At 49.8% G+C, this 69827-nt stretch overlaps 2 protein-coding genes and 1 non-coding gene across 6 annotated transcripts; 1 reads left to right on the forward strand and 2 right to left on the reverse strand.

Annotated features, from left to right (window-relative positions):
* Window positions 1-2897: 2897 nt before the first annotated feature.
* Window positions 2898-27874, reverse strand: Cbs (cystathionine beta-synthase). 2 transcript variants are annotated; one of them, XM_052163638.1, is made up of 17 exons: window positions 27789-27874; window positions 23494-23817; window positions 18088-18194; window positions 17174-17308; window positions 16891-16970; window positions 16447-16581; window positions 15868-15937; window positions 13660-13751; window positions 12514-12639; window positions 12034-12118; window positions 9505-9610; window positions 8064-8138; window positions 7787-7921; window positions 6410-6518; window positions 5832-5916; window positions 5116-5157; window positions 2898-3573 (listed from the first exon to the last, which is right to left on the reverse strand). In XM_052163638.1, the coding sequence occupies exons 2-17, from the start codon at window positions 23691-23693 to the stop codon at window positions 3470-3472; spliced, it is 1686 nt and encodes a 561-aa protein (XP_052019598.1). In that variant the 5' UTR covers window positions 23694-23817; window positions 27789-27874; the 3' UTR covers window positions 2898-3469. The 2 variants fall into 2 exon arrangements, with proteins under 2 accessions (XP_052019598.1, XP_052019600.1); XM_052163640.1 differs by lacking the exon at window positions 5116-5157.
* On the forward strand, window positions 17624-17730 carry LOC127670306 (U6 spliceosomal RNA). The gene has a single exon (XR_007974520.1). It is a non-coding gene; the product is annotated as a U6 spliceosomal RNA (small nuclear RNA).
* Window positions 27875-36059: 8185 nt separating the features above from the next.
* Window positions 36060-47160, reverse strand: U2af1 (U2 small nuclear RNA auxiliary factor 1). 3 transcript variants are annotated; one of them, XM_052163399.1, is made up of 8 exons: window positions 47044-47160; window positions 43766-43853; window positions 40425-40491; window positions 37636-37685; window positions 37460-37558; window positions 36990-37123; window positions 36812-36904; window positions 36060-36346 (listed from the first exon to the last, which is right to left on the reverse strand). In XM_052163399.1, exons 1-8 carry the CDS (start codon window positions 47085-47087, stop codon window positions 36202-36204), a joined length of 720 nt encoding a protein of 239 aa, XP_052019359.1. In that variant the 5' UTR covers window positions 47088-47160; the 3' UTR covers window positions 36060-36201. The 3 variants fall into 3 exon arrangements, with proteins under 3 accessions (XP_052019359.1, XP_052019360.1, XP_052019361.1); XM_052163400.1 differs by lacking the exon at window positions 40425-40491 and adding an exon at window positions 41282-41348; XM_052163401.1 differs by lacking the exons at window positions 43766-43853; window positions 47044-47160 and adding an exon at window positions 41282-41348.
* Window positions 47161-69827: the final 22667 nt, after the last annotated feature.

Here is a 69827-nt window from a genome sequence, read left to right on the forward strand (position 1 = left end):
TCAACTGCATCCTAAATCTGAAACAGGAGAGACCTCTCTCAAAAGATGAAAGAACATCTGAAATTGGGACTCTGGGTGGCCAGTGGCAGGAAATATTTGGCTTTTCAGAAGGCTGGGGTGTATGTCCTTGGACCCTGCTATCCGAAGTGGATAGATAAGACTTTGGGACACCGATACCAGGCTCTCGAGGGTTTCCTTTGTGAGAAGGGAGAGTCTGGCTTATAGGTTTCGCCAAGCTTGAAAACGATGTCTGTGGCTAACAAGACCCAACATGCCTATTAGTCAGAAATAAGCAGATGGACAGTGGCCCAGCAGATACTGCAGGTAGGCGACATGTTCGGATTAAAGCTTATGGGGTTGCATTTCGTTGATTTATCCAGTGCTTAGCCCACAAGCCTTTCTATGAACTCAGAGGAAACCTTAGTGTCAAAGTTATTTGTCCTTACAGCTAGTTCTTCAGCCTTTGCTGGGTCCTATGAGCCCCATCCAACTCCTTTTTCAGACCCAAATGTTGCTAGTATAGCAGCTCATGCTGAAATCCAAGTATTTAGGATGCTGAGGCAGGGGGATTGCAGTTCCAATGACAGCCTGGGCAACATAGCACATGGGGCCTCAGAATCCAGAAAGCTTTTCCAGAACTGTGGACTTTGAAGGATTAGATCTCTGTTTTCATTTGGGTGGATGGTCCTGTCTACACGCTGACTTTTACGGCCCGAATGCTGCTGCTTCCATCATGGAGGCAGTGCTGCTAAGGTCTGGGGCCCTGTTGCACTCTTCCCTCCCCGTCTTTTCCTGTCTGGCCTCTCGATGTTCTGGAGGGCCGGCGTGACCTGAGCTCAAGGAATCATCTGCTAAGTACTTGATAAGCAAGCAGCAGTTACCAGCATTATCTGTACTGGGGTTGCCATTCTGTTCCCCTTGTCTGAGCCACACTTGGCCACGTAACAGCAATGGTGATCATGTAAGTTTGGGAATCCTTTTGTCCCTTGGACAAGTTTTAACTGTCTTTTAAAAATGTATCTGCTGGGCTGGAGAGATGGCTCAGTGGTTAAGAGCACTGACTGCTCTTCCGGAGGTCCTGAGTTCAAATCCCAGCAACCACATGGTGGTTCACAACCATCCGTAATGAGATCTGATGCCCTCTTGTGGAGCATCTGGAGACAGCTACAGTGTACTTACATATAATAAATCTGCTGGGCAGTGGTGGCAGACACCTTTAATCCCAGCACTTGGGAGGCAGAGGCAGGCAGATTTCTGAGTTCAAACCAAAAAAGAAAAAGAAAAAAGAAAAGAAAAACAAAACAAAAATAATAAATAAATAAATCTTTTTTTAAAAAGGGTTCAACCTCTTTTAAAAAATGTATTTGCTTATGTCTTATGTATGTATCTGAGTGCTTTATTTGCATGTTTGCCTGCATGACAGAAGGGGACATCAGAAGAGAGCATCAACCCTATGATAAATGGTTGTGAGCCCCCTGTGGTGGCTGGGAATTAAACTCAGGGCCTCTGGAAGAGCAGCCAGTGCTCTTAACCGCTGAGCCATCTCTCCAGCCCCAGTCTTTAATAATTGTATGGGTGTGGGGATCTTGCCTGATGCCCATGGAGGCCTCAAATCCCCTGGAACCGTTGTTGCAGATGATTGTAAGCCACCATGTGGCTGCTGGGGTTGGTCCTGGAAGAACAGCCAGTGTTCTTAGCCGCTATCCTGTCTCTCCATCCCCTTAAAAGACAGCTTTAACAACAATAATGGCTTTTAGTTACTTCCTTGCCTTCGGGAGAACTGGAATAGGGACGTATGAAATGGCGCTGACCACCTAGGTCCTGAGCAACCGGGCTCACTCCTCAAGACATTAAACCTGCCAACTCGCAGCTCTTACACTGCTTACCTTCCCTGGAGCATGGACTTTCACCCCACCCCCACCCTCTTCCGTGGCAGCCAGAGGAGAACTCTGGGAGTCCGTCCTCTCCTACCATTTTGGGTTCCAGGAATGAAACTCAGCTCATCAGGCTTAGCAAGTCTTTACCCGCTCTGCTATCACCCTGGTCCAGGTGCTTTTAAAGAATGTTTACATATATTTGAAACAGGTCTTGCCATGTAGCTCTAGTTAGCGTCAAGACTTGTGGCAGCCCTGCCTCAGCCCGAGTCCTGGGATCATAGGTGTGTGTCTCTGTGCATTAGCCTGTCTCTCCTCTTTTTTTTTGAGACAGGGTTTCTCTGTGTAGCCTTGGCTGTCCTGGAACTCACTCTGTAGACCAGGCTGGCCTCGAACTCAGAAATCTGCCTGCCTCTGCCTCCCAGAGTGCTGGGATTACAGGCGTGTGCCACCACCGCCCAGCTTGTCTCTCCTCTTAAAAAGAAGCAGTGGGTACCACTCCTAGCAAAGATGGGTGTCCACGCCTTAGATGTAGTGATGGGGATGACACCAGAAGAGGAGAAATCGACAGGTTTGACCTCAGCAAAACGAAGTGAGGATAAACTTGGCAGAGGTAACACACAAGGAGGTCGAGGCTATCCCAGTCTACATAGTGAGACCCTGAACCCTGAGCACCAAAGCAAAGTCCCTCTTGGAAGTAAAGAAACGAAGACAACCCGACTCAAACACATGGGAGATGACAGTTGCTAGGCAACAAACCCAAACCACAGGGCTGGGAAGGACAGAGAGCGGTGGCCAGGGACACAGCAAGCATGTGAAACTGCACAGCCCGGTGCAGCAAAGGGACGCAGGATTGCAGTGAACCCAACCTGGGCTACACCCCAGGGGTGGGAAATGTGCTCAGTTATACCTGTGCACAGAAAATAAGGACCATCTACACAATGGACTCAACCACACAAAGGAACGAAACACACCAAGGATAACATGGATAACATGAGACGCTCACGCCAAGGGAGACACAAGTATGTGATTCCATTTATAGGAAGAGTCCAGAACAGGGAGATGCATTGAGACAGAAAGTAGGTGCTTGTCAGGGAAGGAGGGGGGACATGAGGAAGAACTGCCTAAGCGGGGTCATGACCCAGGTGGTGACACTTGGTGCAGGCATCGTGTTTACTTCACAGCCGTGGGTGGGTCTCAGGTCCCAGGAACGCACCTTCATTTAAAACCCACGTGCTCCCATGCTGGGGCCAGCACTGGCCCTGAGGATGAGCACACAGTCAGTCCAAGGTTTGCCCTTTCCCATGCTGGAGCCCTCTCTGGGGAGGACCCTCTTCCAGGCACCCTGAGTCTTGTCACTATGGTAGCCTGTGTCCCCCTTTCCTGGCTGACGTTCCTCAGTCCTGTGACACCAGTGGAAAGCCCATGTAAGCTACTCAAGGCATAGAGGATGCATTTAGGAAGCTGGGTGTTAGGAGGGGGTGCCGGCCACAGCAGCCATATGCTGGACTTGGGCGTGGAAACTGGTAGGTGACTCTGGAAGCCAAGAAGCCCCATCAGGGAGGACGGAAGCCAGTCCTCCTGACTTCCGGGCTCTATTTCTGGGTCTGCTCACGGGCTGCCACGAAGTTTAGCAGGTCAATGGCAGTGACAACCCCAAACACCATCTGCTGCTTGTTGGACATGCCGTGGCTGCGGTCTAGGGAAAAGAAACGGCTGCTGGATTAAAGGGGACAGGGTGGGACACACAGCTGATCTGACGCCATGCTCTGCTGGCAGCAAGAGACCCTTCCCCAGACTCCAAGCCAGAGAGCAACTCCTCTCACCAGCCCTGCGTAGAATGCTGGGTGCAACCTGGGGCAGAGAACTGGAAACCAACCCAGCTCCCCAGAACAGACAGCCTGGCAGGTGCCTCCTCTCAGCCCGTGTCTCTGGCCATGTGCAGTGTCCCATTGCCAGGACAAGCCTCAGGCTCTCTTTCAAGCCCAGAATCCTGCCTGGAAACCAGGGCCTATTTAGCTCTCTCTACCTGAGCCTGGAGTCTCCTATCAGCTTGGGCCTGGCGCTACAGTGCAAGGCCTACGAAGGAGAGGGGAGAGGGAGGGAGGAGAGGGGAGAGGAAAGGAGAGGGGAGGGGGAGGGGAGGGGAGAAGAGAAGAGAGGAGAGGGCCAGGCTAACAGTTTTATATCAGTTTGGGAAGATTCAGGGAATACAGGCTTCTGTCTGCCCAGTCATTTAAATGTGGGTGGGCGCCGGTCAGTGGTGGCGCACGCCTGTAATCCCAGCACTTGGGAGGCAGAGGCAGGCAGATTTCTGAGTTCGAGGCCATCCTGGTCTACAGAGTGAGCTCCAGGACAGCCAGGGCTATACAGAGAAACCCTGTCTCAAAAAACCAAATCCAAAAAACAAAAACAAAATAAAAAGATAGATAGATAGATAGATAGATAGATAGATAGATAGATAGATAGATAGATAGATAGATAGATAGATAAATGTGGGTGGGCCTTGACATGCAAGTGAGGGCCTGAGAGGAACCTAGGGGTTCCCCTGAGCAAGGGTACCCCTGGCCTAGGACTTGGCCTGCAGTCCTAGGGGTCCTAGGCAGCTGACTCAGCCTGCAGCCCTTGTATGTAACCACCACTATAACCGTGGACTGAGCCCTTCGTGCCAGATCCCTCCTCTCTCTGCAGGTGCAAGTCCGGTCAGGCCTGTCCCCAGGAGAGCCCCGGCTGGCCCGACTCCTTGGGAGGCTCAGAGAGTCACACAAATGACTTAAGGCAGAGGCCCCCTTGAGGGACACCCTTCAGGGACAGGCATCTTGCTGGCCTATCTGGAATCCCAGCAAAGGACAGAGAAACTCAGAAGAAATCAGCTGTGGCATTCTGGAAACACTGAAGCCAAGGGCCCATTTGTCTGGCTTGGGAACCCCATGGATCAAGCGACAGCAGGCTCCAGTTAGGCTGACTAGTTCCCCGCCAGACAGGGTTAGGGAAGGAATATTTTAGATCTGTGGTAACCCTCAGTTCTGTCTTTTCCTCCAGCTGCCCCCGAAGCTGGAATTCACTTTTGTTGTTGTCATTATTGTTTTTGTGTTTGAGATGTTCAAAAATTAGGAGTCTTCCCCACCCTCCCCTCTTTATGCAACTTTTAGAGGTCCAGGTCCCTAAATGCCCTTGAGAAGCTGTGATTCTGACCATGAGGGTCGCTTCCTAAGGGCTGGGATGGGCGAGTTGTACATACCTGTGGGCCCCCCCACCACTCCTGACCAGGCCTGGTCTCGTGCTGTAGAGCCAAGGACGGGAGAGGGGTTAGACATGGGACCACTCCCCACATGCAGGCCAGCCTTAGGGCCGGATATAAGGCCCTCCCTTGTCTTATGGGTGGAGGAATGAAAGTCAGCACCCCTCACCCCACCTGGACCTGAGAGTGCCACCCCCTCCTACAGATGTTGACATTGGGAAGGAGCTGAGAGCAGGAAGGACAGACTGACTATCCCACACGCACTGCCTGTGGCTCATAAGCTGTCCTTTTAACAGACACCCGGGGCTTCCCTTCAGAGTTCCCCAGGAATCCATCAGAATCAATATCTCCTGGCAATGTCATCAAGGGCCAAGAATTTCAGCTGTCCTCGGTTCCTGTCAGAATGGTCCCCCAGCATCCTTAAGACTGCCTGCTAACTTAGCCTGCAGGCCTAGGACAAGTGGCATGAGGGCTCACTGGAGCAGGGGGTGCCCTTTGGGCACGTGACTAGATTTACAGGCACACAGGGAGAGACTCAGGATGTCAGAATCTATGGTGCGAAGATGAAGACCACAGAGTCCCCATCACTCGCTAGGGAGCATGTCTGCCTACTGCACATAGCAGGCATGTGTACCATGAGAACCTGGGCCAGTGTCCAGGGCTTGACACCCTTTCCCCCAATAAGAACCCAGCACCAAAACCGGGGGTCCACTCACATTGGATCTGCTCGTGGACCACCAGGGCGAAGTGGTCGATCTCCAGGATGTGGGAGAGCATGCCCAGTGTGTCAGTCAGATGGATCTGCAAGAGAAGCCGTGTCTGTGCTGGCCCAAGGACAAGCCCTCAGAGCTCTCAGACCCCATAGACTTGAAACCAAGACAGCACAACGCTTGCCATGGCTGCTCAGGTGTCAAGGAGACAGAAGTCCACGCACGCGCAGAACCTTAGTACTTTCCGTGTTGTGACAACCTGCCTAAATACTGGCTTGATGTTTTTCCACAACCCCACAGCTTCTGGTTGGAGGCCAAGCTAGTGGACAGAGCAGTGGCTGTGGGGGTCTAGAAAAGAGGCAGACCAAGAGTTTAGAGCTTTTACTGGTCTGCACCCAAGATCAATGTGACAGTGGTGACGACCTTCATCTGAAGGGACCTCAAACACCATAAGTAAGCTGTATAGCTTCCCAGGGGTGCTGTGGGTCAGGGACTCACTTCCGGCACAGGACACACTATCCCCTGCCTTGAAGGCCCAGCTTCCTCTCACGCACCGCACCTACCGCCCCTCTGGAAAACCATACCGGTTTGAACTGCTTGTAGAGGACTTTGCAGACTTCGTCTGATGGCCGCACCTTCCCAGCAAGCAGGGATGACAGCATGTTCCCGAGAGTCACCATCCCTAGGATGGCCCTGGGGAGAGCACAGAATTTAGGGGGAGGAAGAGACAAGGGTGAGAGAGGGGGGGTCTCTGGCCAACGCGGAGTTCCTCTTAAGAACCTGACCCGGGAGCTGGGTTGAAATGGCTCGGTGATCAAGGGCATCTGCTGCTCTTAGAGAGGAGACCTGGGTTCAGTTCCCGGCACCCACATGACAGTTCACAACCGTCTCTAACTACCACAAGCACTAGGTATACAGGTGGTGCACACACACACACACACACACACCACTCACTCTTAAAGGGGCCAAGCCCCCCACCTGGCTCTGTTGCTAGGAAACCTAACCAGGTTGCTATGTCCGGAACTTTTCTCAGGCCCTGTGCTTTGCCTCTGCACTGAATGACTGAATGGCAAATATCTCTGGACGGTTGTGGACTTTCCAGCTCCCAAATAGTAACGCTGAGATTTATTTTTATCTAAAAGGGCTTAGGCACTACAGTGCATGTACATACACATGCTCACGCTCATGCACGTGCACGCGCACACACACACATACACACACACACACAGGCAAAACACCTATATGCAAAAAAATATAATTGGGGGGTAGAACAGAGGAACCCCACAGAGGGACCCCACAGAGTGACAACTAAGCTTAAAAGTCCTGTGATGTTTGGGGGCTGGAAAGATGGCTTAGCGGTTAAGAACACTGTCTACTCTTCTAAAGGTCCTGAGTTCAAATCCTAGCAACCACATGGTGGCTCACAACCATCCGTAAAGAGTTCTGACACCCTTTTCTGGTGTGTCTGAAGACTGCTACAGTGTACTTAGACATAATAATAAATAAATCTTAAACAGTCCTGTGATGTTTACATCCCCCACAGGGATCCTGAGTGACCAGCTATCAGACTTTTGAGGATGCTGGTCAACCAGGCCTCCTTACGATGCATTCTCTGGGTGGCACCCCCAGGGTGCCAGTCCCCTTCTCCCTAGGGCAGTCTGTGGGTCTGCATACTGCCAGTGAACTGGGGGGGACAGAAACACTTAGACCTGAAGGGTTACTATGGCCAAATATCAGCTGCTTAGACCTGAAGGGTTACTACAGCCAAATATCAGCTGCCCATGGATGAGGTGGCCGGCAGGCTGTCCGTGGCTCTGGACGGTGTATGTGAACTGACCACACTTGGCCTGTCGCTGTCCGTCCCACTTAGTGACATGGACACAGAGACCTGGGGAATGGGATCTAGGATCCTGGCACAGTCTAAAGTCAGAGCCCTGGCCTGCAGCGAGTGAGAGACTGACCCAGACTCGTTGACCACAGGTGCCTGGTCAAAGCCCTTCTCCCGGAGGATGGCGATGGTGTGCTCACAGGTGACAGTGGGCAACACGGTCAGCGGGGCCGACAGGCTCAGCTCTTGAACACGCAGATGCCACCACCTGAAGGAGGGGGCGGGACAGGGCAGGAAAAGGTGGCGAGGAGCAGGCAATAAGGTCAGGAGAGACCCACCATGCTGGGGAAACCGGAAAGCCGCCTTTCCGGCTCACCCAGGGCTGGGACGCCGGCGGGCAGCATCCTTACCAGGGCCTCTTCACCGAGAGCTCCTCCTTCATGAAGCCTTTCTGCAGCATCCACTTGTCACTCAGGAACTTGGACCTGCAGGGTCAGTGTGTCACCGAGGCCTCTGTACCCAGCAGGAGGCACACGCGTGGCCAGGGATGAGGCTCTGGGGACCTTGCACCTGTCTCGAGTCTTTACTGTTCCCACATAGGATGAAAGGATGCCAGAGTTCCAGGGGGGCAGAGAACTCAGGGTTACTGGGCATCTGGGTTGACAAAACCAAGAAGGGTGCTTCTAGAAGCCTCTGTGATCAGAGCCTCTCTTGCAGGCTCCTGGGTTGGCTCCTCCTTGCATCCCCGGGTCTGCCTCAACAGAGAGAGCCTTTCCCATTCTGCCCAAAGGCTGCTGAGCAGGCTACAGAGTTGTTAGGATCTGTCCTGAGGAGGCACGGCAGCATGGGACAGAAGTGGCCTCCGCTCCAGTGCACACTCATGCACTCTCACATAAAATGCACAAGAGCTTTAGGCCTCTAGAACACACGCGCATGCGCTCACACACACCAGAACCATACATTGGCGGGCACATAACAGGCCCGCCATACATTGGAGAGACAGATGATGGCTTCTGGCTCACCCCACCTGGAAGCCAGCAGGATGCCTGGTCCTGCCAGGCTGCAGAGGTCTACACAGACATTTACTCTATAAAGCTCACAGACTGTGGGTAAAGCCCAAGGTGAGGAAGGTGTGGGCTACCCATCTCTACCACTCCCATTGCCCATGAAGCCTGCTGTAAAGTAGCTCCCCCCAGCTCTGCCAGGAACCCAGGCAGCTGGTGGGGACTTCAAACCTGCCGGTCGGTCACAGGTGGCCACAGGCAGGGAGCAGGGACTGTCCTGTGAGTGCTGGTACCTGTCTGTACAGCAAAGCCTCACAGGCTATTTACTGAGCAACCACATCCCAGCAAGTCCTGTGAGAACCCAGCCAGGGCACACTCACCCTCCCAGGTCCAGTTTAAGATGGCCAATGAAGCGGCAGAGCTGGTGGACAGAATCGTCCCATAAAAACATTAGTACAGAGTGGCCCATGGCACCCGCGGACCCCCCAAGAGGTAATGAAGCCATGCTGAAGAAAACAGGATGGAAGGGATACAGAAGGGACACAGCTGTCCACTTAAGCTGTCACCATGGAGCTGCACAGACATTTACACACACACACTCACACACACACTCACACACACACATACTCACACACACACAGACACACACACTCACACACACAAACACACACACACACACACAAAGGATGGAGCTGTGCAAAGTGAACACTGGCTCCTAAGACATACTGGATCCTGGGACTAGCAGGCTTACGAGGCCCAGCTTCCGTCCTCCCTTTCCCAGCATCCCACTGACAGCACTTAGGTGACAGCAGCTAGGAGGGCGATGGGGACCAGGGGTGTGCCTTACATGTAGTTCCGCACAGAGTCAGGCAGGATGACCACACAGCGCTGCCCTTCCTGTAGCTCCCGGGCGGCCTTCACGGCCACAGCCATGGCGCTGCCTGAACTTCCACCTGTGGAGAGGATCGTCAGACCTGCCCGTGCGGCATTTGTACATACATCCATATCTAAGCACACGTATGTGTGTAACACACACATCAAGCCGGGTGGTGGTGCTTGCCTGTAATCCCAGCACTTGGGAGGCAGAGGCAGGCAGATTTCTGAGTTTGAGGCCAGCCTGGTCTACAGAGTGAGTTCCAGGACAGCCAAAGCTACACAGAGAAACCCTGTCTCAAAAAAACCAAGAAAGAAAAAAGAAAAAAGAAAAAGAAAAAATACACACACACACACCTATACCAACACTCTACAAAGATCTGTGGGCAGGGGGCATTCAGTCATATATACGAATACCCAGCCCTGTGCATCTCTCACATATCCATCCATACATGCTCTGGAAGGATCTATAGGAATCTCTGGCCAGAGACTGGGCCTGAATCACCTTCCCCCTCATAGTCAACTACACATGAGTCTATCTCATTATTAAACGTTCCCTGAGGAATTGGGGAGAGCCTGGGGCAAATGAGCCTTCTTGCTCAGCCAGGGTCCTCCAGGCAAACGCCTGACCTCAAGCAAAGAGCCAACCGAGGACATCTGTCTCACGGACTTCCCATAACCACCAAGCAAGGCAAATTTGTGACATTAGACATCATCATGGTAAGAGCGCCAGGTTCACTGGGACACTGACCATATCTAGAGTCCTAGACCTGGGACCTCCAGAGAGAACCAAAGCCACTAGTGTTGCCTCTCCAGTTGGGGCTCATCAGGGCTTAGCCTGCGAGGGTGCAAGGCAGCCAGAAAGATCATCCTGGTGTCTCTCACACAAGACCATGGCTCCGCCCGCTACTCATCTTTCGAGGACCAGGGTCATATCACTTACGCTGAGGGCCCAAGTACCCCAGTCTCCTCCTAGTGGTCATACTCAGTTATTTTCAATCAGGAAAGAGGGCTCCCCTCTCCCAGACAGGGTTTCTCTGTGTAGCCTTGACTGTCTTGGAACTCACTCTATACACCAGGCTGGCCTCGAACTCAGAGATCCACCTGCCTCTGCCTCCCAAGTGCTGGGATTACAGGTGAGCGCCGCCACTGCCTGGCTGGGAAAGAGGTCTTATTCCCTTTTTCCTGATACCTGATGGTTCTTGGCCATGCTTGGGCTGACTAGCTTCCCTTTCCCCCACAACATGACTAAAACATGGGGCCGTATTTATAGGGCAAGTTCAGGCACACTTGGTGTTCTCCAAATGTCAGGTTTAACTCAAGCCACTGGGGTTTCTGCTGCCCTGAGGTCAGGCAGCAGTGCTCCGTCCACCCTGAACAGGATGACCGAGGAGCCCAGGGTGGGAGGAAGGATGTAGAGGTTGCTTTTAGATGTGCCTCTGCTGCACTGAAAACTAGGAAGGCAAAAAGCACTGTCCCATCTCCCTCTGGGCTCTCTCTCCAACCTCTTCAAGGGACGGGGTCCCAGCACGTCCTAACCTTGAGCTGCTATAGGTTGAGCCTCCCTCATTCCAGGGATAGAAAAATAAAAATCAAAAACTGGAAGGGTGCCAGGCAGTGGTGGCGCATGCCTTTAATCCCAGCACTTAGGAGGCAGAGGCAGGCAGATTTCTGAGTTCGAGGCCAGCCTGATCTACAGAGTGAGTTCCAGGACAGCCAGGACAGCCAGAGAAACCCTGTCTCAAAAAACTAACCAACCAACCAAACCTGGAAGGGCATGCCAGGTGGTAGTGATGGCAGCTCACACCTTCAATCCTAACACTCAGAAGGCAAAAGCAGGCAGATCTCTATGAGTTCAAGACCAGCCTGCTCTACAGAGCAAGTTCCAGTTCCAGGACAGACAGGGCTGCACAGCAAAACCCTGTCTCAAAAACAAAACAAACAAACCTAAAAGTATGGGGGAAGGGAGGGATGGAGAGATGGCTCGACGGTTAAGAGCTCTGACTGCTCTTCCAGAGGTCCTGAGTTCAATTCCCAGCAACCACAGGGTGGCTCATCAGTAATGGGATCCGATGCCCTCTTCTGGTGTGTCTGAAGACAGCTATAGTGTACTCATACATAAAATAAATAAATCTTTGAAAGGAAGAAAGAAAGAAAGAAAGAAAGAAAGAAAGAAAGAAAGAAAGAAAGAAAGAAAGAAAGAAAGAAAGAAAGAAAGAAAGAAAGGAAGAAAAAGAAAAAACAAAAACCTAGAAGGACAGCTTGAAGCCTGCGCCTGTGCCTCCTGCCCTGGTCTCCACAGGCGACTCCAAGAAGCTGCAGAGGACAAGCGAACTGAACTAAAGAAGGAAGAAGAGCCCGGACAGACGAATGGCTCCAGCTGAGAGGTTACTGCTGTCACACAACCTCAGAATGACTATGACTGTCATGCACTTTTCCTAGAAGGTAGCGCACACGCCCCGGACGGTCCCCTACCCCGTCACCTACTTGCTCGGCCACTCACCACACAGCAGTCCTTCCTGTGCAATCAGCATGCGGGCAAAGGCGAAGGAATCTTCATCATTGCTCTTGAACCACTTATCCACCACCTGTGGCAAGATGGAGGTCAAGCCTGAACTCAGGTAGAGGGGCCTGGGGGCGGGGCAAGCTCACGGAACACTACTTCCCCCTGGCTCTGCAAACCCAGACTTCTCTGCCCTTCCCCCTCTCCTTTATGCTTTGCAGAATAACTCAGACCACCCACATCTTTGTTGGGTCTGGTGGCCTCTGCTAACATCCACCGTGGCCGCCTTTGTCTATCCTTCCCTTTGCATCTCAGAGCAACATCAGATGAGAACTTGAACACGGGTAGTGCGTTTCAACCTGTCTCAGCTCCTGTACCGGCACCTCCCTCTTCTGTCCCTCAACATCTGGGGCAGCTGGAGTTACAGAAGCAAATTAAGGACCCGGCAGCAGCCTGTGGCTCTGCCTTGGCTCAACCTACCGTCCTGTCCAGTACTGTGGGGATGAAGTCATAGCCGATCCCTTCCACCTCGTAGGATGTTTGGTCCGTCTGGTTCAGCTCCTCGGGCTCCGCAAGGATGGACCCTTCAGGATCTACACCAATGATCTGCAGGGTGGGCAGCTTTAGGGCTCAGGTCATGGTGAAGGCCAACCCAGCCAGCCCTAAGCAGCTGCCATTGGAAAGGATATTGCCTCACTAATATCTGCCTGTTCATGACTGGCTCACAGGATGCATGTGCTAGGCCCAGATCAGAGGATGGTTAAGTCTCCCAAAATCCCAGACAAGAAGAAGGAAGACCGCAACCTATAGGGGCCATTATCCAGCATAAGGTATTTGGAAAGGTCTTCCCAGTGCTGTTCTAGGGAGGGTCTCAGCCATGGTCATTAGAAGAGCCTTTGGGGCCGGTCAGTGGTGGCGCATGCCTTTAATCCCAGCATTTGGGAGGCAGAGGCAGGCAGATTTCTGAGTTCGAGGCCAGCCTGGTCTACAGAGTGAGTTCCAGGACAGCCAGGGCTACACAGAGAAAAAAGAAGAAGAGCTTCTGGGGACACAGGGCAGCTCTGGACACTGACCTCTCCCTGGAGGGTAGGCAGTCTCATAGGGAGAAAATGCCAGTTTCCATGTGCCAACACTACGCCCGGTGGTTCTCAACCTTCTAATGCTACAATTCTTTAATACAGTTCCTCATGCTGTGGTGACACCCCCCCAAACCACAAAATTATTTCTGTTGTTACTTCATAACTCTAATTTTGCTGTTATGAATCATAATGTAACTCTCTGACATACAGGATATCTGATATGCGACCCCCCAAGGGCTTGCGACCCATGGGCTGAGAACCACAACCCTAACCCCACCTGGGGACTGTGTTAGGTGGCTTCTGGGCTAATCCAAAGGGCCTCATCTCACTCAACACAGGAGCCCCTAGGACCCTTTTCTCCCCAAATTCCTACCGGGTGACTGGATACGACTCTTCCAGACAGCAATGGGATAAGCTGGGAATGTGGGGAGGAACTTAGTTCTCAGGAAGAGGGGCCACCCAGCAGCTATGCGTCTCTGAACACAGGTCGGGTTCTGTGTTCAGCCACCCCTGTCTGTACCAGTACCACCCAGCATTCCAAACTCACTTTACACCCAGGGCACTTCTCCTTCAGCTTCCTGGCGATACCTGTGATGGTGCCACCCGTGCCTGCTGAAGCCACCAGCATATCCAGCTTCCCTGGGGGAGGAAGGACACTGTCAGGCCATGGTCAAGCTAGCCCACCAGTCTTTTTTTTTTTTTTTAAAGATTTTCTTTTAAAGATTTATTTATTTATTTTATGTATATGAGTACACTGTAGCTGTACAGATGGTTGTGAGCCATCATGTGGTTGCTGAGAATTGAACTCAGGACCTCTGCTCATTCTGACCCCGCTAGCTCCGGCCCAAAGATTTATTTATTATTATATGTAAGTAGGCTGTAACTGACTTCAGATACACCAGAAGAGAGCGTCAGATCTCATTACGGGTGGTAGTGAGCCACCATGTGGTTGTTGGGATTTGAACTCAGAACCTCTGGAAGAGCAGTCAGTGCTCTTAACTACTGAGCCATCTCACCAGCCCAAGATTTATTTATGAGTACACAATTACTGTCTTCAGACATACCAGAAGAGGACATAGATCTCATAGATGGTTGTGAGCCACCATGCGGTTACTGGGACTTGAACTCAGGGCCTCTGGAAGAGCAGTCAGTGCTCTTAACCGCTGAGCCATCTCTCCAGTCCCCCAGCTCACCACTCTTAACGACCATCGGAAATACACTCAACAGAAATCAGGTCAGTGAGAGAAACTTAAACATCGACCATCACTGCCTCTGTCTGTGGACGGGATGGCTGAGGGGTTGCTTTCTACACTGTGACCTTGACCTTTGGGCTAGTCATATAGCCGAATCTACAAGAATGGGTCAGCTGGGGAGCTCGAAGCCTGGCGGAGGTAAGCTGTCAACGGTGTGCCTTCCTAGGCTGTTTGATTCTTGGGTGATTACAGAGCGGCAAACTAGATTTTTAGGAACCAGGCAAAATGGCTGAAACTGAGGCTGGGAACTGGCCCAGGCTCTCGTAGTGCTAATGGTCAGCATTGGGCAAGTCTGAGCCAGGCAAACTCAGGAATGTGCGCCAAGCCTGCCAAATGAGAATTCTCACTCATAAAACTGGGTGAGCAAACACTTGGGCTTTTACGGTCCAGCTCCTGGGCATGGAACAAGTCTGCATCCAGGGCAATGCCAACATCAGGTTCCAAGTGAGAGGCCAAGGCTGGTACCTTCCAGCACCTTCTCCCATGAGGACCTTTGAGAGAAGCGTCTAACCAGCGCCGGGAGCTAGGCAGTCAGCATATATCTCATGCCTATACCGAGAGTGAGCTAACTGCAACTCTGAAGATGACAAAAACAAAACGCCAAAGTCAATGTCCCTAGTCCCCAGATATGAAGCCAGCACCAGTGTGCATGAGCTCAATAGTTTCTACAGCCTGGAGGACGTAGGAGTGGAACAGCCTGAACCAGGTGTCTCGGACATAGGTGAGGCAGAGGCAGAGGCCAAGAGGGCTCAGAGGAAGGAGAAGCCTCTCTAGAAACTATTTCACAGAGAGGGACGCTTAAGATGAATTTACCAAGGAATGGGGGACTAGTGCACACGTGCACACACACACACACCACACACACCCTTCAACCACACTCCACTGAGTTTGATAGTTCTGTCATCTCGACACAACCTAGAAGCTTGAAGGAAGAGAGAGGCTCAGAAAGGGATTGTTTAGATCAGGCTGGCCCACGGGCATGCCTTTGAGGGAATGTATTGATTCTATTAATTGATTCAGAAAAGACCCAAGTTTCTTGCGAAGGGGGATCCTGGGCTGTTTAAGAGCAGGGGAATGTGAGCGGACCATGAGACGTGTGTGTGCACCATCTTCTGCCTACTCCACTGAGTGTGACTTTTGTGTGACCAGATGCTTCCAAGTTCCTGCCTATGCCTTCCCCACAACACTGTGAGCTGAAACAAACTCTTTCTCCCGAGTGGCTTTCTGCCTCACACGCACACACGCACGCACGCATGCACGCATGCACACATGCACACACGTACGCATGCACGCACACACATACGCACGCACACACGCACGCATGCACACATGCACGCACACACATACGCATGCACACACACACACACACACACACACACACACGCACACACACATACACACGCACACACATACGCACGCAGAGCAATACAGATGGCAGCAGCAATGAAACTGAATAAGAGATAGCTGCAATCGAGGTGGGTGGAGGGGCGGAAAGCACGCACCATCACACTGCTGCAGGATCTCCTCAGCGGTGTCATCGTAGTGCGCCAAGGGGTTGCTTGCATTGCGGTACTGTGGGGGAGGGGAAACAGAGTGACCGTGAGCTGGCTGGAACTGTCTCCGTCATGCATGAACCCTGGACGGTCAGCTCTGCGCTGACCAGCAGGTCCTACAGCAAGCAGCCTAGGAGAACCTCATCTTGGGGCGCTCACATGCAAGACCTGGTCGCCACAGTGTGAAAGTAACCCAGAGGCGAGATGAAAAGAGGGGAGACCTTGGGGGGGGGTTCTTAGACATTCTGAATCTTCAGAGTCCCAGAGGGTCATCTGAAGGTACCCCAACCTCACTGTCTAGTGGGTTGTGTCTAGTGGGACAGTTCTCTGACGCTGGCACTGAGACAGCAGAAACCAAAGGCTCTACAACTGAGTACGGCCTGGAGCATCTCCCCAGCGAAAGTATGTTGCTGGGCAAAGACCAGTCCCTCAGTCTCCCGACAGGGTCCCTAACCCTAACCCTAACCCTGACTACACTTGGACACAAATCTCTGATCACAGATTTGCCCCTTCCGGCATACACCTGACCTGATCCAGAATGTGAGAATTGGGGATTTCATTCTTCAGTCTCCACGCCACTCCCACGTGGGACTCGGGGGAATCGAATCTGGCGTTGGTGGGTGTCCTCACAATCTCAACTCCCAGAGCCCGCAGCACATCCACCTGTCCAGGAAAAACTACGCCTTTATCACTGTGCCTGGGCACCAGCCTAAGTGGTACCCTCTGGGGCCCCGGGCCCTCTCACCTGCCCCAGTTCACCTTTCTTTTTAGATGTAAAGAAAGGACTTTCTTTATTAAGGCTCAGGACGCACGCATGCTTGCGCACTAGCACGTCCCTGCCTCTGCCCAGTACTGGCCTCATCCCCACCCCGCCACCCAGCAGCTCTTCTTACTAGATATAGCAATAGCTGACAGTCAACCCACCTACGGCCACGCCCCCACTATCCCCACCCCAGGCTGCCCTTCGCACACCTTCTCCATACTCATCTTCTCCGGCATCACGATAATGCAGCGATAGCCCTTCACAGCAGCAGCCAGAGCCAGCCCGATCCCTGAGGGTCACGTGCAGAGCGTGAGAGGGGACTGTGCCCAAAGCCCTGTGCCTCCCTGCCAGCTGCCTGGGATACCAGGGACAAACCCTAGAACCATGAAAGGACAAAAGGCCCCTGTTCCAGGAAGGAACCCCACACTCTGATGGCGATCTGACAGCCCGGTACACAAATGTGCTTCTGGGTCTGATCGGTCCTGCCCGCACCTGTGTTGCCGGAAGTTGGCTCAATGATCGTGTCTCCAGGCTTCAAGGTTCCGGCTCGCTCAGCATCTTCGATCATCCGGAGGCTGATGCGGTCCTTCACACTCCCGCCCGCATTGAAGAACTCACACTTGGCCACTGAGAAGCAAACAAGAGTCAGAGAAACGACTCTGGTCCTCACACATTCCTGACATCATCAGCTACAGTGCACACATATACATACAATAAATAATTCTTTTTTTTAAAGATGTATTTATTTATTATATGTAAGTACACTGTAGCTGTCTTCAGACACACCGGAAGAAGGCATCTGATGCCATGACAGATGGTTGTGAGCCACCATATGGTTGCTGGGATTTGAACTCAGGACCTCCATAAGAGCAGTCAATGCTCTTAACCACTGAGCCATCCCTCCAGCCCCTAAATAGTTCTTTAAAAAAAAAAAGAAGAAGAGTGCTCGCTTCCGCAGCACATATACTAAAATTGGAACGATACAGAGAAGATTAGCATGGCCCCTGCGCAAGGATGACATGCGAATTCGTGAAGCGTTCCATATTTAAAAAAAAAAAAAAAAGAAGAAGAAGAAGAGTGGTGGTGGTGCACACCTGTAATCCCAGCACTCTGTGAGGCAGAGGCAGGTGGATTTCTGAGTTCAAGGCCAGCCTGGACCACACAGAGAAACCCTGTCTCAAAAAAACTGTCCTCTCTCTGCAGGACCTTCCCAAGCTGGCTCCTCAGGCCCAGACTTCCCTGGCCATCAGTTGAAAGGGGCCATCTCAGTCACTAACACGCACCCTACATCCCAGCAGACTCCCACTGCCAGCACCCTCAGAGTCTCAGCTAGGGCTCATTCCAGGACTCCAGTCCAGGACTCCGGTCCAGGACTCCGTTCCTCCCCAGGAGAGCCAGACACTCACACAGCTCACACTTGAGCCCAGCATTCTTTGAGATCTTGTTGATTCTGACCATAGGAGTGTTCCCAATTTTCCTCAGGATATCTGGCAAAATTTTGGGGGGTTTTGTCCTAAAAGAGAAAGAAGAGGCCATTCAGGAAACAAAACAGAGTAGCAGTTCAAGCCTTGGTGTTGCAGGATATTTGATCACACTGTGAACCCCGACATTGTGTCATTTACTGAAAGAAAGCTGTTTCTAGTTGTGGTGTGGCTCAGCCTTTAATCCCTCTGGCTGGACTACAGAAGTGCTCTAGTCTACACCTTGAATCCCAAACAATGAAGGTAAAGTGAGTTTGTAGAAGGGAGCAGCCATGTTTGAAAGTGATGTCTAATTGAGTGGCAGAAGAAGTGATGAATCAGAGAAAGATTTGACAGAATAGGACATGCCCAACCCTAACAAGAGAAGAAAAGAAAAGAGGCTACTTAAGGAAGAGCAGTGGGGGGGGGGGGGGGGGGGCAGAAAGTCAGTGAACCAGAGAGAAGAGAAGGAGCCAGAAGATTAGAACAGATTGCCAGAGTTGGTTTAAGGCCAAGCAGAGCAAAATGTCAGAGGTCAAGAGAGAAGCCAGATTGCATGAGCTCAGAAAGAACTAGGAAGGGGTGAGCTCCTTCGGTAGTTAAGTCTCCGAGGCTGAAAACATCCTAGGTATAGATTAGATTGTAAGGAGGACAGACGCTTCCAGGACTAGGCCTGGGTTAGCAGACCTCCAAGAGGACAATTACTTCAGGAGAATAAAAGGTACTCTTTATAGCCTGGCATTGTGAACATTTAGGAAGGAATCAAGAATTAAAGACCCTCAGGGTAAGGCCTGGTTGTGGAATCCCTGGCAAATCCAAACCCGGCATCAATAACATATACACACACACACAGTCACCCACCCAAACACCCAAGTACGGTGATATTTGAAGCCAGTTTGAGGGACTGGATCTCCATGTAAGTTCCACTCCCTGGGTCTGATCGTGCCCTTGCATCTCACAGGATGTTATGGATGGGAAGCTAAATTAGAGCCATGCTCCCGGCCGTGATGATGATGGACTGAACCTCTGAGACTGTGAGCCAGCTCCAATTAGATGGTCATGGTGTCTTTTCACAGCAATAAAACCCTAATTAAGACACCTCCCTCAACATCTGATTGGTTAGTTTCTTCCAAAATTCCTTTTATCGTGCTTCAAGTGGTTCTACAAGAAAGTCACCGGCCACCCCTCCCAGACTGGGTCACAGAACATCATACTCTACACTGGGCCAAATGGGACAAAACAAAACAACCAGGAGGCTCCTCCCATCAAGAGTGTCACACGTTCATTATACCCCAAAGTCCCTCTCTCGTTTTTCTGAAGTCTGCTTTGTGTTTTCAGCCCCTGTTCAACTTTCCAGCGGGATCAGTGACTCAGCTCCAGATAGGACTGTCCTAAGGATGGCACCTACTGCCATCCACATCTGTGCCGTCCACATCCACCCCTGGGGACCCCTCCATCTCCTCCTCCTCTCTCTAAAATGCCAGCCTTCCTCGACTTCTAGTCTGGTGAACTTGGGATTGATCAGTGACGCCAGCTAGCCACATCCACTAAGACCTAAAACAGTTCAAGAAAACATCCCTGCGGCCCCCCAAATTTTAATGACTTGGCCCTGCTAATCTGTCAGAAGGAACATGTAGAGATAAAAAGCTAAAAATAAGATCAAAACTCCACTCGTTCTTGAAGGATGATGAGGCTTAAAGGGGGTAATATAAGGGGTTAGGTGAGTGTGGCTAGGCGGTGTGGGGGAAGGTGTCCAGGCGGGCCCTTGCCTGGGCACCTCTGCCCCTGAGGGACCACACACACACAGACATGGTATAGAATAGAGTTTATTCAGAATAGGGGATGGGAGTTAGTGGTAGAGAGAGAGAGGTAGAGAGAGAGAGAAAGAGAGAGAGAGTGGAGAGAGAGAGTGGAGAGAGAGAGTGGAGAGAGAGAGTGGAGGCCGGCCATGACCACGTGGGGGGGGGGGGAAGAGCCCCAGGGGCAGAGAGGTGAGAGTATGTGGGAGAGCGGTGAGCAAAGAGAGAGAGGAGGAGCAAGTAGCCCCTCTTATAGTGGGCCAGATCTCTGGGGCGGGGCATACCTGGCTATTGCCAGGTAGCTGTGGGGTGGAGCTTAGACAAAGCCCCAACAGTTCTAATAACAGGTGTGACTGCTTGGAGTCTGGCTCCTGGTGACTTAGTGGCATCTTATGCTGGTATTAGGGGACTAATGTCCATGACTCCAGGCTAGGCCTCACCCTATGTTTATTTAGCCTTCAGCTAACTCCTAATGAGCTGTGTGCTACCTGACAAATGGCTACCCTTAAGAAAGAAATGCTATAAAATTACTTAACAAGATAGTGGCATCCTGTCTACAGATCCAGCACAGAAGGCCCATGAGGTGAAACCATGTATGATGATTTGTATATGCTCGGCCCAGAGAGTGGCACTTTTAGAAGGTGTGGCCTTCTTGGAGTAAATGTGTCACTGTGGATGTGGGCTTTAAGACCCTCATCCTAGCTGCCTGCAGCCTTCAGATGAAGATGTAGAACTCTCAGCTCCTCCTGCACCATGCCTGCCTGGATGCTGCCATGCTCCCGCCTTGATGATAAGGGACTGAACCTCTAAACCTGCAAGCCAGCCCCAATTAAATGTTGTCTTTTATAAGACTTGCCTTGAGGCCAGGCAGTGGTGGTGCACACCTTGAATCCTAGCACTTGGGAAGCAGAGGCAGGCGGATCTCTGAGTTCGAGGCCAGCCTGGTCTACAGTGTGAGTTCCAGGACAGCCAGGGCTATATAGAGAAACCCTGTCTCGAAAAACCAAAAAACCAAAAAAAAAAAAAAGAAAGAAAGAAAGAAAGAAAGAAAGAAAGGAAGGAAGAAAGAAAGAAAGAAAAGAAAGAAAAGAAGAAAAAGAAAAAAGACTTGCCTTGATCATGATGTCTGTTTGCAATAGTAATACCCTAACCAAGACATGATGTAACTTCTCCCTATGTTACAGGAACACTCTGGACCTGCAAAGTGATGCACTGTCATTCCAGCCCTTAAGACAGAGACTGGGGAATCTGGGTTTCCAGGTCATTCTTGGCTACACAGTGAATTTGAAACTAGCCTGTGGATACACTGAGACCCTGCCTGGGACATCTCACTCTCTCTCAGCCTAATGTTCCCTCTCCAGGAATTCACCTACTACAAATAACACATCTTAGTAAATTCTGTCTTCTTCTCTTTTGAGCCCTGGTAAATTCTTTGACTGCTCGGGCTGCCAGCCTTCGGGATGCTGTTTCCCACAGCAGCAGGCCACCGTCTCAAACTACAAACAGCCAGGCATGGTACCATATACCTGTAATCCTAGTACTTGGAGAGGCTGAGGCAGAAGGATTGCTCTAAGTTCAAGGCCCAGGTCAATCTAGGGTCTAAAACAAGACCCAGACTCAATAAAAACAAACCAATAAACCCAGACTCGGAGACAATAGGTTAGTTTCTGCCTTGCTTGAGAATCTTAACCCTCCGATCCCTCAGCCGCCAGAACAGTCCAACTGCTTTTGATTCAGGTCCCTGAACAACGGATGCGCCTCTCTCTCCGGGGTTGGTCCTAGCTATCATGCTCCCAGAGTCCCCAGAAGCCTGGCATTGCTGGGCCAGCAAGGCAGAAGCGGTGCCAAGGAACAAAAGGCCCAGGGCTATAAGCCTGGGACAGGTCAAGCCTGTGGCTGCATTTCAATGATAGCACAGCGTGACCAGCACCGTTTCCAGGGCAGTCTCTCCACAGCTCTCCGTCTTCAGGCTCCAGCATGGCTGCACGCCCACACACTCCCATCCTGGGTTGAATTCATCAACCCTGCTTAGACATCTGCACCCTACAGCCAGACTTCAAGGCTCGCCAGGCTCCTGGTCCCTGGCTTCCTGCCTTCCTGCCCCAGGCTTCTCAGGTTCGAGCCAAACTGACTAAACAGAAGCCTCAGTCACCTTTGGCCCCGGGTCAGGGGAGGAGTCAAGAATCTGGAGTGCCAGGTAGAAGGAGAAGCTGCCTGGGGGTGGCTGACAGGCAGCAACAGGTTGGACTCCAAACCAGGTCTTCCAGAGAGCAGTCGTGTCCTGCAGAAGAGCTGGACCTGCTCCCTTCCCGCTGTCCTGGCTTGCACTCAGGAGAGTGAGGATAGGCTGAACCAAGGCCAAGATCACCTGACCTGAGCCCCAGGGAGGCCAGGCAGCGACAGCTTTAGGATACAGGCTCAGACCCGAAAGTTACCACATGTTTTTTCAGGTGATGGTTCCGATCCATCACCCATCCCAAATGCCTGTACTTTGCCGACACAGAAGGGCACCCCAGAAACCCCAATTCCTCTCCAGGGCTGCCTGCCGCCTACCTATCCCTCACTCAAGAGTCTCTGGAAGTGTTTGGTTCATTCTGCCTTAATCAACCTGTCCCATCTTTCTCTGTGTCTATATCTGTCTGCCCCCACACCAGGTGCCCGGAGCCAGTGCCTCCCCACAGAGCTCAGGAGCCTTCCCTGGGGCTCCCTCCCTGGTCTTCCAACAAAGCCGGGCTGATCAGCTGAGGACAAACCTGCCCTTAAGGCTGATGATGTGTGTCACATAGAAGCCTTTGAACGAGCAGTTCCCAGGCCCTCTGGAGCCCTTGGGGGGTGGGCATGGGGAGGGTGAATTCTCTCGAAGCTCCAGAACCCACAGGGCTCTGTCCCCTGCTGTGTTGTCCTGGCAAGAACTCATCTGACCAGCTCCCACCTGTCTCCTGACTTCCCAGAACAGGAGTCCATTCAACCGGGCACAGCTTCTAGTTCACAAATGTTCATTCCCCGCGCCCCCCCCCCACTCCCCACTTTGGCCTCTTAATAAATGCAGCCTCCTCACCGGGCCAGACCTCACTCAGACTTCTGAACCAATAACTGTAAATGCTGGTGGACACACACAGGGACTGCCAAGAGGTAAAACACAAAATTTTTCACCCATTTGTTCGCGTTTGAAGACATCAGACTAAGGAAATGAATTACAATCCTAAGAGCTTTTTTTTTTTTTACAATAGGGTGGGAACCTGCTTGGCTCTGACCTGGGTACTTTAGAACAGGGCGGGACACAGTGCATGTTCCTAAGCCAACTCCTGACTAACTGTGTATGGAATGGCTATCAGTGCCAAGGACACAGTCTTTGCCCAATCATAAAAGAAGCCCACCAGAGCCGAACACTCAGTATATGTAAGCTGCAGTACCAAAGAAGCCTTGGCCTCTCTTGGTTTGACCCTCACTGCTCCTAGCCCTACCCCCACAGTGATCGTAGGTATGGCCCCCACTCCCCTCAACTCCCCAAGGAAATAAACCCACCATCTTGGGATCAAAGACACAGACTTACAGCACTGTGTGGGAATGCGGAGAATCCGCCAGGGGCCTGCCCAGCTTCCAGGTACATCTGCTCGGGGTATCAGGCCGGATCCAGACTCGCTCCTTGTCTCCTGAGGGGCCCTTCTCCAGCTGTCCCTTTTCTGAGTGCACGTCCAAGTGCTGGGGGCACCCTGCAGAGCCATCTTCACACTGGGATGTCCCTGAAGGCATGCTGGGATTTGCAGAGGAAGCAGAGACCCGTTGGTTTGGTAGTTGACTCTCCGGTGTCTCCTCTGGAAGTGTTGGCTCCACTCAAACTCAGCAAGGATGGGAGAAAAGGAGCCGGTTCCAGCTGCTGTGGAAAACGGTTAGGGTTCCTTTCAGAAGGTTAAACATAAACTACCATATGACCCAGCAATTTGATGCCAAGGCAGAGATCCAAAAACCACAAAAAAAAAAATAGATATTTGCAATGCCCATTCTCATGGCTGTCTCAGCCGAAAGGTGAACATCACCCAAAGTCACTGATGAATAGCTGTACAAAAATGTACCCATGCGACAGAATACTATCCAGCTACAAAGGGGAACAGAAGAGGGGCTGTGGAGACGGTTCAGCGGTTGGAAGTGCTTGTTTTACAATCATGAGGACTGGAGTTCCGATCTCAGCACACACAGACATAGACACAGATAAGTCAAGCTTTCTTTCTTTCTTTTTTTTTTTAAAGGGATGGACTAACTCTGAAGACAGAGTGGCCAATGAGAGGAGCCAATCACACACAAGATTTCATTTATATGAAGTGCACGAAATAATTAGATGCTCTATGATTTCACATCTGTGAGGGACCCAGAATGGTCAAACCAGTAGGAACACGGCAGAGAAGACATGAAAGGCAGGAGATAGTGTTGTGTTTTATAAAAAGAAAGAAAGAGAGAGAGAGAGAGAGAGAGAGAGCAGAAAACAAAAGAAAAGAGAAGAAAAGAAAAAGAGGCCAGGGATATGTTTGGTAGAGGCACAGTATGGTGTGGGGGAAGGGGGTGCCTCTGAGAGCCCCTAATGAGGCACCCCTTCCCCCTGACGGACCAGCCATAGACGGTGCAGTATAGTTTATTTAAGTATAGGGAAGGGACTTGAGGGGGTAGTAGAGACAAGAGAAATGCAGAGAAAGAGAGAGACGACAGAGAGACAGAGAGAGAGAGAGAGAGAGACAGAGAGAGAGAGAGAGAGAGAGAGAGAGAGAGAGAGAGAGAGAGAGAGAGAGAGAGAGTAGAGGGGTAGAGAGGCGGGCCATGAGCACGTGGAGAGGGGGAGGGGAGGAGGGGGACAGAGAGGGAAGAAGGAAACAAGAGAAAGGAAGGAGGGGCCAGCAGCCCCTTTTACCGTGACTCAGGCACGCCTGGCTGTTGCCTGGTAACTGTGGGGCGGAGCCTAGACAAAATACCAACAGAGTAATTGTTAAATGCACAGGGGCTTTGGAGATGATGAAAAACACGAGTCTGGTCCTATTTTTCAGTCTGAGGCTGTGATTCAAACAAAAATGCCGGGCGTGGTGGCTTTAATCCCAGCACTTGGGAGGCAGAGGCAGGCGGATTTCTGAGTTCGAGGCCAGCCTGGTCTACAGAGTGAGTTCCAGGACAGCCAGGACCACACAGAGAAACCCTGTCTTGAAAAACCAAAAAGAAGAGACAAACAAACAAACAAACAAACAAAAAAGAAACAATAACAACAACAAAATATACTGACCAAAAGCAACTGCAGGGAGAAAGGGTTTATTTCAGTTACAGTTCCGGGAAGTCAGGGAAGTAACATTAGTGGCTGGTCCCATTGTTTCCACAGTCAAGAACCGAGAGAAACAAATGGACCCATGCTGCCTGCTCTCACCTAGCTTTCCGGGCCTGCCTAGACAATAGTGCAGCCCACGGGGCTGGCTCCTCCCACATCAAGTAGCCTGGCTCCTCCCACGTCAAATAACCGAGCAGACAAGGCCCCCAGGCCAACCCCATCTAGGCAGTCCCTCCCTTGAGACCCCCTTCGCCAGTGACTCTAAACTGTGTCGAGGTGACACCTAACACAAGCCAAAGCCTTGTATAGACAGTGACAGGAGTTGTGCAATCCTGTGGACAAAGTGGAAAGGCACCGCCTCCAGGTCGGCCATTTCTGCACATCAGACTAAACTGCAGATTAAAGTTATTCCGAAACCAGGCGGTGGTGGCACACGCCTGTAATCCCAGCACTCTGGGAGGTAAAGGCAGGAGGATTTCTGAGTTCGAGACCAGCCTGGTCTATAGAGTGAGTTCCAGGACAGCCAGGGCTATACAGAGAAACCCTGTCTCGAAAAAGCCAAATCCAAAAACAACAAACAAACAAACAAACAAAGTTATTCCGAGGTTGGCTGTGTAGCTTGGTGGGAGATGTGGTAGTTGTCAAGTGCTAGGCCAAATGCCAAGAAAAAAAACGAATGTGTGCACACAACATGTACACATTTTCTTATTATTCCATGAAGAATGAGGCATCACAGCTGGGTGTTATGGTGCAGTCCTTTAATCCCAGCCTTCAGGAGGCAGAGGCAGAACTCTGTGAGTTCGAGGCCAGCTACCTAGTAAGTTCCAGGACAGCCAGGGCTATGTAGAGATCCTGTCTCAAACAATAAATAAATAAATATTGTACAGAGCCATATTGGGGCAGTCTTGCACTTGGTCTGAGTTTGACTTTGGTCAAGGTTAACTTCTCCCAGATAGCCAGGATCCTGCTCCACCTAGGGTGGAGTGCTCGAAGTAAAGGTTAAGTTCATTGTTCCTCCAGGTCTAGGAATTCCTGAATTAAACAGGTGACCCACCCAGCTGCCGGAGCAGTCAAGACGAGGACCTCCAAGAGAAGCTAGACAACTTCCACCGGAACTCAGCCTGGAGTCTGGGGGGAAAGGTTTGCCCAAACTGTTAAAAGGTCTGGCACCATTAAAGTTTCCGGCTTTGATCAGTGAATATTGTCTTAGCCGTACTTCTTTTCGCCCCTCTTCCCTATTTATTCCTCAGCTTCTGTTCCAGAAACCCACTTCGTAATAGCTGCAGGCAGCTATGGAACCCTACAAAATATAGTTTTTAGATTTACTGATATGTATGGGGATGTTTTGCTTGCATGTATGTATGTGCACTACGTGTGTGTGCCTGCAAGGATCCCCTGGAAATGTAGTTAGAGAGGACTGTGAGCCGCTAAGGGCTTCTGCAAGAATTGCAAGGGCTCTTAACCACTGAGCCATCCCTCCACATCCCCAAACTTCTGTATCCAAACATGGACACCTTGACTGTTCTAAGTATTCTAGATGTGCCCTAGCACTCCCATGTGAAGTCAGGAGCCCCACCTGGCCCTGACCCATCTTATTCATTCCCTTGGCGGGGGAGGGGCAACTGAGAGCAAAACGCATGCGCCCAAGCGGTGGCGGAGACGGGTGTTTCTCCCCTTAGGTCCAAGAGCCCGCTCTACAGTGTCCTCTTTCTAGGCGACCCGGGCTGCAGAACTCTCCAAAACCCGTGCAGGTGCAGTTCACTCAGTACCATCCCTTAAGTGTCCTCACCGAACAGAAAGTCATCAAACACCCCGAACCCAAACTCGTCTTGGCGAGCGTGGCCCAGGACATCCTGCATCCCTCCGGGCTCGCACGTCCACGCTTCCAGTGAGGTTTTTCTAGGATTATCAAGTTCCCGCACAGACCGCCTGGCCACTCGACCTTCGGAAGGGGCAGCTGGGAACAGTGTATGAGCGTGGTGTGGGAAATTCTCCGCAAGTTGCAAGTTGTACAGCCCTAGGTCTCGCGCCCTTCCCCACCCCCACCAAGTCCCGCAAAGGCGGAGAACCTGCCCTCCCGCGCCTCAGCCACCCCGCACGACACTACTTCAATATTTACCCCCACCCCGACTCCAGTGCCCCAAAGAGCAATTTGCGAAACAGCGGTCTCCATCCAAAACAGGGTAAATCGATGACCGGTACCGGGACAGCGCGTCACCCTAGAACTGGGCTCCACGCTCAAAGACTCGCAATCGTGGGGCCACGTGGGTGCTCGGCATAGGGCTGCGGGGAGGTCGATACTTGCGGGAAGGGGGCGATAGATGTAGGTGGCAGCGGGGTGGCGGCACAAGTCAGGACGCCCCGATGGGATCACCGGGAGCTTAGCGAACTGGGGCGCCGGGCTCGCGAGCAGGCACTGCTCTGCGAGTCCAGAAACAGCTGAAGCCAAGTCTGTGCCTAGGGATGGGGAGTGCTCGCGGGCCACCGAACCCCAGCGAGGATCTCGCTGTGTGCGCGGCGTGGGAGTCACTGCGGCCGGAGCTCACCTAGATTCAGACGCGGGAAAACGGCTCGTCCAGGGCTGGGATGGAGAGCGCTCTCGGACAGGATCACAGCTCAGATGGGGACCCGGGGGAGGGTGGCTGGTCTAGCACCGACCCAGCCACCCACAACAGGTTCAGGCGATTGGCCCGGCGACGGGGGCGGAGGGCCGACACCCGCCAATCCCGGGCCGCAGAACGGCCGCCCACCCACCCCGCCCACCCACACCCCTTCCCCTCCCCACCCCCACTCTGGTTCGGCCAGGGGCCCGCTGGACGCCCCACCTCCACAGTGGAGGGGGAGGCTGCTTGCTCTTTTGAGAATTCAAGGAGATGCGCTCGAAAGTTCGAGAGGCTCTGCCGTCTAACACACATTTGCCGTGAGGCAGTGGAGGGGCCCCAGGTTTGTGTCCAAAGGTTTGCACACTGCAGCACAGCCTAGCCAAGTGTCAGAGAACCTCATTTCCCAGGACCCGTTCCTCTGGAGGGCGTGCCTCGTGGGGCTTCCTGGCTTGGCCTTCTGAGTCGCGCATCGCTGTTCTGAACGGCAGAAGCCTGACGCTCACAGAAAAGAGCCCACAGCTCTTCGAAGCAACTGCCCAGAGGGGCCTGGGTCAGAGGGGCCGCTGGAAGGGCGCCCCAATATCGATATCCGTAGGAGTTTAAAAATGGGCGTGGTGGTGCCTGCAATCCCAGCATTTGGAATGGGGTCTAGGGAGAAAGATCTGAATGAAGTTTGAGTTCGAGGCCAACGTGGGCTACATAAAGAGACCTGGGAGTGTGGGGTGTCTCTCTCCATCTCTCCAGCCCTGAGTTTAGCTTGTTGTTGAAATATTGTGAACTCGCTGGGCGGTGTAGGCGCACACCTTTAATCCCAGCACTTGGGAGGCAGAGGCAGGCGGATTTCTTTTTCTTTTTTTTTTTTTAAGTGATCTGAGGCTATAAACTCTTTTTTTTTTTTTAAAGATTTATTTATTTATTATATGTAAGTACACTGTAGCTGTCTTCAGACACTCCAGAAGAGGGCGTCAGATCTTGTTAAGGATGGTTTTGAGCCACCATGTGGTTGCTGGGATTTGAACTCAGGACCTTCGGAAGAGCAGTCAGTGCTCTTAACCGCTGAGCCATCTCTCCAGCCCTGGCAGGCGGATTTCTGAGTTTGAGGCCAGCCTGGTCTACAGAGTGAGTTCCAGGACAGCCAAGGCTATACAGAGAAACCCTGTCTCGAAAAAACAACAACAAAAAATCCAAAAACCCAAAACCCCCCCCCAAAAAAAAAGAATGGACTCCAACTCCTGATCCTCTAGAGTGGTATTGGAGACCTGGCTACCACGCACAGCCGAATGTGACATTTGATTAGAAGGGCCACACACATCTTGTTCCAGGGAGAAATCTTCTGGGCTGGAAAAGTGTACGCGCCTAGGGCAAGTGCCTAGTGGGTCTAAGAAACTTGATGCCAACCCGGAAGGAGGACGGAGGAAGGGGGAGGGGTGGAGTTTGGGGCTAGGGCTCTAGAGCTTGAGCGTGAGCCTGTTTCCAGTTACTATTCTGAGCTGTTTTGCCTCTCATTCTATCTTATTTTGTCGTACAAGAACACTAAGAAGAATTCCCAGGAATCCTCTCAAGTTGTGGAATGTTTGGCCAGGTCTTAGATATGATAAATGTACATTAGCGGTGGTAGTGACTTAAAACCACGGTTATGGTGTCCTTAAGAGCAGATGAGAATTTGAATGGAGAAACAGCCGTATGAAGATGCAGGCGGGCATTGGAGTTACTGTAGACACACAGGCAGCCAGGACTGCTTGCCCCTGGCCGCCTGCCACCTCCAGCAATGAAAAGGAGGACGGAAGAAGCCCCAGTTTCCAGCATCCTGCATCCTGCATCCTGCATCCAGCATCCTGGAATACTGAAACTCTTGGAATACCACCCCACCCCCACCCCACCCCCACCCCACCCCCACCCCACCCCCACCCCACCCCCACACAACATATCCCAGTTTGCAATTCTGTCCCATGCAAGGAACTCAGTTTTAAATCAACTTTCTGACAAGTTTCGTTTTATTTAAAATAGAAATCTTTGAACTAATTTCAGACGGCTTGAAAAATGGTAGGAAGAGTGTTTGGTTTCGAACCCAGGACAAGGGACTGAGGTGCATATTTTACAAACCAAAGCACAGACCTGGCTTCCAGTTCTCCCAGCATCCCTCAGTCCCTACCTGGCAAACCCTGCCCCCAACCCTCAACTTTCCAGCCCAGAGGCGGGGCTGCCCTTCCCCCAGAGGCTCCTCCGTATACAATCCAGACCGTTTGGTCTCCTCCTCTCTCCCTCTTCTCCTTTTCTCTCTATGCTTGTGCTGCTGTCTTCTCTCTTTCTCCCTTCCTTCTCGCCTCTTTCCCCATGGCAACTTCTCTGCAACTTCTTTGGCCTTGGTCCTTGGGGCTGGTGAACTCGCCCACGGGAGAGCAGCTTCCAAGAAACCTGCCTTTAATATGATCTAATCTGATTTAAATCCACTCATTTCACCAGCGGCAGCGAAGAAATAACCTGTGTGTGTGTGTGTGTGTGTGTGTGTGTGTGTGTGTGTGTGTGTGTGTTTGGAGACAGCCCTGGCTGTCCTGGAATTCACTCTGTAGACCAGGCTGGCCTCAAACTCAGAAATCCACCTGCCTCTGCCTCCCAAGTGCTGGGATTAAAGGCATGTGTGTGCTGCCGCCGCTGCCACCACCGCCCAGCATAAACAGCCTATCAAAGAGTAGGAAGAAGTGAAAAGAGCCTTTAATGCAGTTTCCCATTGTTCTCTCTCTCTCTCTCTCTGCATATGCATGCACACACGCATGCATACACACATGCACACACATGCACACACATGCCATCTGAGTTGTTGAAAGCAAGTTGTAGACGGGTGAATCACTGTCCTCCTTTGCTGTGATAAACGCCATGAACAAAGTGACTTTGGGGAAGCTGTCTTTGGGGGAAGTCGGACAGGAACTCAAGGTGGAAGCCCGGGGATTCGGGAATTGAAGCAGAGACCGCTTTACTCCCCGGCTTGCTCAGTCTGCTTCCTTAAAACACCGGGAACCGCCAGGTGGTGAGCACTTGGGAGGCAGAGGCAGGTGGATTTCTGAGTTCGAGGCCAGCCTGGTTTACAGAGTGAGGCTCAGGACAGCCAGGGCTACACAGAGAAACCCTGTCTCAAACACACACACACACACACACACACACACACACACACAAATAAAACCACCCAGGACCACCTAGTGGCCTGGGCCCTCCCACACCTGTCACTAAGAAAATTTCCCACGGGCCTGTCTACAGGCCAGTTTGATGAAGATGCTTTTTCTCGTATGGGCTTCCTCCTCAGATGACTCTAGGTTGTGTCAAATTGACCAATAATTAATTAATTAATTAATTAATTAATTAATTAAAAAAAACAGCCTCGCTCTCCCAGTCTGCCTTTCCCCTCCCCTTCAATACTTGTGTAGTTCCTAAGAACAGGACTGCTTTCCATACCCACAATGCACCTGTCAAATCAGTAACACCCGGTGCTCCAGTTGCATGTCGTTACTCAGAGTTTTGCCAGCATCCCCAACATTACCCTCTGCCAAGTCCCTGGGTTTGTGCCCACCCACCCCCCCTTTTTAGTCTGGAACAGATCTGAGGTTACTCTGCATTTGAAGAACAGAAGCATTTTGGAAGTGTCCAGGACAGTTTGCAAAATACCCACTGATTTTAATTAGTGTGCTTTTCCTTCCTCTTGGCCAGACACAGGGATGACACACTGGTCCGGAAGCTGTGAGAGGGATGCTGAGTGTATGCCCACATACACCACAGCCTCCATCAGGGAGGACTTTCTTTGTCCCCCCTTGCTGCTGCTAACTTTCTGTTGTGTTTGTGACAAGATCTTGTGTAGTCCAGACCAACCTTACACTCGCTACGTAGGCAGTGGTGACTTTGAACTTCAGGTCCTGTCTCCACTCCCCGAGTTCCGGCATGACAGTTTATATGCCACCAGCATCGGGCACCCTTGAGCAGCATGCTGACAACTGAGCTCTATCTCCAATTCTGGGCCAACTGTAAGGGCGTGGCTGGGTCAATCTGTCCTTCTTGAGAAGTTCCTCAGCCACTCTTTGTAATTACTAAATATCTGGTGGGGAGACTTCATAACCATGGAGATACTTTGGTCTTTCCTGCTCTAATATCAACATTGGACCCATTGTTATTGACAGCGTTAACAATTGACTTTTTAACCACCTCATTCTCTACATTAATCATTGGCCCTAACTAGGAAGAATTGTCCTCATTCATGGATCACTGATTGTATATTTTGGTTTTGGAGTTTGGTTTTGGTTTTGGTGTCTCTATGTAGCTGTGGCTGTCCTGGAACTCAGCATGTAGACCAGGCTGGCTTCAAACTCACAGAAATATCCTCCTGCCTCTGTCTCCTGAGTGCTGGGATTAAATGTAGCCATCCCTGGCTACATTTGTGTGTTTGATACAGGACTAGCTAGCTCATTAGGAACTGGGATTACAGAGCTATGCCTCTGTGCCTGGCCTGATTTATTCATTTGTGTCTCTGTGAATCCATTTTTGTTGTTTGGTTTCAGACCCCAGGACAGGGGACTGAGGTGAATATTTTACATATCAAAGCAGGCCTGGCATCCCAGCACCTCTCAGACCCTACCTGACACACCCAGACCCCAAATCTGAACTTTGTAGCCATGGGCTGGGCTGCCCTTCCCCCAGAGGGTACTTCCTATATTATCCTGATATTTTGGTTTCCCCCACCTCTCTGTGTTCAGGCACCCTTTCTGTCTTTCTCTTTTCCCTTCCCACCTTCTCTTTCCCCACAGTGACTTCTCCGACCTCAGTCCTTTGAACAAGTGAATCCATCAGAAAGCAGCTTCCCAATAAACCTGCATTTAATATAATCTAAACTGATTGAATTGGCTCCAGTGAAGAAATAATTTATCATTTGTTACCAAGCAGAATTTTACTACTGAAAGTGCGCCGTTGAGTATTTATTTTTACTGGGTAGCCTAGGCTGGTCTCAGACTCAGGGTTTGATGACACTCCCCAACCTGTGCTCTCAATGAAATTTAATATACACACACTCTGTGATCTTTAGTGATCACAGAGTTGTGACGTTGTCGTCACAATTTAATTTTAATACTTGGTCAACTCCAATGCTGTAACAAAGCCAACGAGAGGGCAACTTGTTGCACACGAAGAGATTTCTCTCGGTTCTGACAACTTGTGAGACTGCTTTGCAGGAGAACCTCGGAGCTGAGAAATAAAGATGGGCAGAATCACACCTTGACTAGACTCTTTTTAGCTGTCGCACACCTCTAATCTCCATTCAAACCTAAAGTTCAGACTGTCGATGTATCGATGTGTGTCTGCCCCAGGAAAGACACACAAGTCCCAGAGCCTTAAAAAGCCAGATGCAGCTGTGTACTAGACTCGGTACTCATAGCAAGCGGCTTATGGGACAGCGAGCCTGGACTGAGCACACAGAAACAAGGAGACCCCGCCCATTGGGGCGAGACCATAGGAGACCCCGCCCCATCTGGGGTGGGATCCGATCAAGCCCCGCCTCATTGGGGCGGGATCAGAGGACCAACTCCTGAAGATTGTCCTTGAACTCCACTTGTGTGCCACAGCACGAATGCACCCTCCACATGCAATAATTAATTCAAACTACAAAATGTTCATTCTGAAGTCCCTTGAAGATGAAGTGGGAGGCTGAGGCAGTGGCAGAGGCGGGGTGGGGTGGGGTGTCTGGCTTCTTTAATTCACTTCTCAAGCCGGCCACATTCAATACATTTCCCTTTTCTACTTTTCCCTATTTATTTTAATTGGCCTACTGAGTGTGGGCAGTGCTGGTTTGTTAAGCCCCGCCCCCCCAGACTGTGAGCCTAAGTGCGTCAACAGTACACTAGACAGCTGGTCTTCATACCAGCTGTTCAGGGTCCTTTGCAGAAACTTGAAAGCCACTTTTGCTAACCAAAACAAAAGAAAGCAAAACAAATAAAACCCAGCCTTTTTACTTGAACCTATAGATACCTTCTGGGTGACTGAAGGAACAAACGGCTCGATGCAGAGGTAGATTCTGACTCAGAAGTTGAGGCAGAAGAGATGACAAACACCCATTATTTACCAGACGTTTTGTCCACCACACTAATGCAAGGTGAACTTGGGACAGTCCAGTGTTGGAGAAGATACTTCTCTACCCACCTGCATTAGTGGCTTTTCTTGAAGCTTTGATAGATTCCTGACCAAAGTAACTCAAAGGCTTTGAGGGAACAGTGAGTCCCTCATGGTTTGGTAAGGTAGAACAGCAGGTGGCATCAAAGCACTGGGAACATGCAGCTCAGATCTCAAGAGGGCACAGAAAGCAGAGAGCTCCGCCAGAAGCTACTACACCTGTCAGTCAAGGTCCATCACCAGTCATCAACTGAACAACGCCCTCTTTTAAGGCTCTGCCTCCTAAAGGTTCACAGCCTTCTGAAACAGCAGGAGACAGTGTTCAAATCCGCAAGCCGGTGGGCAACAATTCACATTAAAACCTTAGCATCACTCTTGACATCTGTTTGGTGGCGCCCTCTGAGGCTGGAAACGCACCGCTGGAAGCTCCAGAGGCCGGAAGTGGCTGATCTGAGTGCTGGCCGGTTTCGTGCCTGATGAGGAGCTGCTTTCCGCTTGCTTCCAAGATGGGGCCGCGGCGTTACATCCTCTACAGGCCTGAACACTGCCCCTTGCTTGGGAAGGGAGGCCTCGGCTAGGGCCCAGTGTCTTTCTGTCAGGGGGGCTTGTTTTGCTAAATAGGTTGTAACATTTACTCTCATCATTCTGATGGGAAAATAGTCCCAATCTGGAATTGAGGCAATGACAACTTAATGAGATTTAGAAACTGATCTCTGCCCATATCTACGGAGATTAAATTAATCACGGGGGGGGGGGGGGGCGCAGCATTCATCCATCTCTGTTTCTTCATTGTGGATCAACCACTTCACACTCCTGCCCCACCATGTCTCTCATACCACTGGAGGTGATACCCTCAAGTTATGAGGCAAAATAAACCCTTTCTTAGCAAGGTTGAAGACACTGGTAATGTCATTGTGGCTTCTACTGCAGACTCAAGGGAAGACCTGCGTCTAGGTTGAGTGGTTCTCATTTGCTATAAACAAGAAATTTGGCTGTTGTTTTTCGAGGCAGGGTTTCTCTGAGTAAAACAAAAATTTTATTTTGGGGCATAAAAAAACCACAGCAGGTGAGGGAGGGTAAAGAGCCACTGTAGTACTTTTAGGGACCAGGAGTTTCTCAAGGAAAAACTGTGACCTTTTAATACAGTTTCATTTGTGGTGACCCCAACCACGGGATTATTCTTATTATTTCATGTAACTGGAATTTTACAAATCATGTCTTCTGGTGGTCTTTGGTCACTCCTGTGAACGGGTTATTTGACCCCCCCCCCAAAAGGGGGTTGTGATGCAGAAATTCTTTCTGGAACCTAAGTCATAAAGGTTGACACAGATTGGAGCAGTAACTCCTTCTGTGTTGCATGTCTAGGGATAGACCCATGTCCTCTTATTCTAAGAGCAATGCTCTGAACACATCAGTTACCAGATGCTTACTAGAGCTATCCATGGGACAACCACAGAAGGTTCCAGCCCAAGGTGAAGAGCTGTCTAGATGTTGTCTGTGAACTGCCACAAGGAGCTAATGTCACTGATTCAGGCCTGGCATTGAGGTGTGGTGTGGCCACAGTATGCCAACACCTGTCACAGTATCTAGACTGGCAGCAGCCAGTACCCCAGCTCCCAGCACAGGTGCTTTTGGGCAAGAGACACCACACAGAAATACCTCTGACAGCTGATGGCACATTTCCACTCCGACCATTTCCTGGGCATGTAAGCACATGCCAGCTATTTTGTCCCACCATGCATGCACACTGCATGACTACTGAAGTCTTATCTAGAAGACACACAGGTCATGTGATCCTTTGGTCTCCTCACCCCAGGACATGCTCTCTTGCAAGTATGGTTGAGTGTTCAGTTATAACAGGACATGGCTCATTGGCTATGTAAGCAGAGAACAGCAGAGACTCCACAAGTCTTGAGGGAAACTCCTGGTCACTAAGGTCACATCTCCTTACCCTCCCTTACCTGCTGTGATCTTATGCTTCCTTTTCTTTTTAAACTTGTGTTTCTACCAAGGACACACAGCTACCACTTTTAGAAAAACTGCAGAAAAAGACTTTACAAGAAGTCAAACAAATACTGTATCACTACAAAGTTTATTCAGAAACCCATCTTTGTTTTTTTTTTTGTTGTTTTTTAAAAAAAAAAATCCCATTATGAACTGGCTTGTCAACCAACTACAACACTGTCTAGCAGACACACGGTAAAAACAGCTCGGCTCAGAATCGTCCAGATCTCTCCCGGTCTCTGGACCGCCTCCTGTCACGCTCCCGTCCTCCACCGCCTCCTCCTCCGCCTCCGCCACCACGCCCACGGTCTCTGGATCGGGACCGCCGCTCCCTGGACCGGGACCTGGATCTATGCCTGGAAAAGAAGATGGCATCAGAAGCAGAGCACCACAGCCCTGACCACAGCGAGGACATGAGGCCAGTGGCTTGCAAGTCCCAGGGATGAAATGAATGCACCCCCACACTGAACAGGTGTGGTATGCTCGGTATGATACAGCTTTCAGCAAACCCAAATGCTGTGGACAGTCACAAAACCAACGCGGGCTGGGCAGCTGTGAGCTCCGGATGCATACCCAGAAAAAGTGCCCATCAGTCAGCAGATGGCCCTAGTGCCACTGCCCACTGCAGGCAAGAGCAGACAACTTGCACACCTGCAGAATGCCTCCCTGTATGCAGGGCAGGATTCCCCCAGGCATTTTGTATTTGAGATAATGTACCAGGACCCGAGCAGACACATTGAGGAGGAGCAGTCCCAGGCCTGGCTTTGCTTCGGCCCTGGGGAGCTTCCCCACACTGTCCCACACACACTCAGAGGACTCACTTCTTGCGCCGGCGCCCATACAGTTCCCGCCGCAGCTCTCTTGAGATGGGCTTCAGATGCATGAAGTTGCAGAAGCCTCCTCTTGTACACTCTCTGCGGGTCAGATCCAGACATGTTAGATTGTGCCCCCGATAACTGAGCTCCGCCCACCACACCAGTCACTCAGGCTCTTCCTTACCCCATCTCGTACTGGCGGCAGCAGGCTTCCCTGAAGTCAGTTACTGGGGACAGCTCTGCATGGATTGGCTGCCCGTTAAACCAGCGATTATTCAAGTCAATCACAGCCTTCTCTGCATCCTCCTCGCGGCGAAACTGAAAAGGCAAAAACAAAGTGCTTGCCACCCCACTGCTGCGTTGCTAAGGGTTGATTCTCTACCCCACTACTGTTACACACACTCACTGAGGCATGATGTGGTAAACCTCAACTGGCCAACCCTCCCCATGATGGACTCCAGGACAGCCCAGTGTTACTTCTCAAGTCTAATCCGCTGAGAGCAAATGTGAGCTTGCTCCCAAGTGTTGCTTCAGATAAGAAAGTACACAGGCTAACCTGTGCCGATTCCAGCAGTGCCAACCTTCCTTAGCACTTACTCCTCACTAAAGCCACAGCCACCAGGATGGCGGCCCACAGCATCCAGTAGTCTGTACCTTGACATACACGTTCCCCACCAGGTGGTCTCCTAGGTTGTCACAGACGTTCATCTCCTCAACCTCCCCGTACTTTTCTTCCATCTCAGTGAAGACTTCCTGAAGGAGAACAGGCGTTGAGCACCGCACACAGCCCCATCTCTCTCAGGGCCACCCCCACCTCACCGGGCACTCACCTCAAAGAACTCATCATAGTGCTCCTGCATCTCTACGTCGCTCACAGCACCTGCAGTCAAAGACACCCAGACGGTGAGCCCTGTGGCCATGCTGCCCTCACACTCAGCTATAGTGACTGTCTAGAGGACGCCAGGCCAGAGCTGCATGCTACAGGAGCACCGACTTGCTTGTGCCTTGGAGTTGCTGAGATCTTAAATGCCCACAGCCTCAGTCCTGGCTACCAAAACCACAGCCAGCTTTAGTTGGTACCAAAAGGGCCACACAAAGTTCAAGGAAAAAGGTGACTCCTGGATTAAGACCTTTTAAAATAAAACTGTATTCTTTGATGCTGGCGGCCAGGCAGTACACTGATTCCCTCTGTTAGGTCAAATGGAAGCTGAAACGAGGGTGAGTGATCAGGAGCTCGTGTGCCTTTAGACACTGCCAGCCGCTGAGTGCTAGGAAATTCTTTCTGACATGGTTGAAACCAAAGCCACCGGACTTCAGCATTTTGGATGTCTTGCTATAAAGATAATTAGACCTTGTTGAAGGTGTTCCCAACCTCTGCATCAAGTTTCCTCTCTATAAGCCACATGCAGTAATTGAAGCCAGGGCTGTTCCTGAGCACGTCTGCCCAGTCTATCCCAATGGTCACTTCCTTAACCTCAATCCAAGACACCACAGAACTGATCTGTTAATAAAAAATCATGTTACAAACAGATGGGTAAGGAGCTGGCAAGGGCCTTCCGGAAATTTTGGGACCACGCCGGGTCTGAATTCAAGTGATCCCGTGATTCTGTGAGCCACAATCCCAGACAAGCAGAGAGCTCACAGGCCCACCTGCCTCTTTGGCGCATCCCACAAAAGGCATTTGATTGGGTGTGGGGCAGTACTTGACTTCTGCTCAAAACTCATTTGGTAACTGAAACTAAGAGCTAACTATGTTCTGATGCAGTTGATAACTACAGCTCCCTTTCCAAGGTATCTGAAGTTGCTTTAGTTATTTTGACTTTTGAGGAAACAAATTGGCCTGAAAAATCCAAATTTTACTGAATGCACCAGGCTTTCTTGACAGGACCATGCCCATACGTGGTACCTGATCCAACCTTCAAGGGTGCTTGACCCTACCTGAGAAGGAACAGGCAGGTCATAGGCAACAGCAAAAGGCTAAGAAACCTGCTCTACAGGCAGAGTGTAGAGGCTAAAGTCAAAGCCTTCTGCATTCAGGTAGAATGAGAATAGGAAAAAAATATTCCCCTGCGCAAAGCTCTGACAAACATTTGGTGGTGGTTTTAAGACCAATGAACTACTCTGTTCCAGTTCCCATCTGCCAAAGCGACCCAAAGGACACCAGCACACCAAGTCACTGATCGGAACACCAGTGGGCTCAGTATATTTTAAGTACTACAACTTAGAAAAGGACTACTTTTCTTACAGAAATATTATTCTTAAAGCTGAGACTCCAGTTTAACTTTATTTTGTGAGAAGTTCATTTTTCTACAATTCCAATTTCAAGCTGGTAGGTAACTAATTTGCTCTAAAATAAAGTTAGTTTCATTTACTTTCTACAACCAGGACCCCAGGACTGGATGATTTAATAAAGAGCTAAAAATTCATTTTAGAGTACACCCAAAAACATACTGTGAATTGCAAATAGAGACAGCAAACACAACATCTTGTCAGGAAAGCAGAGCCCCCAGTGAACAAGCACCGTTCCCAATCACCTGTTTCCATTTCTTGTACCCCAGGGCAGGGACACAAACACACGTTATTTAATAAAGCCACACGTAAACATTGCCCCTCCTACAGTCCTTATTTCTAACAATAAAACAAAATCAAGCTTTTAAACCAGGGACTGACTGCCAGGTGACTGCTATCTCAATTTAGAGCGTGCTCTATCGTCAGGTCAGGGTTAGCGTCACAAACACGCAGCACCTCAGCAGAACACATGAAAAGCCCCATCTACACAGACACGGGCACCAGAGGTTTCCCAGCCTGGCCAGTTCCAGCAGGCAGTGGTCCTGAGACCATTTATTTACAAGAGATGAAGGTTTTGGTTAGGGATGTGGTGGATTCAGCCTGTGGCCATCCAAGGGGAATCTACTTTGGGTCTGGACATGACTGCATCCCAGTGCTCCATTGTGGAAATATAGTAGTTCCCAGCACAGGAAAAGATGTACAAGGTTTACTGATGCCAGCTTAAGCTGTTGCCCCACCAAGCACCCTTCATTACCAAATGGAACCCGCTACCTCCGGAAGCTGGAGATGCTATCTCTGTAAGGTGGGTGTCTGGACACCGAGCATTCCTCTGCTGAGCACTCGCTCATCTGGTTAGCACACCTGCAGGTGAGCGGTGCAGGCTGCAGACCCTCCCCTGGGAGACAATCAGAACAAGGCCCTCACAGGAGCATGACCTCCGACATGCAGTTCATGGAAATGAAGCTAACGAGCAACCAAATCTTAAATTTCTAAACAATTTCCACCCGAGTCCAAAAAGCGAGAGCCATTCAGATGCCGCTGCTCCTCAGAGGGAAGGACAGACCTCCAGCTCAACCCCAGTGCATCCCAGGGTGACGGTCCAAGTGCGGAGGGAGCAAGAGTGGCAAGTCCCACTACTTCATGGGTGCCCTTGCCAGTCACTGTCATCCTGACTAAGGGGCAGGAGTTCAGATCTTGCAGGTCAGTGGGGACAACAGCTCCTGCCATCTAGGACGCGGTTCTTGACACTAGCACAGCAGACCAGGTGGATGGACACTGAGCTCTGACACGCAAGCCCAGGGAACCAGGGAAGGAACTTGTATGAACTTACAGCGCAAACCGTCAGCAGACTGGGAAGAGTTTTGAGGGTTACGGTAAATGTTCAAGAGGGCAATGGTCTGAAATACAAAACGCAACAACTTTATATTATGGAAATTAAATGTACACACTTAACCGGCTGCCTGTGATGATCGATCGATCGCGTCAGTTGAGTCAGTGCTGAAAGAGAGTGGGTTATTTCCCTCGAGCAGAGGTGATCCCTTAGTTGGTGGCTGTCTTGAGCTACGCTAACTCTGCAGTGCAGGGAGATCTCATGAGATGGCAATATCGCACTTCTGCCCACAGCGGACTCTCCACTGCCAAATGCCAGCCGAGCAAGGATGGCACTGGCTCTTATCTGACAGAGACGGAGAGGGAAAGTGCTCGCACCTGTGACGAACCAAGCGCTGTACCAGAGAAATACAATATCTCATGTCATGAAATCTCCACTTCCTAGAGGAAAAATTATAATGGTGAAATAAAACCCACACGTCCTGGGCAACTTACCTTGTCGACTCCTTAATATTCCTACCATTTTAACTTTACAGAAAGAACTTAAGAAAGGCCAGGGTTCAGTCACAGTAAAGGCCGACAACTGGCTACCCGGGTTAGAACCCGCTTCGTGTAGGCGGACACTCTCGTGACAAACGTAAGTCAACAGGAGAGGCCGGCCAGTGACTTTCCCTAGGAGAGCGCCTCCTGAGCGCTTGTGGCCCCTGTCAAGTTCTGGCTGTGCGCCACGAGGTTCCAGCACCGTGTCCTGTTTGCAACAGCTCTATGTCAGCAGCTCAGAGCCAGCGTTATGTCTCAATTAAGAGTGGGCTCTTGAACACCATCGTTTAAAAAAATTCCTCCAACTGTGGGACTTACAGTGTGAGCCGTCAGCCGTCTGTGCACTGTTTTGGGGATTACGATAGATGTTTTGAATCAAGATGGTCTGCGGGGAAAAAAAATAAAAAGGGGAATTCTACTGGCTGCTGTGCATATATTAGACAATTGCAAAGAGACAGTTTGTTTGCAAACGGTTAACGTTTGTTTGTTGTTTTTCTCACAAGTCAGACACTTGTGTCTTGTGCAGAGTATACCAAAACCATCATATTATGAAAACAGAGTTTGAGCAGTGACTTGGGTCAAGTCAGCCAGCAACCAAGAAGGAATTGTATCTGTTGTTTTGAGTGATCCCCGTTACAATAAAGTGCTTCAATACAAGAGAACACTAACATTGTCTTGTACTTCAAGCCAGCACACAACAGGTTAAAAAGTCACATAATGGTATTCCCCACACAAAATCATCTGTCTTAACCAAATGCAGACTTCAACTGTACGCAGTACTAAAGATCCCTGGTCTCTTAGCAAAGCAGCCACGCCAGTTGTCTGGATACCTGACTCTTATTTACACTTTCTTGGTGGGTCTCTGTTTACATAATACAATAGTTAAAACATTTGCTCTTTTGCGATCCTTCTTTTTAAGGAAAAAATCCTTTTAACCCTTGTGCTTTTAACTGGATCAGGCAGACTTGAAACCTTACACTGTACCGTTCTTCTTAAAATCAAGTTGTCTGAAAAAACAAACCATGTTTAAGTTAGTAAGCTAATATACATCAATCTCACGTCCACATCACTAGAGCGTACAAAGAAACCCACCCTGAATTACACTACAATTGTGCTAGCCAACACTGTGTGACCCACAGCACAGACTGCCTCTCAACAACCTGCTGGAAAGAAAGCGGTTCTTAAGTGCTCGGCACACCAGAGCTCAGCACACCAGAGCTCAGCTTCTGGCTGCGCTAAGCATATAGGGTGAACAGTGTTTGGGAGACAAGGCCTGCTGCTGGAGCTCACCTGGGAGGAAGGCTGAACAGCAGAGCACACACCCTGAACTACCGAGCTAAAGCAGCAGCCCTCCAGCACCAGGGGTGGGCTGCACCGTCAGGTTCCCTGAGCTGACTTTAACCAGCTTCCTACTGAGAGCAGCCAGTAAGTGCAGCAAGTGCACGCCTGCCCCTGCAGGTCTCCCCAGTCCCGGGGCCGACAAAGGCTCTCACTGTAGGGAGAGCAATGTAAGGGGAAGCTCTAGTTCTGTCTGACTAGTCAACCAAACCCAACTGAGGTAACTGTGCAGTGTTGAGCTCATCACAGTACACGGGGCCCACCTTCCCGCTGTTCCAGGCCTCAGTGCTTAGAGCTCGAGGCAACTGTGTGTGGCTCTGGCTCAGAGAGCACTGAGAGCAGTCTCTCTCTGCCTGCCCACAACCTCACATGCCTGTTAACCGAATACAAAGACACCGAAGGCATGCACAGTCAGCAGCCTAAGACCACTGGGTCAGCTGGGAGATTTTGTTAATAGGTAAACAACACACTCCTAACAGTTTAAAGCAGATACTTTGATTAGCCTTAAAATTCACTAAAAAAGAAGGACCCTTTAGGTCATTAGAGGACAGATGCCTCCGACACTAACCATGGGGCGGGCATTCAAGGATAATTGGGAAGAAAAATCTATCATGCTCTACCCTCTAAAAACATCCAATGCTGTGGTTTCCTGGAGGCTTACATTCTAAAACATGGTTCCTTTCTTTCTTGTACAACTGGCAAATGTCTTAACTTTCTACAGGAAACTTTAGTATGCAAGAAGGAAAACCACATAAAAGAAAGATGCACTGCGGCCTGGACTGGACAATGATGAACTCAGCCGCTCAATCTAGGCAGACTCGGGGAGACCCTTCCAGTCTCCCATCTCTTCATTTATTAGCAAGTCTGTGCTAGGACCAAACTGCTGTTCCCCCACAGCCCCTACTGTTCCACCAAACGAAATATGGGACTGAGTTTAACTCAGGCAAACCTAAGCCCAAGATAACAAACACATCTCAGTGAACCCAAGAACCCCGACAGGAGCAATTTATGCCCATCTTTAAGTTTCTATGCTCATGATGCCTTGTGGTGTCAAACCATGGACCTCTCTGGGTTATTAGAGTATGCTGGGTCTGCTAATAGACACCCATGCCAGCATGCCTCACCCAGGGGCTGTATCACTACTGCCCAATGAGATCACTACTGCCCAATGAGCAGAAATCCCTGTGCACCCACTAATGTTTCTCCATTAAGGAAAAAGGGCAGTGAACTTCAGCTTCAGCCAACACCCAACCATATTTTAAGAGACTCCTCTAAGGTCAAGAGCAGCAAGACTTCCCACTGGGGTAGGTCCATCACCCTCTGCAACAAATGCACAATAAACCCAGAGGGAAGATTTGACTTGCTGAGTGTGTGGGAACATTAATCGCTCCTGAAAGCAGAAGAACTTTTGATAATTTGTGAAAAAATAAAAATAAAAAACAAAAAACCCAATAACACACAAACCTGGCTAAAGGTTGGTTTATTGTGCAACCGAGAACATCTGTCTCCATGACGACATGCTCCAATTTTGAAATAAAATGAACAGTTGACTCTGTAAAGGGAAAATAAGAACTGATTATTTCTGGGAAGACGTCGCAGAAACATCAGGAACTTGAAGCTACTTCCCAGATACTTTCTTCCTGTTACAGAAGTCAGGCAGCTCCTGCTGACTGTCCTCGGGCAGGCAGTATTAGAGGTCACACTACTCTAGCTCCCACAGAAGGGCTCCCAGTCTAGCTAGCCTGCCTCCTGCTACCCCAAAACCCCTCCCCTCTGAGCATTTTCTCTGCCCACTTTGTGGGTCCTGGGTGCTGCGGAGGCACTGTCCCAGGGTGGAGGACACAGTGCTTGCTCTCAGTGCTATCATCATGTAAAGAAAAGAGAAAGCAATGTCCAGGCTCTCTCCAACTCATGGACCAAAGCAAGACTGGTTTGAAGCAAGCTGGTCTCCTGGCTTCACCTCAGCGTAAATGTGCTAGGTGGAGAGCTAGCCTGCCTCACAAATCACACGTGAGCCTTTCACCTGCCACAAAGCCCTGCGCAGAGACTCCGAGGAGCTCAAGCAGCCAAAACCATCAGGTGCTGCATGGTCTGCAATATCTGTAGTTTGAACTTTTACTTGATAGATAAGAGCTTCCCTATGCAGAAGTCAGCTGCAGAGGCAGGAACGCAGCCCCATAGATACTTTTAGTAAGAGCCACATGCTTACTAAAGGACTAAGTAAGTCCTTGCCCTGGAGTAAAGGTTGCATGGTGGACCATGAAGACCAGTTATCCTCTATTGATGATCAGAGAGTATGTCTGAGTTTATCTGGAAAGGAGAATGATTGCTAATGATCTCCTTACTTTACACAACCTAACGATTAGAGGTAGTATCTCTCTAGAAAAATCAACAACAAAAAAGAGCTTGCTTAAAAAATACCTTGGAATGGGCAAACTTCTGGCTGAAAACACTCAAGGGTTCCACATGAATTAACTCTCAAACTATAGCACTCCCAGCTAACGCTTCACTTCAGGTGTGTGGCGGCAGCACACACCTTTACTCCTAGCACTTGGGAGGCAGAAGTAGGGGGAATCTCTGAGTTTGATACTAGCCTGGTCTACAAAGAGCTCCAGGACAGCTGGGGCTATGCAGAGAAACCCTGTTTTGGGGACAGCCAAAGGAGAAGAACAAGGAAAAGGGGTGATTTCTGCCAGACAAGCTGGGTCTAGAAAAGTCACAGCCATATACTTGATTGGTAAAGACTCACCACCTAACCACCCCCCCCCAAAGTTGCCGGGCAGTGGTGGCGCACATCTTTAATCCCAGCACTTGGGAGGCAGAGGCAGGCGGATCTGAGTTCGAGGCTAGCCTGGTCTACAGAGTGAGTTCCAGGACAGCCAGGGCTATACAAACGCTGTCTTGAAAAACAAACAAACAAAAGGAAAAAAAAAAAAACCCCAAAGTTTATAGGCACCCCATGTTTCCGTTTCAGCTAAAATAACATAATAATTTGGGTGACTATAAGTAACCCAAATTTTTTAAAACATTCCAAGTAGCTTGCTGAGACAGCCCTTTACTACACAGATATGAACACAGGGCCAGACTACTATGCCTCTGGTTTTGAAGTCCCAGCCTTTAGGCATCAACCCAAGGAAACCTCTTGTGTCAGAACTGGCATACACATTTCGCCATGTTCCAGCCCATCTTCTCTGCAACTACAGGATTTAGAGCAGGCACTGTCCCATAGCACCAAACAAATTGGCGTGTATTTTTGAGACAGGGTTGCTATGTCCTAGAAGCTTTAAAAAAAAAAAAAAAAAAAAAAAGACTTTTTTGAGCCACCATGTGATTGCTAGGAATTGAATTCAGGACCTCTGGAAGAGCAGTCTGTGATTTTAAACCACTGAGCCATCTCACCAGCCCCATCCTAGAACTTGTTAGGTAGACCAGGCTGGAATTCAGAGATCACCTACCTACCTCTAGAGTGCTGATACTAAATGTACCACCACACCTGGATTTTGAGTGTTGGTTTAAAGTACTTTAAAGGTCTTATTTCAAGTTACATATGCGTGTGTGGGGAAAGGGGTGTATACCCAGGCGCGGGTGACCGTGGTGGCCAGAGGCAATGGATCTCCCCAGATCTGTCATTACAGGTGCTTGTGAGACATCAGGTTGCAATGAAGGGGCCAGCAAACCAAACTACTGGCCTCGTCAAGAGCAGTTTGCACTGAACCACTGAGTCACCCCTCCAGTCCCTTTAATGTATTTTAGTTATCCTTAACACAAGGCACAGCCTTCCTCCATGACTTCCTGAGAATCCAGACTTTCTCCGATCTGATTCTCCAAGACTGGCCTACACCTGAAATCCAATAAAATGTCTCTCGAGTGACTGCCGATTCGGGCAAGAGACTTTTAGAAACATCCCCTTTTCAAACACTGTAGACTGTATAAAGGTGCCTGATCGGACAGCCTCCATCCTGGAAAACAGAACATTTTTAATAGTGAGAATGTGGCACCAGAAATGTTATCTATTGCAAACGCTTACCACCATGACTGACATCTGCATAAACCTTGGACAAGATTCGGAAACATAAAGACGGTAACTACTTACTGGGAGCAGATTAAGCCAGACACTCAAATCTTTACGTTTTCAAAGTAGGAATTATCCTTCAAAGCGTCTGAAGACATTCCCCTTAACCTAAACTTCAGCCAACACGCTGGAAATGAGTCTGTACCACGGCAGCACACGAACACAGGCGGGAATATTGTTATTTCTTTTCCTCTTACCCTAACAGTTGGCTATGGATATGCAAACCTGAATTTAAAAAGAAAAGCGGGTCCGCCAACGCTTAGACAGGCGGGAGGTTTACTCGGTCGAAACCGCTCCCAAAGGTCGGCCCCAGCGACCGAATGCTAGCGAGGACGGTGCCACAGCACTTCCGACACAACTCACAGCCTAAAGTTCCAAGAAACGTGTTACATTGCCCCAGAAGCCCGGGGCAGCAGTGGGAGCGCGGCGCGGGGCAGGGCCTCGTATAGAACCCGGCATGGAGCCCACCGTGGAGCTCTAGGCGCCGAGGCCCAGCCCGAGTCGCCCGCCAGGTCCCGCCGCCCGGCCCTCGAGGCGGCGGCGCCGAGCCGCGCGAGGCTGCTAGGCCCGAGCCACCCGCTACGCCTGGACGCCACCGCCGATTGCCTCGGCCGGCACCCGCTGCCCGTCGCCCACCCAGCCCAATTCCCGGCAGGCCGGCCCTACTCACTTGTCTTTCTCGGTGCCGAAGATGGAGGCCAAGTATTCCGCCATTTTCCAGCGGACGACTCCGGCAAGGCAGCCGACGCTGCCGAATATGCCGACGTCCCCCCCGAGACGTCACCGGACGCGACGACGCTCTCCCCTCCCGTCGTAGCGGCTCTGTCCAATTGGAAATGGCGCTGCCAGCGCGGGGGCGGGACGAAGAACGCGCGGAGGCGCAGCTACCCCGCCCTGGCGCCTGCGCACTCTCTGCCTCCCGGGCGGGTCCCGCGCACTGCCTGATGCTTAAGCTGTGGACAGCCGCTCCGCGCGTGCTCAGCACCGCTGTTTCCCGCTCCCGCCGCTGGAACCGCGCCCTCTCCCCTTGCTGGCCCTCCTGTCCCAAGTCTCCCACCGGAGCGGCTGTAGACCAGGGCCCTGTCCGGCTTCCTGCAGGAGCTTAACCCACAGTATCCTCAGTCACCAGCTCACCTTCAAGTCACCAAATTTCTAGGCAGAGCCTAATCTCAGGCTGAGACCCAGGCTGCGGGGTCATTTTGGTTTGATGACTTTACCTGCTCTCTCTGGCTATAGAGCCACTTCCACCCGAGGATGAACCCTGGAAGAGGGTTGTGTGAAGCTGGGGTCTCCTCAAAGGCTCTCACGAATTAACCTGGTTACTGGAACCAGGACGGATGACCAGACCAGGGCAACCAAACCTGTTCATCCTTCTGTCCTCCCACATGTCCATTCACCCCTCACTAATTAATCTACCCAACTATCCATGTTACATCTATTTATCTCTTATTTGGAGACATTAGAAGAATAAGCCCCATGACACATATATAGACACAGGCTGCTGTGATGTTTTATTGGGTGTGTTTTGTTGTTTTTTTCTCTTGAGATGGTTTTATGTATGCATCAGGCCTCACATTAGCTACTATGTACAGCTGTAAATGACGCTGAGCTTCTGATCCTTCTGAGCCTCTATCATCCTGAGTGCTAGGGTTACCGGTGTGCACTACCAAACAGGTTTATATGATGCTGTCTGTTAAGCAAGCACTCTATCAACTGAATTACATCTCCAGCCTTGGTTGGTGTGATGTTTAATCTTTAAGTCAGCTTCTCTGAGTTTTGGAAAAGAGGCTACTGGGTATGTCTGAGGGCAGGGATAACCACTTCATACTCCTTCTTGTGTATCACTGGGCTCTATGTCTCAACTAAAAGTAACTAATACTGCTGGGAAGAAAGATGCCGACTTGGAAATTCCAGCAATTGGTCTAGCTGAGAGTTTAAAAGAACACAGAGCTGATGACATCAACTCCTGTTGGTGGTCTTCCATAGCTCCCAAGGCCCTAAGTATACAGGTATCTTTCCACTTTTTGTTTGTCTACTTGTCTGATTGGTTTTGTTTTTCAAGACAGGGTTTCTCTGTGTGGTCCTGGCTATCCTAGAACTCGCTTTGTATAACAGGCTGGCCTTAAACTCACAGAGATCCACCTGCCTCTGTGTCCAGAGTGCTGGGCCTTAATGGTGTGTACCAACATTACCTGGCTTCAAATGCAAAAAGTTTAAAAGGGTCACTGAGAATCAGGGCATGTTGATGCACATCTTTAATCCCGTATTTGGGAGGCAGAGACTGGTGGATATGTATGAGTTTAAGGACCAGCTTGGTCTCCATGGAGAATTACAGACCAGACAGGAAGAGTGTAGGCTGAGTTACTCCATGGTACAAATGCTTGTTTAGCACTCATAAGGCTCTAGGATCAATCTCCAGTGGTTGTTTTGTTTTTTCAAGACAGGGTTTCTCTGTACAGCACTGGCTCTCTTGGAACTCACTCTGTAGACCAGGCTGGCCTCGAACTCAGAAATCCGCCTGCCTCTGCCTCCCAAGTGTTGGGGTTAAAGGTGTGTGCCACCACTGCCTGGCAGTGGTTTTGTTTTTTTAAGGATACAGATAAATGAGCAGTGGTGGTGCAAGTCTTTAACCCCAACACTTGAAGCAGAGGCAAGCAGATATCGGTGAGTCCAAGGCCAGCCTGGTCTATAAAGTTAGTCCCAGACTGTCAGGGCTGCACAGAGAAACCCTGTCTGGGAGTGGGGGTGGGGGGGGGTGGGGGGGGTGGGGGGGTGGGGGGGTGGAGGCCGGGGGTGGGGGGGGGGAAGATGCAGATAAATGGAATTTATAAGTGCATATGTGGTGTTATCTCTTTGCCAGCAATGGAGCTGGCAATGAGGATGTTATCTTATGCCAGGGAGTAAGCTGGCTGCGAGGAGCTACAAAGAAGCAGGAGCAGTTGAACTTTAAAGGTGAGTATGAATATGCAAAAATGCTGAGGGTTTAAAGCCACCTGCCGGGATGGAAAGACTCCTACCGGAAACAGCTGAAAACCACCCTGGCAGGGTTTCTGTGGATCTGCTGCATGAAAACTATAGTTTGAACAAGCACCAGGGGCTGAGGAGGCAGCGTGCTGGGCTCCATTTCCAGGGAGGCGGGGAGGGCTAACAGGGGAACAGGTGGCATCCTGAAGCTGGCAGGTTGGAGAGGCTACAGGTGCGAGCGTGGGCATTTTGCCTCTTAGGCAAAGGCAACCTGGAAATGTTTCCTGCCTGGCTTTCTGGTATGAGTCCCATCCATTCCAAACAGATAAGCTGGCCTGGAAGAAAACCCAGCCTTTGGTATTCTGCACAGCCCCTCCACGCATCCAGAATGTCTGCATCCTGAATGTCATATTATTCTTGACATTTTACTTTACACCTTTATGAAAGGAATTTTATATCCTTTAAGAAGAGGGGAGATAAGTGACTGGAGAAGTATTGGAACGTCCCACCACTGACAGATATTGCCACTGTCTTTGCAAGATCAATACCAATACTTAACGCTTTCACAGTTAGACAATTGGCTAGTCCCATTGGCACATTCGTGTATGGTCTCTGGGTCTCTGGTTTTGTTTGTTTTTATTTTAATAGTTTTTGTTTGTTGTTTGTTTTTGGATTTTTGGTTTTGGTGAGTCAGGGTTTCTCTGTGTAGCCCTGGCTGTCCTGGAACTCACTCTGTAGACCAGGCTGGCCTCGAACTTAGAAATCTGCCTGCCTCTGCCCCTGCCTCCCAAGTGCTGGGATCAAAGGCATGCACCACCACTGCCCGGACTTTCAATCATTTTTCAAAACAAGGTTTCTCACCATGCGGTGGTGGCACACTCCTTTAATCCCAGCAATTGGGATTTCTGAGTTTGAGGCCAGCCTGGTCTACAGAGTGAGTTCCAGGACAGCCACGGCTATACAGAGAAACTCTGTCTTGGGAAAAAACCCAAAAAGACAAGGTTTTTCTGTACCTCTGGTCTACACCCTCTGTAGACCAGGCTGGTCTTGAACTCAGCGATCTGATTGCCTCTGCTTTCTGAGTGCTGAGTTGATTAAAGGCAACGGCTACCAGTGCCCAGATTTTGCCTTACCCTTTGAGACAAAGGGTCTTGCTGCACAGCCTTGGCTGGCCTGGAATTATGTAGACCAGGCTAACCCCAAACTGACAGGGATCCACTTGCCTCTGCCTTCCTAGTGCTGATACTATAGGCATGTGCTGTCGTACCCACTCTGGGACCACTGTGTTCAAAACAACCCAAGTCAGAGCCAAGCAGTGGTGGTGAATACCTTTAGTTCTAGCATTTGGGAGCCAGAGGAAGGCAGATCTCTGTGAGTTCTGGTCTACAGGTGAGTTCTAGGGCAGCCAGGGCTACACGGAGAAATCCTGTCCAGAAAAACCAAACCAAATCTAACCAAAAATAAACAAACAAACCAGAATAAACCAAAATCATCACCACCATTACCAAATCAAACAAAACACTGCAGCCCAGTTTTTGCATGGAGGTTGTAGTGGCTCTTTCTGGTTGTCAAATTGACTATATCTGGAATGGGCTACAATCCAGAACTGGAAGGCTCACCTGTGATCCTGATTTGGAGGCTGGGAGATACAAGTTTCTGACCTGGATCTTGACATGGAGATCTTGAAGCATAGTGGCTAAGAATCCCAGATTAAGACAGGGAGATCTCTGAGTTCAAGGTCATCTGGGACAAAGCAAGTCCCAGATCCAGGCATGGTGGCACATACCTTTAATCTGGGACACCCCTTATGGAGACCTACATGAGGACAACAGAAGAAGGAAGATTCACTCTTCTTTGCCTGCTTCCCTTGTGGGACTGAGCAGTTTCTAGATCCTTGAACTTCCATTCACAATTGCAGCTGACTATTATTGGGGAGTTGGACTACAGACTATAGGTAACCAACAAATTCCCCTACTATATAGAGACTGCTCATAAGTTCTGTGACTCTAGAGAACCCTGACTAATACAGTGGCACACACGTTTAAGCCCAATACTCAAGAAACAGAGCCAGTAGAATTTCTGTTATTTTAAAGGCCAGCATGGTCTACATAAGCGAGCTCCATGGCAGCCAGGACTACATAGAGACCCTTTCTCAAAATCGAAACAAAACAAAACAAAACAAAACAAAAACAACCAAACAAATAATAATAGGGGAAAAAAGGACCAGCCAAGTCATAAATCTGGTGATATGGCTTCTTGGGCAGAGCACTACCTTCCTGGTGCTGCCTCAGGACTTGAGACTCCAATCAGTCCCTCTGATGCCCACCTTTAACCTTAGTGCCATCAACACATGGCTGCTGACTCCTAAGGTATCAATATAGACTGGCATTTAGCTTCCAAATAGCTCACTTAAGTCCAAACGCCCACCCCCAGCAACATAAGAAAAGTTACAGTGTATAATCACCTTGCTATTTATCAAGTTACTTTGTAACTATTTAGGTAGTAGTGACCTGGTAGTCACCTGGAAGCCGAGGTATAACAGCATCCCTCTCCTATTTATCTCACCTAGAACAAGTAATTTAGTTACAAAAAATGTAAATGTATTTGATTTGGAATCCTGACCCAGGAGGTCATGAAATAGATACTATTTATTTTTAGTTTTTATTTGATACTGGATAGTTTGTTTCAATCGTTTTTGAAAGACTTCCCCTAATATCCTTCTAATTCCATGATCCTTGCAAATGAGACCTTGTAACTATTTGTGTCAAGATGCTGTCCTCTTAGGGTTAGAGAGACAGTTCAGTGGCAGGGCAGTTTATAGCTGCCTAGAATTCTAGTTCCAAAGGCCCCTTCTGGTCTCCTTGGGTACTGCATACACTCAGTGAGCACAGCCACATGCAGGCACACACTCAAACACACATAAAATAAAAGTTACAAAATTTGGTGTTTTTTTTTTTTTTAAGTGACCTCTGTTTTTACCTCCTTGAATTTGGCAGATCCAAAATTGCTTCTGCACATGCATGTGGTGTAGTGAGTGACTTTGGCACGAGTCTGAGCCTAGGTGTTATAGGACTGAGTTCTTCCTGTCTTGAGACCCTAGCTGCTATGTAAGGTGCCTGGCCGTTCTGTGGCATGTGAAAGCTAAGCGTACACTGACCACCCACCCACCTGTAAGGCTGTGCAGACTGAATGGAATACCAGTTGCATTGTTGTAATGACGACAGGGCTGCAACAGATCCACAGCATCTCTTCGCAACTGCTGCTTCATCCTTCCTGGAGAGAAGACATAGGGAGAATGGAATCAGGAGCTGCCAATTCCCAAGATTGCTATGAGCCAGTAGGGAAGAGCTTCGGGGCACATGAATGCACACAGAGCAGCTGCCACATCATCTGAATAGGGAGGACAGCCCAGTGTGGCCTCACTCCCCCCAGACGACTTGGCATCCTATGCTGTCTTTGCTGGCTGGGATTGCTTGCACAAAGAGTGGTCTTTCTTCTTCTTCTTCTTCTTTTCTTCTTCTTCTTCTTCTTCTTCTTCTTCTTCTTCTTCTTCTTCTTCTTCTTCTTCTTCTTCTTCTTCTTCTTCTTCTCCTCCTCCTCCTCCTCCTCCTCCTCCTCCTCCTCCTCCTCCTCCTCCTTCTCCTCCTCCTCCTCTTCCTTCTCCTCCTCCTTTTCCTCCTCCTCCTTCTTCTTGTTTTTGATTTTCAAGACAGGGTTTCTCTGTGTTAGCCCTGACTGTCCTGGAACTCACTCTGTAGACCAGGCTGTCCTCAAACTCAGAAATCATCCTGCCTCTGCCTCCCAAGTGCTGGGATTAAAGGCATGTGCACCACTGCCCAGCAAGAGTGGTCTTTCTCATGTTTAAAGGAGAAGGGTAGCCTGGTGTGGTGGTACACACCTATAATCCCAGCACTTGGGAGGCAGAGGCAGGTGGATCTCTGAGTTCTAGGCCAGCCTGGTCTACAGAGTGAGTTCCAGGACAGCCAGGACTACACAGAGAAACCCTGTCTCAAAAAACCAAAATAAATAAATAAATGAATGAATGAATAAATAAATAAGGAGCTGGGCATGCGGGCAGCGTGTATACCCCTGACACTATTGGTTTGCCAATGAAAAAGGAAATAGGAGCCGGGCGGTGGTGGCGCACGCCTTTAATCCCAGCACTTGGGAGGCAGAGGCAGGTGGATTTCTGAGTTTGAGGCCAGCCTGGTCTACAGAGTGAGTTCCAGGACAGCCAGGGCTATACAGAGAAACCCTGTCTCGAAAAACCAAAAAAAAAAAAAAAAAAAAAAAAAAAAAAAGGAAATAGGATGTGCTCTGATGATTTAGCAGAGGTGAAAAGCTGGTGCTGGTGCCATGACTCAGCCATTCAGAGCACTGGCTGCAGCTGTAGTGGGATCTAATGTCTTCTTCCAGTGTGCATGAAGACAATGAAGACAGCTACTCATATATACATAAAACAAATCTCTCTCTTTCTCTCTCTCTCTCTCTCTCTCTCTCTCTCTCTCTCTCTCTCTCTCTCGGTTTTTTCCGAGACAGGGTTTCTCTTTGTAGCCCTGGCTATCCTGGAACTCACTCTGTAGACCAGGCTGGCCTCAAACTCAGAAATCTGCCTGCCTCTGCCTCCCAAATGCTGGGATCACAGGCGTGCGCCACCACCACCCGGCTCAGAGTTTTCCTGAAGCCCCTTGCCATCAGGAAGAGTAGCACAATTAATATTTGCTGAGAAGGTTGCCAACACAAACACAAAATATTCCTTTTTTAAGTAGTAGGTGCTGATCACTAACAATTGAATACACGTAGATAATGTACTCTGGATGTTACCCCCCTGCCCCCTGTCATTTCCCTTTCACCATTGCCTGCTCTCCCTTCTTAAAAATCCCCTTCTGTATTTACTAGTTTGAGTTTTGTTTAGTGTCCCACAGAGTTTGGTTTTTTTAAACCATTTTTTTTAAAGCTTAATTTTTTGTTTTATGTGTGTGGCTATTTTGTATGCATGTATACCTGTGAACCACTTGCATGCCCAAGGAAGCCAGAACAGGGCAACAGGTTCTTTGGAACTAGATTTGCAGGGTATTTGTGAGGTGCTGGAATTCAATTTGGGTCCTCTGGAGAAGCAGAGGTTGAAGTGCTTTCAACCTCGAAGCCAAGAGACTCTTCTCCCCAGGACTAAAAACAATCTTAAAAACAATTTTCTAGCTGATTGTGATTCCACTTAGTTGCACAGCCAATTAAAAAAAAGATTTATTTGTTTAATGTCTGAGTACTCCTCTATCTGTGTGTACAGCTGTGTGCCTGAAGAGGGCATCGGATCCCACAAGAGATGGTTGTGAGCCACCATGTGGTTGCTGGGATTTGAACTCAGGACTTCTGGAAGAGCACTCAGGGCTCTTAACCACTGAGCCATCTCTCCAGCCCCTACACAGCCAATTTTAAAAACTAGATTGCTTTTTTTTAGGTTTAGGTTTTAAATTTCTTTATTTTGTGTGTGTGTGTGTGTGTGTGTGTGTGTGTGATTTGAGGATGCCCAGGGCTGGGGGAAGACAGCAGGGGATGACCACTCATGGGTCTCTTGTTGTTTTTCACAAGATCTCACAGGTTCAACTTTGTCAATAAAGTCTCAGGAGCCAGATGCTTAGGTGAAAGCCTGCTAGCTCAGAGAGGAACAGAAGACACACAGCTGACCTTTCTTCACAGCTTATGTCCCCCAAAGGGGGTTCTCCTTTGTATCATCTCAAACAAAAAAAGTTTCAAATTGAATGTCTCTCCCTTCCACTTCCTGTGCATCTCTCTTAGGTTCTCCTGACTTCCTCTTACTCTGTTTTGTTCACTTCCTGTCACCTGGTTGCGTGTTCCGCCTCTTGACCTACAGTTGACTTTGATCCTGTTTACAATAGTCAAGCAGAAAGAACTTGAATTAAAAGTGTGTACTTTTGACTGAGCTACCCCACAACTAGAAAATAGTTTTCTCCGGTAAATAATACAATCTTAGGGTTCACAGTGTGAGCAAATATTGTGCAACAGTCTGGGATTCCTTTTGGGGTGATAAAAAAACATCCTGGAAGTGGCTCTGTGTGGTGGCTCACATCTGTAGTACTAGAACTCGGAAGCCTGAGGAAAGATGCTTACTATGAGTTCAAGGCCATCTTGGGCTACTTAGTGAGTTCTAGATTAACCTGGGACCTGTACTAAAATCTTGTCACAACAAAACAAAACAAGTAACAAACAAAAACCAAACAAAAAACAACCCCCACAACAACAACAACAACAGCAAGTCAAACAAGCAAGGGAATCAATCCTGAGAGTATCTGGGTAGTGGGGAGGGGCATGTGATTCTGCGCTACTTTAAACAGGATACACTGGTTTACTCTTAAAGGCTGAAGTTGATGATATGTCGGCCATGTCTCAATACCGGTGCTTGAAAAAGTGGAGCTTGGGGTGCTGGGAGGACAGTGCAGGAGGCAATGGATGGGGTGATACCTAGGGAACAGAAGAACCAGGAGGCCCCTGATGGGAGGCTAGTGGACACTCAGGAAGGACACTCCGGGGAGTTTGGGCTGGGCTGGATGGAGGCAGAGGCTATGAGCAGTCGGGGAAAAGGCTTTGGTTTTGGTTGTCTGGATATAAAGCAACCAAAACCCACCTGGCTGGTGGATTTCTGCTGGGTTTGCCCATTTCTCACCACCCCAGGTCAGCTTCTGAAGCCTGCCCAGGCAGATCTCATGTGGAAAACCTGGTGCCCACTGCCACCTTGTGGACAGCCAGGGCATTTTCAAAGTGTGAACCAAGAGTGCTTTGCCTTGGCGACCAGAGGAATGCGGTTATAGCGGTGGCAGGCGCAGGGTCCTGTAGGAGGTGTGTTTGTCCCGCGCATCTTTTTCCTCTTCCCCATTCCCCGCCTTCCTGCTTTATGTTGGGTTGTGACGTGACGTGGCGCTGAGATCTTTGTCAGGCGCCAAACCCACACGCTTCTGGATTTCTCGGCCTTGAGAGCCTTGAGCCAAATAAATCTCTGTTCTTTATAAATTACCCAGTCTCAAGCAGTCTGATATGGTGACAAAATATGGGCCAAGACTCGAATGGAGATCCTTACGAAGTACTTCAGACTTGTGTCTGAGACCTTCCGGATCTTGGCTTGTTGCAGGGGCCGCCATTGGAAATCCTTTGGTCGAGAGAAGGAGTATCCTTTTGTTGTTTTTCAAGACAGAGCTTCTCTGTGTAGCCCCAACTGTCCTGAATTAGCTCTGTAGAGCAGGTTGGCCTTGAACTCATAGAGATCAGGCTCAGGTCAGGATCCCAGAGATCCTCATATCTCTGCCTCCCAAGTGCTGGTGATTCCTGGTATGAGTTTCTCTCTCTCTCTTATTTCTTTTCTTCTTTTCTTCTTCTTCTTCTTCTTCTTCTTCTTCTTCTTCTTCTTCTTCTTCTTCTTCTTCTTCTTCTTCTTCTTCTTCCTCTTCCTCTTCCTCTTCCTCTTCCTCTTCCTCTTCCTCCTCCTCCTCCCCCTCCTTCTCCTCCTCCTCCCCCACCCCTCCTCCTCCTCCTTCCCCAATTCTGGATAACTGGAGAGGAAGAGCCCACCCTGAATGTGGGTGGCAGTTGGGCTGGCCCCTGGCTCAGATAAAAAGGAGAGCAGAAGCTTAGCACGGGATTGTGTGTATTCATTGCTCTCTGTGCTCGACGGTTGATGATGATTGGTTCTCTCGAGTTCCTGCTGGTATGACATCCCTGCCATGGTGGACTGTAACCTGGAACTCTCAACTAAGACAAACTCTTTCTGAATTGAAGAGAAGGCTCAGCAGTTAAGAGCATTGGCTGCTCTTCCACTGGACCTGAGTTTGGTTCCCCCCCCCCCCCCCCAATCCACATTGGGCCGCTCACAACCACCTGCAACTCCAGGTGGAGGGGATCTGGTGCCCTCTTATGGCCTCTGTGGACATCCACACACAAGTGGAATACCAACACACACACACACACACACACACACACACGAACACACACACAAATAAAAATAAATCTCACAAATAAAATAGCAGGGTTGTTGGTACATACCTTTAATCCTAGCACTCAGAAGGCAGAAGCAGGTAGATCTCTGAGTTGGAGGGTCAACCTGATCTACAGAGTGAGTTCCAGGCCAGCCAGGGCTGCATAATCAGACCCTGTTTCAAACAACAACAACAGCAACCAAAACCAAAACAAAACAGAAAAACCCTCTTTTCCCAAATTGCCTTTGTCAGAGTTTTTTTTTTTTAATCACAATTATATACATGAAATTAAGACTCTGTTTGTCTGTCCATCTGTCTGTCCACTTAGCTACCTATCATCTCCCTTTAGTTCTGTGTCCCTGGTGTCTTAGTTAGGGTTTTACTCCTGTGAACAGATACCAGAACCAAGGCAAGTCTTATAAAGGACAACATTTTTTTTTTGATTGTTTTTTTTTTTTTTTTTTTGAGACAGGGTTTCTCTGTATAGCCCTGGCTATCCTGGAACTCAACTCTGTAGACCAGACTGGCCTCGAACTCAGAAATCCGCCTGCTTCTGCCTCCCAGAAGGGAGTGCACCACCACCGCCTGGCTAAAGGACAGCATTTAATCGGGGCTGGTATATAGCTCCTCCTGCACCACGCCTGCCTGGATGCTGCTATGCTCCCGCCTTGTTGATAATGGACTGATTCTCTGAACCTGTAAACCAGCCCCAATTAAATGTTCTCCATATAAGAGTTGCCTGGGTCATGGTGTCTGTTCACAGCAGTAATAACCTAAGAGAGCAGCCAAGCCTTGATATCGTAATTCTCCTGCCTCTACCACCCACCCACCCATATAATATGATCGCAGGCATACAGTATCCTCCCTATTTTAACCAGTGCTTGGTATCGAACCCTGGACCTCATGCATGCCAGGCAGGCACTCTACCAACTGAGCTATGTGGTCCTGTCTCATTAAGGCTGCTCAAGCTTGCTCTTCTGTTAAGAGCTCCCCAGGACCAGATCTTAGCCTGCCCACACCCCACCAGGATCCCCAGCATCTTCCTAAGGTGTGGCCCATCTGCAGGCTAGGGCCCAATGCAGCCTTGAGAAGGAAAGTCTTACCCACCCTCCAGTGCGGGAGAACCTTGAGGTCTCTGTGCACAGTGAGATTAGCCAAGCAGAACAAGGTGGAGCTGAAAGTCTCCCTTGAAGACACACTTGACTGTCAGTCTGATGGACACACTTGCTGAGCTCCCTGTGAGAAACATGTGGTCACGAAGCTACTGCTGCTTTTCTGCTGAGGAGCAGAAGTGTTCTGTTGTCTGAATCCATAGTGGGTCAGCAAGCAAGGTTTTCCCAGGAATCAGGGTGCCCTGACACACAGCTGTCTGCACCGAGGAAGCTGGATTTCTGAGCCTTTCTCCTCTAGGACTTTGCAGCCATCTTGCATTGGGTACACGTGGATGATCTGGGCTGTCTCCTCAGTGCGGAACCCTGAATCTAAGCACAGTCAGTGTCCCTTGATGAAATGCAAGTGTTGGGGTGTCTTTGAGAACTAAGGAACCTTTCTTGGCTCTTGGTGAGCTTGGATTGGGGGTCAAGGGTACCAGGAAGCCAAATGTCCCCCAAAGCCATCCTGAACTAGAGGCTTTTTTTGTTTGTTTGTTTTTTTGTTTTGTCCTGAAAACTTGAAGAATTTATGAATCATATAAGAGCATTTTTTCAGATTTATTAACATTTATTTAATGTGTATGAATGCTCTATCTGCATGGACATGTGCACGCTAGCAGAGAGTATCAGATCCCACTACAGATGGTCGTGAGCCACCATGTGGTTGCTGCGAATTGAACTCTGGAAGAGCAGTCAGTGCTCTTAACTGCTGAGCCATCTCTCCTGACCAAGAGAGTATTTTTTTTTTAAAGATTTATTTATGTATTTTAGGTATATGAGTGCTTTATCTTCATGCAAATCAGAGGGAAGAAGATACCATTACAGATGGTCGTGAGCCACCATGTGGTTGCTGGGAATTGATCTCAAGACTTCCTCAGGAAGAGCCGTCAGTATTCTTAATCGCTGAGCCCTCTCTCTCAGGCCCCACATAGGGTATTCTTTTGGAATAAATTGAATATAGATTCATACGTAGGAACTTCACAGAGAGGGAGGGTACAGAGTTACTGTAGAGCAGGAAACGGGGCACCATGCACTCTGGGGGCTTTCTAAAAGATTTGTGGCAGACACTAATGTGGTAAGGGTATGAGCTTCTCAGGGCAGTTGACCCAACTGTGAGGTGACCAGGTGCCTCCTCTCAGTTTCAGGGCATCATGTACTGCCTCTAGGCAGAGTGCAGGAGATAACAGGGAACTAGAATGTTCCCTTGGGGCTGGAGAGGTGGCTCAGCAGGTAAGAGCACTGACTGCTCTTCCAAAGGTCCTGAGTTCAAATCCCAGCAACCACATGGTGGCTCACAACCATCTGTAATGAGATCTGATGCCCTCTTCTGGTGTGTCTGAGGACAGCTACAGTGTACTTACATATACTCAACCAGCCAATCAATCAATCAATCAATCAATCTTTGGGCTGGAGCAAGCAGGACCAGAGTGAGCAGAGGTCCTGAGTTCAATTCCCAGCAACCACATGGTAGCTCATAACCATCTGTACAGCTACAGTGTAGTCATATATATAAAACAAATGAATAAGGGGCTGGTGAGATGGTTTAGCGGTTAAGAGCACCGACTGTTCTTCCGAAGGTCCTGAGTTCAAATCCCAGCAACCACATGGTGGCTCATGACCATCTGTAACGAGATCTGATGCCCTCTTCTGGAGTGTCTGAAGACAGCTACAGAACAATTACATATAATAAAATAAATAAATCTTTAAAATCAATCATCAGCCATGCGGTGGTAGCACACATCTTTAATCCCAGCACCTGGGAGGCAGAGGCAGGTGGCTCTCTGAGTTCGAGGCCAGCCTGGTCTACAGAGTGAGTTCGAGGACAGCCTGGTCTACAGAGTGAGTTCGAGGACAGCCTGGTCTACAGAGTGAGTTCGAGGACAGCCAGGACTACACAGAGAAACCCTGTCTTGAAAAAACAAAAAAAAAAAAAAAAAAGAATCATCAATCAATCAATCTTAGAAAGTTCCTCTGGCATCCCAGTCTCCAGCAAGGATATTCTCAGAACTACTGCTTTGGGGTCCCTGACTTATCTGACTACCTGGCCTGCTGCTATTTTCTGTCTCATCATTGGGGTGCATTGCATGACCCAGAGAAGCCAGAGTGAGGTATGACCAAAAACCCCCTACTTGGAATCATTTGCTGCCTGTAGGAGCAACCAGAGAGGATGCCGGGAAGAAGTGTCTGCTCTGTTTCTGGAAGATGCCTCAGTCTGACCAAGAATGTGGCTATGACTTTGAAGCACTGGTTTGTTCCCCTGAAGCTTCGGTGCTCCCTGGCACCCATCCTCATATGGTGTGTGTGGGAGGTATCTTTTGGGCATCCTATAGTAAACCCCTCCCCCAGGGGGGCTATACAGCCAGCTGCCCAGCTTCCTCTAGGTGCCAAATAGTTAGTCACACACTGGGGTAAATACAAATACTTAATATGTGATTTTCCTTTTTATACTATAGACTGGGCTGCCTGGATTCCAGCACGCCGGTTCCCCCCAAGACTAGCTACGTTTGTAACTTTTCTGCCCTTGGGACAGAGCACCTGTCAGAAGCAATTTGAGGAAGGTTTCTTTTTGGCTCTGGGGGTCAGTTTACCAGTAGCAGGTGCAGGGCGTGAGGCAGAACAGCTAGCTGTTGATGTCATGACCAACCAGGAGGCAGAAAAAAGGTTGATTTACCCAGTAACTAGGCCTCACGCCTCCACAATTCTACAGCCAACCAGAACACTGTCACCAGCTGGACATCAAATATTCAAGACATTACAGACCCAAAGGATGGGGACGGATTCAGGGAGGACCGGAAGAAGTGGGGGCAGTGTTTCTTGCCCTCTGGAGGAGATCTAGTGAGAGAACTGCCAAGCCCTGAGAGATTCTAGGCAATGCTAGACATCATAGCCTACCCTCAAAAGACCCTCCATCCTGCCCATGACGTATCCACAGTTAAACTTTGCCCCAGACTCTGTTTTTCAGGGACCTAGGCTAAGGCAATGACTGAGTCAGGCTGAGCAGCAATTAGATAATTAAATCACATCTCTCAGGGTGAAAAGAGGCAGACATGGCTGTTCTACAATGTAGAAGCAGGCTGAGAAGGGCTTTGTGTAGGCTAGGCAACAATGGTGCACGTCTTTAATCTCAGCATTCATGAGGCAGAGGCAGGCGAGTTCTGTGAGTTCAAGGCCAACCTGGTCTACAGGATGGCGAGTTCCAGGACAGTCAGGGCTGCAGGGAGAAACCCTCTGTCTCAAGAAAACAATAAAATGAAATCAAATTGAATACAATAAAGCTTTGAATAATAGTCAGACCACGGAGTAGGGTTAGGGGCATCTGAGATCAATACAAAAGGACCCACTTGGAATAATCAGGACCATTTGATACGGGTAGGGGCAGGCAGTATCTGGTTGTGCCAGCTACACCACAGACCTGTGCTCTTGCCAGGATGCATGTATTTTTAAAAGGATTGCCTGGAGCAGGAAAGACAGCAATGGTATGGTGCCTGGGCTTTTCTTTAAGTAATTAATAGGCTGGGTGTGGTGGTGGCTCATACCTCTAATACCAAAACTTGTGAGGCAGAGACAGATAGAGCTTTGAGTTCGAGGCCGGCTTGGTGTATAGAATGAGTTCCAGGCCAGCCAAGGCTACATAATGGGCTCTTGTGTAACAAAAACAAAACAGAACAAAACCAAAACCCCAAACCAAAACCCCAAAACCAAAAACCAAACCAAACCAAACCAAAACAACAACAAACAAACTAAAAAACCCAAACCACCTAATAACTAATAATTAAATAAATAATAATTATAATGATGAAGATAAGCAACACTTGGGGCAAACCCACAATTGCTGAATCCAGCCCGATGCCTCTGTGGATGCTCCTTGTGCTATTTTTCCTACCCCTGAGACCCATGAATATCTTTTGTAATGAAAATAAAACCACCGAGACAGCATTTTACTCCTATGGCAAAAATGATCAAAGACGCCTAGAATGAGTGAGCAGAGGGGGTGGGAACCCTGAGCCAGGGGAGCAGAGCCCGGTTCCCTCTGAGTCCTTGACAGGGTAAGGCGGGTTCCGGTCCACTCCCAGGCTAGCCTCTTCAGATGTGCGCGCGCGGGGGAGGGGGGGCTTTCACTGATGTGCAGTCACAGCTTTGCCCTGCGAGGGGGTTGGCAAGCATGGCTGGCCCTCATTCCTTTCCCGGATGTGAGGCTTTCTGCAATGGGCCGTCCTGTCTGACCCGCTGACCCCTGAGGCTGGGGCCAGGGCTTAGCCGGGCGCATTCCTGCTGCCCCACCAACAATGCCGGGGGTTCTGTGCTTGCTTTGTGCAGGAGCCCTGGCCCCTGGGGTGGAAAATCGAGCGAGGCTTTCTGACTGCGCAGCAGACTGCTGGCGTCGCGGGAATCCTCAGGATCAAGCCGATGTCAGCTCTGCCGCGGTGGGGCGGCTGAGCGGTGTGCAGCCGAGCCGGAATGCTGAGGTCGGGTGGAAAGCTGCTGTCCCTGCCAGACAGAGAGGGCTCGGAAGCAAGTCACCAGGGCCTTTAAAAAAAAAAAGAATTATTTTGAATACACTATAGCTGTCTTCAGACATACCAGAAGGCAGTATGAGATCCTTACAGATAGATGGTTGTGAGCCACGTGGTTGCCGGGATTTGAACTGAGGACCTTGTGCTCTTAACCCCTGAGCCATCTCTCCATCCTTCACTGGGACCTTCTTGCCTGATGTGCTTAGACAGTGGAGAAAGGAGGTCTCCAAGGCGGAGGCTTACACTCCACTGAGAACAATCTTTCACATACATTCATATTTACCCCCAGCTCTATCCAGCCCCACCCCATAGACATACGAGCACACACATGAAGTACACACATATTACATACCTGTCACACACGTATCACTCGGCTCTCATATCCCCCATCACAGACACGCAATCACACGCATATCCCGCGCTCGGCACACGTGGCACGCAGTGGAGACGCCTCTCCAAACACGTGGTGCCCTGGGGTTCGCTCCACACGTCCTCCCGCTCTGTCTCTCAGCATTGTCCCCAGGCTCCTGGAACCTCTTCTACCTTCAGAATATCTGACATCAGGGCCACACAGTCCATCCCCTGATCAAGAGTGACGGGTGTTCCTGCAGCTTCTGCAGCCTGGGTCTTCCCTGTACGTTTCCTTTCCCTGCGGCCTGAGTTCTTAGGCTCCCGGACGGACTGGATGAAAGTGTATCACCATCTACACCCCGGCCTTTAACAGCCTCAGTCTGCAGCACGGATCTGGGGGATACAAATCCCCCGATAGAGGGACCCAGGCTTGCTCAGACTCTTTTCTCTGCCCCAGGAGACTGATATTTTGCTTTTCTTGGATTTGGGGAAATGGATTTATTGGGTTTATTTTATTTATTTATTTATTCATCTATTTTAATTTATTTACATTCAAGTGTTATCCCCTTACCCGGTTTCCCCCTCTCCCGGAAACCCCCTATCCCACCCCTCCTCCTCCTGCTTCTATGAGGGTGTTCCTCCACCCACCCCCACCTCCCTGCCCTCTATTCCCCTACACTGGGGCATCTATTGGCCCTTCATAGGACCAAGGACCTCTTCTCCCATTGATGCCTGACAAAGGCCATCCTCTGCTACATATGCAGCCAGAGCAATGAGTACTCCTTGGTGGCTTAGTCCCTGGAAGTTCGGGGGGGGGGGGGAGGTCTGGTTGGTTGATATTGTTGTTCTTCCTATGGGGTTGTAAACCCCCTCAGCTCCTTCAGTCCTTTCTCTAACTCCTCCACTGGAGGACCCTGCACTCAGTTGACTGCAAGCATCTGACTCTGTATTTTAAAAAAAGATTTATTTATTTATTCATTTATTTATTTTTTAATATTTAATCTGCTAGTGGGACGTCATGTTGATGGGCTATGCTGGGTTGGCTGATTTCCAGGCTCAAGTCAAGAGGGGTCGAAACTGCTGGCCAGGGCCGGTGAGTTTGTGCCCCTGTAAGCTCAGCTTTCCTTAATAATGTCCCACAACACAAACAGGATGATGACAAATGGTATAAGCCAAAGAGAAGCTGAGAGATGGGACAGGGAATTCCCACTGTTGCCCCTCTGATGGCAGAACGTGTAGTCATACACAGGTTGGTTGTTTTAGGAACACCTCACCCTTCACGGGACAAAATTAGTTTCAGTGTAACCAAATGATAACTGTGGATAATGGTGATTCCTCCCCTCCCCCGTTTGTTCTTAGAGCAATTAGCAGTTAGAAGGATACATTTCTACTCGGTGACATATGTCAGGCATGGGCCAATGTGTGCACTTAAATGAGAAGCCTGGTCTGGGCTCAGTTTCACAATTTTAAACTTTAAACGTGCAATAAAGTACAAGAGCTCCCAAGGGCTCCCAAATCAGCTCTGTTCCAACAGAACCCCCTTTCCCCCCACCCCTCTGGCCTCGCAAATGAGATAATTTGAAATCCGCTGATGCATGCAGATTCCTAGAATAACAGGGATTTTTCAGAGCCACCGAGAGGAGTTCTGGACCTTCAGACCCATCTCAAGGAAGCCTTGTACCCATTGCCCGTGCGGGAGATGGTGATCTTCCTACAGGGCAAGCCTGCGGGGCTGTGGAACAAGGTTAGGGACCCTCTGCTCTTCCCATGGGCAGGAAGTACGTTCTAAGAGCTTAGATGCACCTTGTAGGGTAGCAAGCCCTGGGATGGGTGCTCTTTCCACAGTCACTGCAGTCTGAGGAGAGACAGCATGAATTCCCCACCTCTTCCTCCCTGTTTCGCGGCAGGGATGTTAGAGCTGGGCGGTCTCTGTGGAGATAAGCGGTTTCTCCTTTTCACCCAGAAGAGGCCTCTCAGCTTCTCAATGGTTTTCACTGGTCAGCATTGCTATGCTTATTCTCCAGGGATTATTAAGTAAAAAGGGGGTGGGGGTGGGGACAGGAACACTGAGATGTTGTAATAGTCTGCCTCTGACAAGTCACAACTTTTAGGTGAGTGAGGGCTGGTCGTACAGAAATCAGAGACACTGGGCAGAGGGATGCCACCCAGCTGCTCTTCAGAACACTATGTGCTCCCAAACACACAGATTTTTTTTTTCTCACCACCATGAAACTTTCCATATAATGCTTCTGACCATGGTTACTGTGACGAAAACAAAATCTCATTGAAGGGGTGCAGGGGCAACTGCAGAAGTCCAAGGGGAAGACATCAGTGGAGCCTGTGGTCCCTGACGCTTTCCTCTTTGGCCCGCAGAGCATCCTTCATGCTGAACCTCAATGTGGTCTCTCCTGTGTGCGCCTCTAGCCTTGTTCTCTGTGTGGGTTGGATTAGGGCCTGCCTGTGTAACCTCATTCTACACTTATTAGCCTTGTCTCGGCACCCCCTCCAGGATACAGAAGGTTAGGACCTCGAGTGTGTGAACTTGGGCGTTCAGCTCACCTGTGTGAACCGTGAAACGGTGGCACCCGTTTGCTCAAATACATTTGTGACACCAGAATCAACAGGCACAGAGTCTTGGCCTCCCTTCCCTTCCTCCTTCCCTCTCTTCCTTCCTTCCTTTTTTTTTTTTTTTTTCTGAGACAGGTTTTCTTTATTTTCTCATTATTAATCATTTTATTTATTTATTTATATTCCAAATGTTGCCCCTCCCTGTTCTCCTCCCAGAATTCTTCATCCTATTCTCCCTCCCCCCACTTTGCCCCTGAGAGGGTGCCCCCCCAGCATCTCTGAGGCATCAAGTTTCTATAAGATTAGGCGCATCTTTTCCAACGGAGGCCAGACAAGGCAGCCTTCTGCTGCATGTGTGCCAGGGGCCTCGGAGCAGCCGTGGATGCTCTTTGGTTGGTGGCCTAGTCTCTGGGAGCTCCCAGGGGTCCAGATTAGTTGACATTGTTGGTCTTCCTGTGGGGTTGCCATCCCCTTCAGCTCCCTCAGTCCTTCCTCTAGCTCGTCCACAGGGGTCCCTGACCTCAGTCCAATGATTGGCTGTAAGTGTCTACATCTGTCTCAGTCAGCTGCTGGTAGAAACTCTTAGGCTCCTGTCCGCAAGCACAACGTAGCATCAGTAACAGTGTTAGTGTTTTGTGCCTGCCCATGGGATGGATCCCAAATTGGGCCAGCCACTGGTTGGGCATTCCTTCAGTCTCTGCTTCACTCTTGTCCCTGCATTTCTTTTAGACAGGAACAAGTCTAGGTCAGAAATTTCGAAGGTTGGTTGGTAACCCCCATCCCTCTATTGGGGGCCCTGAGACAGGGTTTCTTTGTGTAGTCCTGGCTGTCCTAGAACTAGCTCTATAGGCCAGGCTGGCTTTATACTCACAGAGATCCACCTGCCTCTGCCTCTTTTTAATTTTTAATTTTTTTTTATTTTTTGGATTTGGTTTTTTGGACACAGGGTTTTTCTGTATAGCCCTAGCTGTCCTGGAACTCACTCTGTAGACCAGGTTGGCCTCAAACTCAGAAATCCACCTGCCTCTGCCTCCCAGGGTGCTGGGATTACAGGTGTGCACCACCACTGCCTGGCTGGGACAAAGACAGGTAGGAGAGTGACAACTGGAATGATGGAATATTAGAAAGACTTTAGCTCCAAGACATGCATTGCAGACTTTAGCTCTAAGACATGCATTGCAGATGTCTGGCCTCCAGAGCTTCAGGGCAACACATCTGTGTTGTTTAAGTCACCCAGAGTGTGGCTTTGTATCCCAGCAGTTATTGGATACTCACGCAGGGACCTGAGCTGAGGTAGAGAAGTGTGACCTTCAAGTTTCCCTCTGTAGACTTCACCATTCCGTGTGTACTCAGGCCTGTCTATGCTGACAGCAAGCCCCGTGGTGAGGCCTGTGCTTCTCATAGTCAGAGCCACTAGCACGCAGGAATCCAGCATCTTTCTAGGAGCAGGAATAAGAGGGCATCAAAGCCTGCTTTGTCCTCCATGGCACTGAGCTGTGTGACCCACAGGAGGAGGTTGCAGGCTGGCACCTTGGCCCTATCCCTGCCTGTAGTACCAGCTTGGTCTCCGTCCACACACAGGGTCTGTTTAGGAGACAGAACAGAGTATTGTCCTCTATGTTCAGTGCTGTGGGTAGGAATTGAAAACACACAGTCTTTTTGTCCTAACTCAACATTTTTTTTTCCAAGACAGGGTTACTCTGTGTAGTCCTGGCTGTCCTGGAACTCACTCTGCAGATTTGAACTCAAAAATCTGGATTTGAATTCAGAAATCTGCCTACCTTTGCCTTAAAAGCATGCACTACCATGTCTAGTTCTTAATGCAGCACTTAAAGGAGTCAAGATGACTTTTAAAAAGTCTATGAGCCGGGCACTGGTGATGCACAACTTTAATCCCAGCACTTGGATTAATCCCAGCACTTGGATTAATCCCGGCAGAGGCAGGTGGATTTCTGAGTTTGAGACCAGCCTGATCTACAGAGTAAGTTCCAGGACAGCCAGGGCCACACAGAGAAACCCTGTCTTGATAAAACCAAAAAAAAAAAAAAAAAAAAAGAGAGAGAGAGACAGATTCAAAAAAATATGAAATTGTGTGTGTATGTGTAATATTGGCAGGTGAACTTAGGGGTTTATTCATGCTAGGTATGTAGGTACTCCACTATCATAATATTTCCCCAAGCCTCTATCTATCCATCTATCACGTATTTATTTATTTATTTATAGACAGGGTTTCATGTAGCTCAGGCTGGCCTTGAACTTGCTCAGTAGTCAAGAAGGACTTTGAACACCCAAACTTCCTGCCTCCACCTCCTAAATTCCAGGATTGGGATTATGGGGGCACACCAACACCGTTGGCCTCTGTGGTGCTAGGGATCGAAGCTAGGGCTTTGTACATGCCAGGCAAGCGCTCTACCAACTGAGCTCCATTCCCAGGCCCCTGGCTTTGGTGTGACCTTGAGTTTACCCTAGTCAGGGTTGGCTTTGAACTTGAGCTCCTGATATCTCAGCTTCTGGAGTAGCTACCAGGCCCTAAAGGCTAGAGTTGATACGTTTATTTTGCTTGGTTGGTTTTAAAATGATGATGATGGTGATGATGATGGTGATGGTGATGGTGGTGATGATGATGATGATTGTGTGTGTGTGTATGCATGTGTATGACCACTTTGTGCAGAGGCTGGAGCTCACTTTGTGGAATCCGTTTTCTCCTTCTGCCTTTACGTGGGTCAGAAATGGGTTGTGCTGCAAGCTCTTTTGCCTGCTGATCCATCTTGCTGAAGCCCCAATGCCTGACTGTAAATGGACACTACCGTCTTTTCTCAGGCTCTAGGGCAGCTCCGTGTAGCTCAGCCATGGACCTGGTACGACTGAGCTTCTCCGTGGAAGACATAGCCAGTGCTCTTCCACTGGGCTGGCTCCTCCCAGCTCACCACCTCGGGCCTAGTAAGGTACTGAAAGGGTCAGCTCAGGAACTTTGGACCGGTCACAGAACACTTGCACCTCCCAGAAGGGAGGGGCTAAATTACATTCCTCCAACCACAGGGAGGTCCCTGTGGCTGGGCGAGGCCCAGAGTTATTCCGAGACCGTTGGCCACCTACCTCATTCCCCGACAACCAATTAGTTTAAAGGTAACACTGTTCTGCCAGTCACATTTGACCACCTAATGGCGGCCGCCCTGAGGACTGTATAAAGGCCAGTGCAGCTGGGCAGTGGTGGCACACGCCTGTAATCCCAGCACTTGGGAGGCAGAGGTGGGTGGATTTCTGAGTTCGAGGCCAGCCTGGTCTACAGAGTGAGTTCCAGGACAGCCAGGGCTACACAGAGAAACCCTGTCTTGGAAAAAGAAAAAGGCCCGTGCAGCGGGCTGAGCGTGGTCATTCTCTCCCCATGTGTAGGGTGACCCCTGCACACTGGATTAAATACAATTCTTCTTGCTTTTGCATCGGTTCCCATCTCCACGTTGTTCACTCTGGGGGGTTCTCTCTGGTAAGCTAAGGCGCCCCGAGTCTTATAGTACGCCTTTCTACTCACTTCTTGCCATTGTCTAGAGGTCCGTCCCAGTTCAGTACGCAGCCGGGCCCTCTGCCTACGATGCCCTTCCTTCCCTTCTTCCAAGTGGAGTGAGGCAGTCACGTGGTTCAGCCTTCCTAAGCCCCACTTTCTCGGTTTGTAAAGCGGAGTGATGTAGGAGACATAGAGGTGCCTGTGCTCACAGATAGGCACCAGGGGAACCTGCAATTTTAGCATCCAGGGTCGTTCCTTCAAGGGGAGGAATGTGATATCTGTCACTGTCCCAGAAGGCTAGGATCAGATGTGTATTCTAGCCTGGTGACCCCTCTCTCTCTCTCTCTCTAATTTTTTTAGATTTTTTTTAAAGATTTATTTATTTATTTACTTCATGTATGTGAGTACTCTGTTGCTGA

Source organism: Apodemus sylvaticus, chromosome 19 (genome assembly GCF_947179515.1).
Source record: "Apodemus sylvaticus chromosome 19, mApoSyl1.1, whole genome shotgun sequence".
Taxonomy (NCBI): Eukaryota; Metazoa; Chordata; class Mammalia; order Rodentia; family Muridae; genus Apodemus; species Apodemus sylvaticus.

What these genes read in the sequence shown, in the direction of transcription:
- Cbs (XM_052163638.1), bottom strand. Translation starts at nt 23,693, where the DNA reads ATGCCTTCAGGGACATCCCAGTGTGAAGATGGCTCTGCAGGGTGCCCC. An exon ending in TGGGCTCAAGTGTGAGCTGT is followed by an intron (nt 17,309 to 18,087) that starts GTGAGTGTCTGG and finishes TTTGCTTCTCAG; the next exon opens with TGGCCAAGTGTGAGTTCTTC. An exon ending in GCCAACTTCCGGCAACACAG is followed by an intron (nt 16,971 to 17,173) that starts GTGCGGGCAGGA and finishes CGTGACCCTCAG; the next exon opens with GGATCGGGCTGGCTCTGGCT.
- U2af1 (XM_052163399.1), bottom strand. Translation starts at nt 47,087, where the DNA reads ATGGCGGAATACTTGGCCTCCATCTTCGGCACCGAGAAAGACAA. An exon ending in GTCTGCTGACGGTTTGCGCT is followed by an intron (nt 37,686 to 40,424) that starts GTAAGTTCATAC and finishes CTTTGACTGCAG; the next exon opens with GTGCTGTGAGCGACGTAGAG. An exon ending in TGCCGCCAGTACGAGATGGG is followed by an intron (nt 36,905 to 36,989) that starts GTAAGGAAGAGC and finishes TCTGACCCGCAG; the next exon opens with AGAGTGTACAAGAGGAGGCT.